Here is a 70,411-nt window from a genome sequence, read left to right on the forward strand (position 1 = left end):
GTGCAAAACTCTATGGCATAAGAGCCAGGGCAGAGACACCAATGGGGAGATGAGAAAGGAAAGGGCATGGGGCCCAGATCAGGGGGTCTTGAGGGGCGAGGGGAGCTGGCAAGGGTTTGAACTCTAGAACCACATGACTGGATCCATGTCTTCAAAGGATCACCCTGGCTACTCCATTGGGGATAAACTGTAGGGGGACAAGAGGGTGGCAGCAGTGGAGGTGACAGGAAGGGGTCAGGTTTTGAATCTGTTGGCTTTTGCAGCTTCATGTGATATCTGTCACCTCCATTAGTTTTTATGTCACTTCTGCCTTGTTCGCCTGTCTCCCAGCACCTAGGTGACCGCTAAAGGTTAGTGTCCCTGGGAGGCTGCCGGCATTCATTCATTCATTCATTCATTTCACGTTACAAATATTTATTGAGCTCCTACTATGTGCCAGGCACTGTGCCGGGTACTTTGTACACATTATTCAATTTAATCTTCACAGTGCTGATGAGATGGGAGCTATTGGCCCCTCCACTCACCTGGTTTTATAAAGGAGGGGACGAATACCCAGGGATTACAGTGGCTCGCTCACTTCTTAGAAATCCTCTTTCCTGCCCGCCCCCTCACTCTCCCCTTGGCTGCTCTAAGGTCTAGTGGCCCCTTCCATCCCTTCTCCCAGCGCATTCACTCCCCTTTCTCTTGTCTCTCACTTCACCACCCAGATTCCGCATCCCAGAAGTCAAGGACCTGGGAAAAGACAGGTGGTCTGGCCGATCAGGAAGGAGGTGAGGCGGGTAAACGCCTAGTGAAATATTGACCCTGACACACTAAGATCAGCCCCTGTCACCACCTCAGCCCCGCTCACACCACACCGTTCCTGAGGCCGAGCCTGGCTTCTCACACTGTCTTGGGCTTCCACTGTCTGGTGGCTTCCTCCCTGTTAGGTCTCTCGTAGGAGTTTCCTGTGGCCTGACGCCCACTGGAAGTCCAGCTTGGGATGGTTGGAGGGAGGGTGCTCAGCATTCCTTGCTCTGGTCCCCATCATCTGTTGCAGGGACGCCCCTGGGCTCCTCCAGGAGAAAGTCCCACACACGCACCCTGGGTACCAGTATGTCCTTGGGGCGGCCCAAACTCATGCACGAAACCAAATGTGTCTGAGGCCTCGATGTCATCACCTGCAAAACAATACATTTTATAAGGTTGTGAGAATTAAATGAGATAATATGTGTGCCTGGCACAGTTTCAGTTTTCAACAAATTCCACCTGCTGTTACCATTATCTTCCCCCGCTCCCCAACTCCTCTGCCTCTGGATTGTAAGTTCCTTAAGGACGGAGTTGTATCTTATCTTTGTGTGCCTGGTGGCTAATTCAGGGCCTGGAACACAGTAGGTGCTTATCAGTGCTGCATGAATCAATGGAGACTGCATGAAGTAGGCCCTGCGGAATTTCAAGTTTACTCTTCCCAAGAGGGCTGACATTGTTAAAGTCAGTGGAGTGAGTCTGCCTGTGTTATCAACATCGCTCACCCAAGCCCTACCCTCTGGGTGAGAGTCACCCCAGGAAGCTGGGGTGGGCACAGGGCCAGTGTAGGGTGAGTGGGCTGGCTGAGACGCCCTGGGCAAAACTCTCCCTCGAGTTGAACTGAAGCTTAAGTTCAAGTCCACCACACGTCTGGCTGCTGGTTCCCAGTCAGCATTCTGGACAGGAGGGAACCAGGAGAAGGAGGGTGGGAGTGTGGATGGCAGGGAGTGAGGCTCTGTCAGGAAATGACCTCCGCTGTCTTGTTCTGGGCTTGGCCAGGCCCCTGAGACCGAGAACTCCTGAAAGAAGGCAGCTGGGGATACAGCCGCTCCCTCCCAGCCCCTTACCTTCCTCCTACTGTCAGTCAGCCCACTGCAGATACGCCAGGGCTGAGAGCTGTCTGGGCCGGAGCCGCAGAGAGAACATAATTAAAAAGACGCTGCTGGCCTACCTGAGGATCCTTGCTTGGGGACACAAGGAGGACATAGAAGCAAAGAGTTCCCTTCTCAGGGCAAAGGCAGAGTAAACAGCACTCACTGAACAGACTTTTGCAAATAAATGGCAACAGGCTTCCAGCCCGCTGCAGGTTTGCCTGGCACGTACATCACCGAGAGAAAGATCCAGAAAGAATCTCAAATTCGTATTTCACACCCTCTGTTTGACTTTGCTTCCCACTCCCACCCTACCTCATGAAGGCAAGTGATTGCCTGGGAGGGTCTCAGGAACCTCATAGAGAATCGATACCCTGCCCTGAGAAGCGCTCCGAAGTCTTTGGTGTTGGAATAATGACAGTCATACATTCTTTTATGTATTCAATCAGCACTGAGGATGCCATGGGCAGCAAAAATAGACCTGGCCTCCAGGGGCGTGCACTCCAAACGGGATGACGGACGTGAATCAAATAATCTCACGGGAACAAGATGCATCCTTACAAACTAATGGAAGTGCTCAGAGGGAGAGAAGCTCGGCTCTGTAACAGGCAGAGAAAGGATGCTGGGCATGCGTGGACTGGCTTCCCGGCAAAGGGGGGCCCTGAGTTGACACTGAAGGACAATAGGAAGTTACTAGTTTACAGTGGGTCATGGGGTGAGCCTTCCAGGTAGAGTGCGGCAAGTGCAAAGGTGGAGAGAGCACAGGACACATCTGAGGGAAGGCATGGAAGCTGGGAGACACACAGTGTGGTTGGGAACATGATGACAGATGAGCTAGAGAGGCAGGCAGGGCCAGATCACACAGGGCTCTAGGCCAAAACTTTAAAAGAGTTTGGTCTCTATTCTAGGAGAAATAGGAAACCATTGGTGGGTGAGAGAGGGAGGCGGGGGTGATGGAAATCTGTCCAACTTGTGTGTTGGTCTGTTCATTCTGGCCACTGGGTAGAGAATGGATTCCGGGGTTCGGGGGGGAGGAGTATATTCAAGAGGCCAGGTAGGAGCTGCGGCCCAGGTGGAGATGGTGATGGCTGGGGCAGGGATGCTGGTGGCAGAGGAGCAAAGGCGTGGATGGATGCCAGGGTCTTCCCAGAGATAAATCATGATCTTTGGCAATAGCTTAGGTGTGGGGGTGGGAAAAAGAGGTGCCGAGAGCGGCCCCCAGGCTTTTGGTCTGCACACCTGGAGGGACGGTGGCTTTTTTCACTTTAGTGTCTTTGGAGGGGTGGGGGTGGGTGTTTCTCACTTCCCTTACACCCCAAGTGTTGACTGTAGTGGGTAGCTTCACTGAAGTCAGCGAACGAGGGGCTTGGTGAGCTATTCCAATTGTCTCATTCTGCAGAGGAAGCATCTGAGGCTCAGAGATCTGAGGACTGACAAAAGGACGGGATCAGAGCCCCTGGACTCCCATCCGGAGCTAGGAGAGCACTGCCATGGAGGAGCTCAGGTTGGACACGAGGCTGCCTGGGCTCTAACCCTGCCTGCGCTCCCACCCACTGAGTGAATCCGGGCAGGTCACGTGTCTTTAGGCCTCAGTCTCTCTACTGTGAAATGGAATGACCACGCCTTCTCTTCTGAGGGGTGGTCAAGAGTCACTGTGGGTTCCTGAGTAGGAAGTAGTTGGGGGAAGTGACGAGAACAATGCTTTGACTTCCTGTGGGGGCTGAAGTGGGAGAACTGAGTTGGGGAGGGATGGGGGGTTCTCTCCCCACTTCCTGCCTCCCTGTCTCTTGCAGGCCCTGAAGACTGAGTAGCCATCAAGATGCCTGGTCTGCTGAACCAGATCACAGGGGCAGCCCTGCCCCTCACCGCATCCGACGTCACCTCCTTTGTCAGTGGTTACGCCCTGGGTCTCACCGCCTCCCTCACCTATGGCAACCTGGAAGCCCAGCCCTTCCAGGGTAAGGATCCCTGTTGGCGCTTCCCCAGGACCACCTGGTCCTCCAAGCAGAATCCCCATCCTGACATGTATTAGCTGATTGACACCGGACAAGTCATGTCACCTCTCTGAGTCTCAAGTTTCCGCATCTGTGAAACAGGAATACCACTTCTGCCCTGCAGGTCTTAAAGCTGGTAGCAAGTCAGCTCAGGATTCGAACGCAGGTTGGGGCTTGGCCCCAGCCCACTGTCCCAGCCCTATTTATGTTCACGAGACATGCCCACCTGTGTCAGATAGTCAGTCCTCCACTTTCCCCAGTGAGCCTCACAGTAGGAGAGGCGTCCAGACTCAGTGGAAGCCAGGAGCTCCCGGTCATAGGTGTGGCTCTCGTCCCCGTGACCTTGGGGAAGCCACTGTCCTTCTCGACATCAGGGTGCTCCTGCACCTGTTTGGACGCCAGGGTTTGCAGGAGGAACAGATGAGGTAATACATGAGGAAGGACAGCGTGGAATGGAAAACAGTCTGCAAATGAGTCATCAGTGCAAGGCAGTCAGGAGTGTGGACCGGCGTTCCCCTGCAAGAGATGTTTGTAAATTACACTCCTCTCCTTGCACTTAAGGAAGGGAGTTATGGGAAGGCTGGCCAGGAGGGTTCTGCGTAAAGGCTTGTTATGGTTAGCATTCCTTCTCATCCAGAGTGATGGGGGCCTCCTAACCCCCAAACTTCATATCTTGTGGCACCACCCTCCAGCCTGACCTGAGCTTCTGAAAGTCTTTCAATTCCCAAAAGAAACCTGCAAGGGAAAGTCTCCTCCCTGCGGAAATCTCCTGGCAGAGCAAACGACACTTTTCCTCTGTTTAAGGAAACCTATAGAGGTAGCTTAAAGTAAGACCCGCGAGGAACCCAGGGACTAAATTACCGAACAGCTCTGGGACAGTCCTTTGGCTTTCCATGTGCAGAAAGGACAGTCCCCCCATTTTATAGATGTGGAAACTGAGGGATAGGAAGCTGGGATTTGTGGAGAGTTCACCATGGGCCCAGCACTGTGCTGCCGTCATGTTAGTGGGCAGATAAAATGAGATACGACCTTGATCCTCTGAGTGTGGTACCCCAGCCATCGGCATCACCCAGAGATGGTTAGAAATGCAGAATCTCAGGCCCTGTCCCAGGACCACTAAGTCAGAATCTGCATTTTAACCAGACCCCCAGGTGATTCACGTGCTCTTGAAGTTCGAGAAGCACCGAGATATAAAGAGGTAGGGCGCGCACTATGGGGGATATGGTTTAATAAGTGGTGGCTGGCTTTTCCATTTTCCTAACGACCCTGAGTTTGGCTCTATTATCCCCATTTTACAGATGGGGCTGTGAGGCGTAGAGATGCTAAATGTTTTTATCCAAGGTCACCAGACTGGGGAAGGGGGCAGGGCCCAGATTAGAACCCTAGCCCTATTCCTCCAAAGCCCCAGCTCCTAGGTGCCACGCACGGGACCACCACACAGAGGTGTCTTATTAGTCCCACACATCAGGTCACATAAAAATCCAGATCTCCACTCTCTCTTGAAAAATCAGAAGCCCTGGTCACACTGGCCTCACAGGCCAGCAGAGTACGAGTTGGCTGGGACAGGGGAGCAGCCGTCCCTTTCCAGCTGCCCTGCAGCTGACACAGAGCCTGCTGCTGTGCCTCTCCTGCCCAGCCCCCAGAACCAGGAGGCCCCAGCCCGAGTTCTCTCTGGAGTCCTCCAAGTGGCAGTGAGTACCATCCACTCGGAAGGCAGGCCAAAGGCTCCAGTTCCTTCTCCGGGGTGGGGCATGCAGAGCGGGTCTGGGGCACCCCGCGATGCTGGGCCCTGCTCTGGCAGGTCTCTTTGTATACCCACTGGATGAGTACACCACGGTGATCGGCTTTGAGGCAGTCATTGCCGACCGAGTCGTGACAGTACAGATCAAGGACAAAGCCAAGATGGAGGGTGGCCGCTTAGATGCCACTGGCCTCCGAGCTGCAACTGTCACAGGTAAGAAGGCCAGAAAGGCTGTGGCAGGGCCTGGGCATGGCTGGAGTCTCAGACAGACTGAAAGGGCAGCAATGGGATAGGGTAAAGAGAGCACTACACTAAGAGTCAGGAATCCTGTGTGACCTCAGGCCAATAATGAACCTCTCTGAACCTCACCTTACTATTTGGAAAATAGAGGTAATTGTTTCTGTTCTCACCTGGAAAGAGTGGTAAGGCTCAAAGGAGGCAACAGAAGGATTGTTGAGATATCTCTAAAAAACAGAAGAGCATGTCATTTAAGCTCAGAGGTTGTAGAATGAGTCACACCAGGATTTGACTGCCTCTCCTGTTGCTTGCAAGTTCAGATAAGAAATTAAGCCTCATTTGTAAACTGTAACTAATAATCCCATGCATCCAAATCTCAACAAAGAGCATGCAGAACACTCATCACAGTCCCTGGTGCAGAGGAGGCACTCACAGCATGGCTACTGATGCCTGCTATTGAGGATACTGCGTCTCAGAGAGGGTGAGTGACTGGCCCAAGGTCACACAGCATGTTAGTGGCAGAGCCAAGGCTTGAGTCCAGACCAAGGATCATATGATATGAGATTCTTAGCACTGGATTTATGATGGAGGTGAAGTTTGTTCACCTGATCATTGAGATGTTCAAGAATCTTTTAATGAACACTCACGATGTGAGATGCAAAGTTTCCCCCAAGATTTTAGGACTTCTCCCAGCCTGGAAGAATAGCTAGGACATGCCTGGTAGGGACCACGATAGGAAGTTGACAGTGGCTATGCCAAAAGCGGTCCAGATAATGTCAGAGGAGGGAAGGAGCGGTCCAGGTGGGACCAGGGAGGTTTTCGTGGAGGGGTTGGATGGATGGGTAGGATGGGCTAAGGAGGAATGAGGGCTGGGTCTTTCAGATGAAAGGAGAGAGCATGGGTCCTGGGGGAGGGGGCAATGCTCCAACGTGATTCTCGGGGGGACATAGAGTCTGCGGATAGAGATGTGACCCTCTGTTGGGGATTTGTGGGTCCCAGTCTCCCAATCCCTGCAGGATACAGTGGAAAGTACACAGGCCTGGCATCAGACCCATGTAGGTTCCGATCCTGGTTCAATAAATTAGTTACTTGTTGAGTAATTTGAGCAAGTTGCGCCCACAGGCTGAGCCTCAGTTTCCCCACCAGCAGAACAGGCTGCTCTAACCTAACACACAGCAAGCTTAGAGGGGATGGGAGAGAATGTGTGCACGGTACCTGACGCCAGGCCCGGCGCTGAGGAAACGTTCTGCATCACCCCTCCTCCTGCACACCAGGAAAGGTGGCTCTGGACGAGGATTTGGAGCGGATCCTCTTTGTGGTCAACCTGGGGACAATCGCCCCTATGGAGAACGTCACCATCTTTGTCAGCACCTCCTCGGAGCTCCCGACGCTGCCCAGCGGGGCTGTGAGAGTCCTGCTACCTGCTGTCTGCGCCCCAACCGTGCCTCAGTTCCGCACCGAGAGCACTGGCCCCTCCAACCAACAGACCCACGGGTGAGGAGCCCCTGCCCAAACAGGGCCAGAGTCCCGGGTGCAGCAGGGAGATGGGCCGGCGGGAAGGATAGGAGGTGAGGCTGAGCTCTGTAGCTGCCCCCGTCTCACATTTCGAGCACTTAAGAATCTCCCTGAAATGCTCTGTGTTGGTGCGGGTCAGAAGTGTTAGGATTTGGACAGCTTGGTATCAGAATTTCCAGGCTTTTTTCTTTAATGCACTCAAGAGGTATTTTCAGAGCACCTAGGTGCTAGACACTGGGGAGGGGGTGTTAGGGACCCAGAGGACATGAAACCCACATGGTCCCTTGCCTTTTTGGAACTTGGTGGGAGAGATCATTATCCAACAGATAACACAACAAATGTGAACTGTTTATGAACTTGCATGCATAATTAATTATGTGAAAAGTGCAGTAAAGGAGAGGTGCATTGGCTAAGAGTATAAAAGAGGGACCCAACCGGGGGGTGGGGGGTCTGGGGGCCTGGTCAGGCTTCTCTGAGGAGTGGTATTTCAGCTGAGGGCTGAGCCAGGAGGGGGGTGTATATAGGCACAGAGAGAAGCGTTCCTATATGTGAGAACAGCAGGGGCAAAGACCCTGAGGCAGCAAGGACAGGGCCACAGAGCGGGACTGAAGGACGGGTGACATGAGATGAGGCTGCAGAGATACAGGACACCCGGTGGCCCTGGCAGACTTTGGATTTGTCCCCGAAGCAACAAGAAGTCATTTTTTTCTTTTTTTTTTGGTAATATACTGTAGCTTCTTGATTTTTTTTTTACATCTTTATTGAAGTATAATTGCTTTACAATGGTGTGCTAGTTTCTGCTTTGCAGGGCCGGGAGGGTACACTCCAGGACAGTTTCTCTGTACTCCCCCGGTGGGGGAGGAGAGAAAAGGGGGTGGGTCACAGCCTGAGGCACCTGCAGCTGAGATCGGGGCTCCTCCCATTTTCCCACCTATAAGTCCAGGGGGACTAGTGGTTCCTCTGCAGGGAGAGAGGATGCCAGTTTGAAAGTAGCCTGATGCATACAGGAGATGTCTTTTGAAGTCCTGTATCTTATCATTCAATTCGCGTCATTAAAAAAAAAATCTGTTCCACAATATATTAGCACCACTGTGGTAGAAAAACAACACTTGAATTAATTACCAGTTAAACTGCTTAACTCCCCCTCCCCAGCTTTGAGCCTGAATCTTTGAGCCAAGTTGAAATCTGGGAAGATGTACCGTATGTATCTAGGAGTTTCATACATACCCTGGTTGGGCTATGGGGACAGCTGGGAGCACGTGCCCACTGGGACACAGAGGACAGTGACAGCAAACCCCTGGACACCACCAGTTAAAGTGCTGACCTCAAGGTGACCTGACGGGGAGGGGTTATTTTAGCCTCCCACGTGGGGCCAGCCCAGAGGGCACTCCTCAACCACACCACAAATAGTAATTAAACACCTACCATGGGGCAGGTACTGTTTTGGGTGCTGGGAATACAGCAGTAAACTAGACAGACAAGGTCCCTGCCCTCGTGGGGCTAGCATTCTAAGGGGGGAGACAGACAATAAAGTAATAAGCCCACAAACATGTCATTTGTTGGGTGATGAGCTCTATGGAGATAGATGCTACAGAGGCTAGAGGGGGACAGGATGGGGTGGGCGCTAGTTTTGCTAGAATAGACAGGGCTTAGGCAACACTTGAGGCCTGATCTGAATGAAGGGGCTGGCCGTGGAAGTATAGTGGAAGAAGAACATTCGGGACAGGGGGCAGAGCGGGCAGTAAGTGCAAAGGCCCTGAGGCAGCAACAGACTGGGTATGTTGGAAGAGCAGCTGCAAGGCTAGTAAGACTCTAGCAAAGTGGGAGAGTCAGCCTGTGTAGGGCCTCGAAATCTAGAGTGAGGACACTTGTTGGTACAACAGAGAAGCTGGTGGCACCAGCCAGTCTCAGGCCAGGGAACACCAGCTCGTGTGTCATCTATATAAATGCTGCCAGAGGCGCCAAGCCAGGTGCTTGGGAGAGGCAGGACCTAGCAGACCTGGGGACATTCAAGACCTCAGTGGATCAGGGAACAAGAGGCCAAGCAGTCCCGGTGCCCCTGAGGTGGCCCTGATAAGCTAATTCCTGCCTGTTCCAGCAGGCAGAGTTAACAGAGATGCTCTTGGGAGACGCCTGCATCCAATTCTGATGAACCTCAAAGTTGCTTAGATAGAGGGACATGGGAAAAAATAAGAAAAATAGATAATACCAAGTGTTGGTGAGGATGAGAGAAGGAAAGTCTCGTTCATTGCTTGTGGAAGTGGAAACTGGCCCAGCCACTCTGGAAAGCAATCTGGGGCAATACTCGGTGTGTGCCCTTTGACCCAGGGATCCCAGAGAAATCCTTTTATACATCCAAACATAACACACGGATGAAGATGTTCATGGTGCTGGCGTCTGTGAACACAGGGAGGTGAAGGCAGGAAGGAATATGTACAATATAGCAGATGGCCCCAAGCCACAGCACATCAGCAGGAAAGACTTTGCTTTGCAGACGGCCACCTGGACAGAGCTTACAGACACAGTGTTGGGTGAAAGAAAGGGGAGCAATTGGATGAGATTCCTAATACAATGCTTTCTTTTCAACCAAAAGTCACGGTGTGTTTTACAAAAATATGTGCACATTCAGAACATGTATCAAAGACCTCAGAAGGCAGGACCGTAGAGGGGAGGGAAATAGAGCAGAATCAGAGACAGGGTGAGGGATGACAAAGATAGAGACGTGAGCGTTCAGCAGTGACACTTTGCTAAGCGCTTGCTCAAGACAGCTGTGTCATTATTATCCCCATTCAATGATGAGAAAACCAAGACTCAGAGAAGTGGCTTTATGCAAGGGTTCCCAGCTTGCAGAGACAGAGCAGGTAGTCCAGAAGTGATGTGACGTATGTAAAATGTTTCACGGCCGAGCCACAGAGACCCGGGTGAGGATGCACACTCTGCCGCGTGCCAGTGGTGGCAACTTAGGCTAGTGACCTCATGTAGCTGAGCCTCGGTTTCCCCACGTGGGGGTGGGGGGGGATGAGGGCTCTGAGGCCTTCCTCTGGGGGCGTGGTGAGAACAGTGTTAGCTCCCATGCCTGGTGCCTGGCCCATCCATCGTAGGTAGTAGTACCTTAGGTCTGAATCCAGGCTCTCCCTGCAGGCAGGCTGAGTGAGACTGTCAGCATCTGGGGTGGAAGGAAGCCCCTCAGTCCCTTTTTGGGTGGGGCTGCAGGGGTGCCAGGGCTGCCTGGGACTTGCCGTTTTCTCCATGTCTTCTCTTGCTGGCCCCCTGCCTCAGCCCTGACTGGCCGCCTCCTCCGCCTCTTGGCCCCCTTCCCAGCAAAGACAAGCATTGCTTCGGCCCCCAGGCCCTGGACTCCTGGAACAAATTGAGCCTGGCGACTCTCCTGGACACCGATGTGTCCAACCCCATGGAATACGAGTTCAACTTCCAGCTGGAGATCCGTGGGCCCTGCCTGCTCGCAGGTGAGAGGGAGCTGCCTAGACCCGGATGGGGCTGGAAAGAAGATTCGAGGCCACGGCGGGGTGGGGAAAGGAAGGGGAGGGAGGGAAAGCTGGCCAGCCCAGATGGAAGACAGCCTGAAGCTTATGCCCCTCACCCCCGTTTCCTGCTCCCCAGCATGCGGCCCAAGATGAGTCTTTCCCAAGGACAGGTTTCAAGGCTGTCCCCACCCTCACCTCAATGGCTTCCCTGGGGAAATGTCCACGAGGGCATGGCCGTCCGAAGTCCGCGGTCCTCGGTCTTCTTCTGGAGCCATAGCCACAAAGCTGCTTCCTGCTCTTCCCCTTGCATGGCCGAATCAGCTGGGGAACTTTCCAAATCCCACCCCCTAGACCCCACCCCAGAGCTTCTGATGACATTGGTCTGGGGTGAGTCCTGGGCATTGGAACATTTAAAAGTTCCCAGGCAGGGCTTCCCTGGTGGCGCAGTGGTTGAGAGTTCGCCTGCCGATGTAGGGGACATGGGTTCGTGCCCCGGTCCGGGAAGATCCCACATGCCGCGGAGCGGCTGGGCCCGTGAGCCATGGCCGCTGAGCCTGCGCGTCCAGAGCCTGTGCTCCGCAACGGGAGAGGCCACAGCAGTGAGAGGCCCGCATACCGCAAAAAAAAAAAAAAAAAAAAAAAAACAGTTCCCAGGCGATTCCCCCCCCGCAGAGCTTCTGATGACATTGGTCTGGGGTGAGTCCTGGACATTGGAACATTTAAAAGTTCCCAGGTGATTCTAACAAGCAGCCAGGGGCGGGTACCATTGTTCTGATGGGTCCCCTCCCCCACCCAGTCAAGATTTTAAAGAGACACTAGGATGTGGTTTCTTGTCAACAAGGGTTCTCCCAGAGCAACAGGACATCCCAACACAAGAGGCATTTATGCAGTGCCCACCGATGGAGCATGGAGCTCTTTCTGTCTTTCTGTGCCCTGTGAGGAAGCCATTCCTTTGACCCCCACTGGATCCTGAGGTCAGGGCAGGAAAGGCCATTAGACCCCATCTAGCTAAGCCCCCCTTTTGCAGACGGGGAAATTGAGGAGGCCTGTCCACGGTTTTACACAGCAGGTCAGGAGCCCCTGAGGGGGCTGGAGTGCCAGTCATCTCTGGCCTGAGTCTCAGGGTCCCCCACCAAGCTCCTCTCTCTCCGGGGACTCCTGAGCCTATCCCACTTTTCTGTGCCACTCAGGGGTGGAGAGTCCCACCCACGAGATCCGAGCTGACGCCTCCCCATCCGCACGCTCCGCCGAGAGTATCATTATCACCCTGGCCAACAGGCACACCTTCGACCGACCCGTGGAGATCCTCATCCACCCCAGCGGTACTGTGCACCAGGCGGGGCCCCCAGGATGCCTGTGGGAGGGAGGAGGTGCTGATCCCATGGGGCACAGACACATGGCCCTGCACCCAGTACCAGTGAGAGGGTAGGGGCGCGTGACAGAGGAGGAGACCAGCTACTTGCCTCCTGGGAAACTTAGTGCTAACTGGCAGAATTGAGTGTCTCCTGCCCCATTCTAGCTCCTGAGACCCCAGGGTCTCATCCACCCAGTGGTGCACTTTGCCCCCAGGCCAGCTGAGCAGAGATCTTTGAAGCCCTAAGCTCCATGAGACCCTGGCAGCTCAGAACTCTCAGGGAGCAACTCTTTTGTCTCTTTAAGAATTCATCGAATGTTTAGATGCAAAAAGATCAGAGCCCAGAATCACTCCCATTTTACAGATGGGTAAACTGAGGCCCAGGGAGGGGCAGTGAATCACCCACAGCCACTAGGCTCTCCTGCCTCCCAGCTAAGGAGTCTTCTCAGGGTCCCACACTGCCTCAAGCAGCCAGGAATCCCATCCCCCTCTTCCAAATGGGAATCCTCCGCACTGTGAAGATCTGCCACTCCACCAAGGCCCCCAGCATCACCCTCACCCTCGGGCAAGTGCCAAGAGTTGATCTCATCTCTGCAGAGCCCTACATGCCACATGTCCTGATGGAGAAAGGGGACATGACCCTGGGAGAGTTTGACCAGCACTTGAAGGGAAAAACAGATTTCATTAAAGGGATGAAGAAGGACAGCAGTGCAGAGCGAAAGGTGAGGGTGACTGAAGCAACATCAGTGGTGGCAGAACTGGGGTGGCACTGGGGACTTGGTCTTTGCTGGACCAATGAGGAGCCTGAACCTGAGGTTGGGGGTGGGTGTGAATTGCCCGAGGTCACACAGCAAGCTGGTGGCAGAGGGAAAGTGGACGTCCAGATGCAGCAGTCACCCTGGCACTGCCCTCCTGCTTCCTGCCAGGTCACCTGCTCCTAGTGCCACCAAGGTGCCTAAGCCAGGCAAAATTCTAGGCTGGTGGCAGAAACAACCTTGGTCTCCTCCAGGCTAATCCACCCCCAAGAGGCACCAAGGACCCTACAGCTGGGTGCCCTCCCGGCTCCACCTCTACTCCTGGGCCTCCCTTTTCCCACCTGCTGAATGGGTCTCTTGCTCCTCCTGCCTCTGGTATCCCTGCTTGCTATTAGGTAAAGAATAAAGGCAGAGCAGGGAAAGCCTGAGAAAGATCCTTTCCCTCTGCCCGCCCCTCCCCCACAAAGTGAAAGGACAAGGGCTCCATCAGCAAGGGGTTGGGGGTGGGGAAGGGGGGGAGGAGGATGCTGAACCACAGCCACAAGCCACCACCGCAGTCTCCCTCCTGCTCGTGACCCTGCACATCGAGCCGGGTCCTGAGTGCCAAGGTAGGCTTAAGAATCGCGGGATACTTCTTTCTATTGTCTCCCCTTTTGAGATGAGAAAACTGAGGTTTAGCACCCAAAATAACTGGTGAGCTGGGAAAAGGGAGTTGGCTTTGGTGACAAAGAGGCTAAGGACTTTGCCTTGCTCATGTGGGGCAATTGTGCTGGATGTAAGGGCCCCCCGTTCCTGCTGGCCTGATTGGCAGAGGAACAGACAAGAACGCGGAGATAACTTACAGCTGATGACACCATTCCCTTTGGTAGAGATCCCACTGGAAGCCCCTGCTTGGTGGGGGGTAGGGGAGTTGGCGAAGGGAAGGTGTAGGTGGCTCAATGCCCATCCCCACGTTAGAGACCCCACTGGAAACACCTGTCCTCCCAGAGGTGCCCCCTCACCCAGATGAGTCAGTTGGGAGAAGAGGCTGGAGACAGGCTCCCATAGTGGTGGTGGGAATGCCGGAGGTGCCCGCTCAGCTCTGAGAACTGCAGCACGTGGGCAAGGGGTGTTGGCAGTGAGCCTCCCAGGCGTGCCTGCCAAGCCTTAAATCAATTAGCTCTGGGACCGCTGAGGCAAATGAGAATTAATTTGCCACCTTGGGTTGGCAAATACCCTGTATCCTCATGAGCTCCAGGGATGACAGCCCTCAACCCACAGCTGCTAAGAAGCGATGAGTTTATTGTAACTGGATAATGGGAGCTCAAGACATCAGAGGATCCTGAGCCCGGACCCCCACCCCATGCCTCGGAGAGGCAAAAATCGGGCTCCTGTCACTACCAGATGTGGCTGTTGCTGCCTTGGGCTCTGTCGTCAAAAGGGCCAGGCTGGGCAGTAGCTTTTGGCAAAGGAGCTCCCGGTAGGAGGGAGGAGGGCATCCAGAGGCATCAATCGGGAAGAGTGAGTGGGACGAGCTGTCAAAAACTGCGACTTAGCAAAGAGGGGGCAAATGACACAGGGAGAGACATTATGTATGAGAGATGGAGATGCAGAGAGAAGCAGAGACAAATAGAGACAGAAAGACAAAAAAACGGATGCACATAGGTCAGTAGCAGACAAAAAGACCCACACAGATTCATCCTCTCATTTATTCATTCAACAAACACTAAGTGCCCAATAGGTTCTAGGCACTAGGACGAAAGCACTGAAAGTGACACATCCTTTCCTCATGGCGCTTATATTCTAGCACAGGGAAACAGACAAGAAGCAAACGCATGAGGAAGATCTGTTTAGGTGAGGGCCGGGGACTGTGAAACACAAAGCAGGACAATATGATGATGAGTGATGAGTACCGGGTGCTGTTCAGCCAGGTGTGTAGAGAAAGCCTGTTTGAATATGAGACCCGGTGGATCGTGAAGCATTGGAAAAACACGCAAAGAACTGGAAGCCGAATAATGCCAATGCGTTTGGAAAACAGAAAGATGCCCAGAATGGCTGAAATGTAGGGCAAACATGAGGCGGACAGGTAGGCAGGGGTCAGTCCTTAGGGGGGGCTTCATGACCCCTGGTACAAGGTGTGAGGGGAAACTATTGCTTAAGCAGGAGAGTAACAAGAAAGATCACACTGCCTTCTCTCTATAGAAGGGACCACGGGGAAATAAAAGTAGAGGAATCAGGCCAGGAGGAAGCTATTGCAAAGATCCAGGCAAGAGATGGTACTGTCCTGCGCTTGGGTGATTGCAGCGGAGACAGAGAGAAGAGGACAAGTTCAGAATGTATCTTAGCTGCAGAACAGGCAGCCCTCTGCTGAAGGAGTGGATGCGTGGGGTGAGGAAAAGAGACAAATCGAGGGCAACTCTTAGGTCTTTGGTTTGAACACCTGAGCAGGTGATGATGTCATCTACTGAATTGAGAAAGGGACCCAAACAGCCAGAAATTGAGAAATAGACAAAGAGAGATATGTACACGCAGAGACAGTCAGATACAGAGACAGAGAAAGTAGAGGTGGAGAGAGAGGGCGGCAGAGTGAGGAGAGAGGAAGTGAGATTCGGTGCAAAGTGACCGGAGAGTCGAGGACAGTTCAGTAGTGGTGTGACAAGGCCAACTAAGAGGACACATGAAAAGATACAGAACTCTGGTGCTGTCCTTCCTTTCATGTTTACTGAGCCCAGCTCTGCACCAAGCTCTATGTTAAGTCCTGGCGATGCAAGAGACTCGAGCACGATCTGCCTTCAAGTAGCCCCCGAGCTAGAGGGGAGACAGAGAGAGGAGCAAAAACTCACAGTGTGAGACATGCCTGGGTCCCCATGACAAATACCAACGGCGGCAGCAAGAGCGTAGATGGTTGCTGTGCAGACAATCTCTCTGCTGGGAAGCCGTCTCACAGGCATTGCGTTTAGTCCATACAACTCAGTGAGGTATGTGCTCTCGTCCTCATTTCATGGGTGAGGAAACTAAGTCCACCAGGAAGATGGGGGCAGGTTTTCCAAAGAGGTAAAATTTGAAGCGTGAGTAGGAAGTTATCAGTGGGAGAGAATCAATAAACCAGAGAATCAAGTTCACAGCCAAAACGAGCCAGAGAGTGGCTTCTCCCCTGGGTGTGAGAGGGCAAGAAACCACTATTCACCTGAGGACCTGCATGTGTGCCAGGACCTTCCCATTTGCGTGCCAGCTCAGCTCATCCTCAGAACCACCCTAAGAAATGGACATTGTTTGCCCCGTTTTACAAAGAAGAGTCAGACCCAGAGGAGGGTCTTGCCCAATATCACACAGCTGGATGGTGACAGAGCTGGGATTCAAACCTAGGCCTTTCTGTTGTTGCAACCTGTGAATGTCTAGCAGAAGAGCCAGGTAGGGTCAACCGGGAAGTCTTTCACACAGAGGGTGAGTGGGATCCTGACAAGACTTGGAGAGTAATGGGGGACCAGCACGACCCCCAGGAGTAGCTCTGGACCCCGTGAACGCCCAAGTGAGAGAGTTTCCCTTTCTCCTCCAGACAGAAATCATCCGGAAACGCCTCCACAAGGACATTCCCCACCATTCCGTCATCATGCTCAACTTCTGTCCTGACCTCCAGTCAGTCCAGCCGAACCTAAGAAAGACCCGTGGCGAGTTTATCTTCCTCATCGACAGGAGTGGCAGCATGAATGGGACCAACATGCACCGAGCCAAGGTACCTCTAAGAGGATCTAGGGTCCCAGGGTGCCCAGCTTCTCAGCACTTTCTGCCCCAAGCATCCCTCCTTCCACACCTGAACCCGTTCCTTAAATGACTATCCATGGCTAAGAGAAATGACAAACAACTTTTTGGTATGTCAGTTTAAACAGAAACCCCACCCAAACTCAACTCGCTCCCAAAATAAACCCCTGAAGTGATCTGAGCAGAGGTTAACTGCTGTCCATTTACAAGGGATGAAGTGATCAGTAGCTTCCCTCGGCATTCTACACGCCTTTGGTGTGTCCCTGTTCTGGCTAAAACACCTCACTAGGTACTAGGTGGAGAGGGATACCCACGTGACATTGGAGATTCATTGGACATGGCCCCTGCCATCAAGGGATGTGTAGAATCCAGTAGAAATGACGTGGTTCATCCTTTTTTTTGTTTTTTTTTTCAAATGCCTCATATGTGCAAAGCCCTGTGCTTGGCCACCTGGAAAGACGGTAGTTTGGAAACATAGTTCCTGCCCCAAGGAGCTCACAGTCAAGTGGGGGGCATAGCCCTGTTAGCCAAGCCTGCCTGCGAGCATGGTCTTGATGCTTTGGAGGGTTCTGAAGGAGTTCAGGGGAAAGAGTGATAAAACCCTCCCCCCACATCCAGAAGCATTCCATCTCCATGAGGAGATTATTCACCACAATTATGGCATTACCCAACACTTCCTTGTATTTTTAGTTGTGCAGATGTCTGTCTCCTCCTCTGGAACTATGCACTCATTAAGGAAAAGGACCAGCTCTTTCTCATCTGTCTCTCCCCATGGGGTCTAGCTCTGTGTTTATGTGTAAAAAAGCCCTTGGTTGCTGTTTATTGAACTCAGTAAAGGATCGTAGTTCAAGAGAGCAAGGGATGAGAGAACAAGGAGAGGGCTCTGCTGTCACCTGAAATTTTGTCCTTCTCCCGACCTTGTCTCTCTTATTTCCAGAGCAACAGAATGAGCCAGGAGGAATGGGCTTAAGTGGGATCAGTGGCGACAGCTATCTCCTAAGCCTTGCTATGACTGGGTCTGGTCTTGAAGTATGACAGAGCAGTCATAGATGAGATCCAAGTTCTTGTTTGAGCCTCTTGACATTGGGATGCAGGACTGCTTGGTACCTTTCCCCCACCCCCGCCCACCATCAAAGGCAGGCATTGAAGTAAGGAGCTGTCCACAGTGCTGGAGTGCTGAAGCATGCTCCAGGACTGTGTGGCCATGTGTATTCCATTCCACAGCTGTACCAATTTGCACGACATCTCTTCAGTTACTCCAACGTATCATAGGATCACAGACCTAAAACATCTCTCAGAGAGCATTTAATCCATTTTCCCTGCCATTTTCCAGGTAAGGAAACTCAGTCCCCAGGACGCTAAATGTTCTTCCCAACATCACAGAGCTGGTGCGGGAACCTGAACCTTCTGTATTCAGTGCTCATTTTCCTTCCATTGCCAATAGGGAATTATACAGACTTTTCCACTGAGACAACCTCTCTTCTCTGATTGTCATTCCTGCTACATGGCTCTGAGAAAAACAATGCCTGGGTTCCAGAGTCAGTTCTACCACTGACTTGCTATGTGGCTTTGGACAAGTTGATTCTCAACTCTGGCTTCATTTATTCTTTCTGTAAAATAAGAAAGAAGGATTCATTCAAGGAGGGCAAACATACGTCACACATCCCTCTGTTCCCCTCCTCCAAGCCCAGACAGACATCAGTAATTGACCATGACACTTTTTTTTCAGTGCTGAGCCTGGATTCAGTCTCTACCTCCTTCCCATCTTGGTGTTCCAGGCAGTTACCACCAGTGAAATGAAGCTGGTTTATGAGTAGAAATCCAGTTCCTGAACTAGAGACCTATTGTCAGGATTCTCTGACAATAACTTGGTTCACGTCTCGGTCCCTTTCCCCTTGGAGTCGCTCTTGCTTTCTCTTCCAGTTCAGCTCAGTGAGCTCGAGGTCATCCTTTCACAAATGGCTTTGCATTGGCACGATCCATTCTGCTAAACGCGTCCCTTTTAGAAAAAGTCGCAGAAATTACTCAGGCCACACATCCCTTTCCCCACTGACAATGAGGCCATTGAGGGGTTGCTTGAGTCATCACGTGGCTCATTGGGTTGAAGGTGGAGGAAAAACTAGGCTTAGGGAGGTAGGAGAGAATAGAAATCCAAACAGCCATGCCAAAGGGGAAAGTTCGGCCAAGTTAATTTCCTGCAGCTGGTCTCACTCTTCAGCTGCCAGAAACATGGCTTTAAAATTCTAATAGGTGCGAGCAGAGACAATCTGTATGGACCAGCAGGGTCTCCTCCTAGCAGCAACACACGTCAGGAGCTAATGAAAAATAAACAGGTATTGACTTCTTTTGCAGAAAAACAAAACATATTGACACAAGCAACAAAAGGAGATGGACAGAACATTAATGTCAATATTCACAGAGGGGAATGGAAGAGGGGCTGCAGGGCTGCAGAGCCTGGAAGGCCACACGGTGTAAAAGTTGCCAGGATCCACTTGCTGCTGTTTCCTTCAAGATTTTGGAGTGTAACAGTTTGTTTCTCTGAAGCTATGCTGAGATCCCTGGGGTGCTATCGATAAACTCTATAGGGATGAGGGAAAGCCACTCATCCCTGAGTTCTGTGCCAAGGCAGGGCCAACATAAATAAAGATCTCGGAGCTATGCTTCGAAAGCCTCAGTCCTATTCTCAGGTTTTACGATCCAGTGCAATTCCTTAACCCTCTGAGCCTCAGTTTCCTTATCTGTAAAACAGAGGCATTGATACTAATATGTATCTCATGGGGTTGGCAATAATAACCATTCAGTTGGTACTGAATGTTTACTGTGCGCCACACTGAGGTTCAAAGGAATGATATAACTAGCCCAAGGTCAAGTTAGTAAAAGCAAAGGTGAGATTGAAGCCCAGATATGTTTAACTTCAAAGTGTATGGTGAGATTGAAGCCCAGATACGTTTAACTTCAAAATGTATCTCCTTAACCACTATGCTATCATACATGTTACAGAGGTTAAATGAGACAATGAATACAAAGTGCTTAGCATGTAGTAATTGCTTGACATTTATCATTGCATTGTATCGTCATTATCATCGATATCATCATTCTCCCTCTTGTCATCTCCTCCACCTTCTCTCTTTGTCATTATTTTTTAGAATATACCTTGATCAAAGTCTCCTGGTGTTGCATAGTTTGATAGGTTAAGACTCTTTAATGCTCACAGACCTTGAAACAGAGGGCTGCTTCATCACCAGTGGGACCTGGACCAGGCCACGTGCCTCCCTTAGACATCAATTTTGTTTTGGTGGAAGGGGGTGGGCGCTCCCTGCTCTCCTTACCGCTCAGGGTCAGTAGGAGGTGAAACGAAACTGGAAAACTGTAAGAGAATGGCTTTGAGAAATCAGCCTTGCTACACAGATGAGGACTTTTATGATGATGGCTTTGGCTCAGCCTCTGGTCAACATCAGCGAATTTCTTTATCTGGGGGAGAAAGTGATGTTGGGTGCAGACAGAGGGTGAAAGGTGCCCTTGGAGGCTGCTTCCGTGCTGCTATGAGAACAACGCTGTGTGGTGGCCAAGGTAAGAACTCCTTCCTGAATCCTAAAAATTCCTTTCTCACCTGTCAGGATGCCATGCTGGTGGCTCTTAAGAGCCTCATGCCGGCCTGCCTCTTCAATGTCATTGGGTTTGGATCCACGTTCAAGACCCTCTTCCCTTCCAGTCAGACCTACAATGAGGTAAGGAGGGGGCATGGCTGGGACCAGAAGGGGTCAGGTGGTGAGAAACAGAGGCAAGGAAGGAAGAGGAAAGAGGAGGTACCCCCGAGGCCTGCCCTCATAGAACCTGTTCACACATATAGAACCTAGATGATGTCAGGAGCAGAGAACCAAAGGGAGGCTATCTCCATGTAGGCAGTCTTCTGGTCTCCCCCCTCCTTAAAGTAAAGATCATGTGGGGCAAAGTATGGATGTACGCTGGGAGGGGGTAGAGGGAAGGGATAGGGAGAGGATATATCTCAGGCCTCCCACTCACTGAAGCCTGTGTCTCATTAGAATGATAGATTCATGCAAGGTTGAGCTAAAGGAGTGAATAACAAGGGATAGAGGAGTGAATAGGTGAGCGAGTGGACTAAGAATGGCGCTCGCATGGCTCAAGGTAACAGTTTGTAACTAGAGGACCCTTGGCCCCAATAGGATGTTCAAAATGGGAGCATCCTAGGGAGTTCCCTGGTGGCCTAGTGGTTAGGATTCCGGGCTTTCACTGTTGTGGCCCAGGTTCAATCCCTGGTTGGGGAACTGAGATCCTACAAGCCGTGAAGCACAGCGAAAATAAAGGTGGGAGGGTGGCGGACATCTTACCCAGGTCTAGGAACAGGAAGGAAGGAAGGAAGGGAGGGAAGGATGGAAGGGAGGGAGAGAGAGACGGCGGGTGGGAAGGGAGGAAAGAAGGGAGGGAAGGATGGAAGGGAGGAAAGAAGGGCATAGGAGCCACTTTTCAATTAAAAATAACTTACTTGTCAGTTTTTTAAATACAGAAATAATATATATTGATTGTCCCACAATTTTTAAATCGAGATAATCAAAATGAAAAATTTGAAAATCTCCCATGATCAGTCAGAAGAAAAGAAAAACCACTGTTAAGAGCTTAGGATAAATCCCTTCTTGCTCTAAGCATTTACATACATTTTCAATAAAGGTAGGATCAGACCTCCCATACTTTCTGTAACCTATTTTTCTAACAAGACAGCCTACCATGAGCATGTGTCCATGCTAGTAAGTATTCAACTGCAACATAATTTTCAGTAGCTGCCACTATTTCACTACACAGATAGGCTGCGACTTATTTAACTAAACCGCTACAGGTGGGCATTTAAGTTGTCTCCATTTTTATCTATTGAGCTATCTTTGCAGCAAATACTTTGCATACATCCTTAATGATTGGCTTGGAATAAATGCCTAGTCTTGCTGGTTCCAAAGGTACATACACAGTTTTTTAAGACTTTTGTTATATTCCATTACTCCAAGTGTGGATGTTGGAGGAGCATCTTCCTGAGTCAGGAGCAGGAAAACATCTGATATCCAGTGAGAATCTGTCCTTGCTACAGGGACGTCCATCCAGGGGCAGGAATCCTTGGCCAGTTGGGTCTCACAGTGTCGGTCCAGGAGGGAGGAAATCTGAAACCCAGATTGGGGAAATGGTTTCCTCAGAGTATCATAGGGATTTAGTGCCACAGTCAGGCCAGGACTCAAGTCTTAAGATTTCTAGTCATGTGGTCTTTCCACCATACCTCCTGCCTCACTCACCAGAAAAGGAAACCTCATTTGTGCTGGGCAGTTAGGGCTTGACGTGCTACCTTTTCCAGTGGTGTTTATATTTTGAAAGAGGAACAAAGAAAGGACAACAGTAGGTTAATACATCATGAATAGTGGCATTTGGGGCATTGGTAGGTGGTGTTATTGGGCAGACTCACACCGAAAAGTGGCCACCTGTTCTTCCTGCGCGTGGGGCAGAGATGAAACTGGGAACATGAGTCAGCTCCAGTGAGGCTGAACTAAGATCCTGGGAAACAAAGGATTCATCCTCCAAGGGGCTTAGAGTCTCCACACCGTATAATGACCCTGGGGACGATCTCCCTGCCCATGACCCTTCTCTGCAGGAGAGTTTGGCCAAGGCCTGTGACAACATCCAGAGAATGCAAGCTGACATGGGTGGCACCAACATTCTCTCCCCGCTCAAGTGGGTCATCCGGCAGCCAGTGCCCCGAGGCCACCCGAGGCTGCTCTTCGTCATCACAGATGGTGCCGTCAGCAACACCGGGAAGGTGCTGGAGCTGCTGCGAAACCATGCCTTCTCCACCAGGTGGGCACAGGGCTGAAGGTTTAGGGCTCGGTTACTCTGGGCTGCCCTGGGCTGGGGAATGTCAGAACTGGGGCAATGTGGAAAGTGCCAGGAGGAGAAGAGGGGACCCACAATTCCTACAGAGCTTTGCTTCCAGGATGGTGTGGCCAACTTCAAAGTTTGCGTTTTCCCCACAGTGGTTCAGGAGGGATAAGATGCCCACACCTCTGCATCCAGGTCTCAAAGAGCAGTCTAGGCAGAGGAAGTCCTACCTGCTTCGACTCTGCGCTGGGGCGGGAGGGGATGGGCTGTCCATGTGTGAATGTGAGTGCCCACTGATGGCCCTCTTTCTTCTCCCTCACCCTCTACCTGAAGCTGGGGCCAGCTCTGAGATAGCTCTGCTGGATCACGATCTGTCCCTTTCCCCATCAGGGGACAAAAATGGCAGAGAGGATGGGAAGTAGCAGCCTCTCTTGTCCCCCTCCTCCAGGTGCTATAGCTTTGGAATTGGACCCAACGTCTGCCACAGACTGGTGAAAGGGCTGGCAACTGTGTCCAAGGGCAGTGCTGAGTTCCTGGTGGAGGGGGAGCGGCTGCAGCCCAAGGTAGGCAGAAGGGCCTCCATCTCTTCTGGTGCTGGGACCTCAGAGGCCCACACTGGTCACACAGCAACTCAGTGGTGGAGCTGGGATTTCACCCCAAGTCTGAGCACTCCACTGCACCCCAGTGAAAATCAGAGTTGGAGGCCACAGAGTGGACATTTCCTGGAGCTAGTACAGAACACTAGATGCCCTGGTCTCCAGCCACTGGCTCATATACTCCATCCACTGGCTGGGCAGGATTGGGGCTCCCAAAGGAGTCACTGCCTCTATGGATAGGAGTTGCGCTTGGGTCATTTCTGGCCATGTTCCTGATGATGCCAAATGATGGCTCAGAAGAATCTAAAGGCCCCAGAAATCAAGGCAATTATAGTCTTCTCTCCATGTCTTGCATAATTGGCACAAATAATCCAGCACTTAGAAAATCCCTGTGTCCGTCCAGATCTTCCAAGAACAAGAAACAGAGCTGAAGTTAAGAGTGCAAGAGGTTTCTTGAGGGATAAAATCTGTAGAAGGGAAAAGAGGAGGAAACAGGAGGGAAAACTTTTTAGTCCACGTGCAGATGCAACACTTGTGAAAGGGAAGGAGGGAAGCAGGACTGGTCAGGGAGAGCCTCAGACTGCAGTGCAGGTCTGACAGGGTCTCATCCAACCCACCGGGGGTCTCTGGAGCAAGAATTGCCCATTAGGTTGTCTCTGTTGGGTGGAAAGACCAGGCACTAATATCCCTGCCATGCTCATTTGTTGCCTGGGGGCTTCCAGGGAGAGGTGTGAACTTGGTTTGAAAGCTGAGGCATTGCACATGGAGACTGTCATCTAACTGCATTCCTTGCAGCAAAAGAACACAGTCTTGTCACATCTTACCCTTCGCCCTCCCCATATCCTCAAGTCCATTCTCTAGTAGGTCCGTGTCTCCTGGAGGGGTGAGATAGGTAGGGTGGGAGGGAGGGAGACGCAAGAGGGAAGAGATATGGAAACATATGTATAACTGATTCACTTTGTTATAAAGCAGAAACTAACACACCATTGTAAAGCCATTATACTCCGATAAAGATGTTAAAAAAAAAAAAAGAATAAAGCAGAGGGAGGTTTGACTTCAGATAAAGAGAAGACAGTGTGACATCAGAAGCCAAGATTGGAGTGATGCAGCTGCAAGCTAGGGAATGCCACTGGCCACCAGAAGCTGGAAGAGGCAAGGAAGGGATTCTCTCCTAGAGCCTCCAAGGGAAAGCAGCACTGCCAAATGCTTGGGTTTAGCCCCAGAAGACTCATTTCAGACTACTGGCCTCGAGAGCTTGTAAAAAAATACATTGCTGTTGTTTTAAGCCAAAAAAAAAAAAAAAAAGAACACAGTCTTTCTCAAAGGGAAATTTGAGAGTGCTCCTCTATGACTGCCACAATCCTCAAATCATTTTTCCCCAGCTTTGCAGTCCATTGAGGAAATCATCCTAGGGGACGTTAAACCACTGTCCAAGCGCTAAACCAGCTGACATTCATTGAATGCCTATCACGTGGCAGATACTTCAAATGCAGTATCTTCCCAACTACACTGAAAGTTAAGAATTACTAACTCCCTTTAACAGAAGGGGACACGGTGGCCCAGGGAGGTAAATTGAGTTGCTCAAGGTCACTATTCAGTCCATGTTTTGAGACAAACTTTCTGTGTGTCCCAGGTTCATCACAGCACTACTCTGAGTCTTGGGTTTTTCTCATTTATAAAATGCTAAGCTTAGAGAAGGTGAAAGCAAAGATCTGCTCCAACTCTGATGTTCTAGGAGTCTAAGAAACGCAGAGGCATGTTTGCTGCTGGGCAAGCCGCCCAAAGTCTACTGTCACTTCTTCCCTGCTACGTCTTCCCATGCTCACAACCACATAGTCTTCAGGCTCCTCATTTGTGCACACCCCCGTTCACACATCCCCCCAACCTGTGTTCTGACCCTGTCCAACAGATGGTCAAATCCCTGAAGAAGGCCATGGCCCCAGTCCTGAGTGATGTGACTGTGGAGTGGGTCTTCCCTGAGACTACCGAGGTCCTGATCTCACCTGTCAGCACCAGCTCCCTCTTCCCTGGAGAACGGCTGGTGGGGTATGGCATTGTATGTGATGCCTCCTTATACATCTCCAATCCCAGAACAGTAAGTACTTTAGAAATTCCAGGGGTCAGTGGGGGTCCAGAACCCTTCCCACAAAGCCATCCTTGGCTGGAAAGACGATTTATTTGTGGCAGCTAGGAGCCAATTGGATCTGGGTTTACTCTTGTGGGGTATAGTTGTCAGGCCGTGGACATTCAGTCATGGTGACACTGCTTGGGTAAATGCTACCATCTCAATATGTGGTCCTCAAGATCCCCTGCAAGAGGAGAACTTGGGGAACATGTTTAAAATGCAGAACCCTAGCTCCAACCCAGGTCCCCTGAATAAAAATCTCTGAAGATAAGGCCCAGGAACCTGCATTTTGCATAGTCTACTCCAAGTGATTTTGGTGAGTAGTTCAATTCAGAACAATGGCACTCAGATTTCTTTCCCTGAACACTCTAGACAGATCATATCTCCTTAGATGAATTTGTGTTTTATTCATTTACATGGATAATTCTCTTGTATGTGGTGGCAGAAGTGGAATAACAGTGAGGAACTTCTCAAAGGGAGGTGGAATCCATGCTAAAATGTAGAAGATTGCCTGAGATGCTATTTTCTCATCTAGCTTCCCTCGTTAGTAAGTCTCTCCACTCCCCTTTAAAGGATTTGTCATCTTGTTTAGTTTTTAAGCAGGAGTCACACAAACCCAATGCCTAGGGGGATTGGGCAGGTATAAAATGAATGAAATGGGCTTGTTGTAAAAATCAAAGGGACAAATGTCATGAGAGATAGCAGACATTCCCCATAAGAGGAAATAAGGGGTGGTGAGGAATACAGCAAACTGGAGAGCACACACTCTGTCTAAATGCTCAGCCCCTACTCGGCCCTGACAAACAGTTACCATGCAAGAATGTGGACCCTATGTTAAATGTGTTTCCAATCTTTCAAGAGGAGTTAGAAGTTTATTTGAAATTTCCAGATTTTAAAATGTTATGGAATCTCTTAAGAACCATGGTCAGTAATGGTAAAAGTGTTTTGGAGAGTAGAGTGTTCAACTGCAGGGAGAACGTGCTAAACAAAATGCTGGTCAAGACTCTGCACAATCCAGGCCTTTCTTGGAGGTCTGAGAGGTAGCAGATCAGCCACAGACCTTACTACTAGCAGGGACTGTCAAATCTATTCTCCTTTCCTTACCCGTGAGACTGGCAATGCTTTCTCCTACTACTAGAAGAGTTGTTGGGTAAGGGTATAATTGTGACTTACCCTCCCGGAAGGTGATCTAGAAATAACTAATAAAATTAGAAATATATACCTTTTCAACCCAGAAAAACCTCCTAAGAATCAAACACATAGAAATAAAAGTGATGTAATAGATTCATGGTCAAGGATTTATTGTAGCATTTTTTACGGTGGCAAAAAATAAATGGCCACAAAGCAAATGCTTAATAAAAAGGGGTGGTAGAATATCGTACAGCCAAATGTTTAAAAGAATAGTTGACGTGAAAGATTTCCAAAATGTTTTAAGTGCAAAGTTCAAGCTACTGATAAATGTAAGTAATATGGTCCAGCTTTTGTAACACAAGATGACCCCAATAAGCCCTTATATTTTTATATATGTTTATATCATGGAGAATGAAACAAAAGGAACAGATGGTTCATGCTGTTATTTTTGGTTATCTATTTGGAGACAGCAGTAGCATTTAGAATTACGCTTTTTTTAAACATTTAATAAAGAATATAATGAAAAATATAAACAGCATAAGTGATATGAAAAACCACCTCCATTCACCATCCCTTAAATTTAGGCAGGAGTCTGCCTAAATTCCCCAAGCAAGCAAAAAATTTTCTTATTATTTCAGTTCTTCAAAGGTAGAACCTCCACCATCTCCTCTCACACCCCTTGCTGCCCTTTGGATGTCCTTCCTGACATCCAGCCTCACTCTAAGCCCTCTTTTCTCTCCCTCCCTCCAGGACAAGAGAAGACGATACAGCATGCTACACTCTCAGGAGTCCGGCAGCTCTGTCTTCTACCACTCACAGGATGAGGGACCTAGCCCAGACACTGGAGACTGTGCCAAGAGCTTGGGGACACCCTTCAACCTGAGGCAGGCCAAAGATGCCCAGCCATCCAGCGGAGACTCCGCCACCAGTCCCGGTCAGTCAGTTGTTCTTTGAGCTTTACTCCCTTCTCCAGGGAGGCCATGATTGCTACATTTTTACTGAACACTTATTACGTGTTAAGCACTTTTTACAATCTCATTGAACGGTTAGCAGCTGTGGAGGTGGGTACTATAATACCAACTTTACAGATGAGGGAACTGAAACTTGGAGAATTTTAGCAATGTGACTAAGCTCATGGAACTTGAAAGAGGTAGAGTACAGATAAAGAGTTTAGACCTGTCTTCCTCCAAAACCTCTTTATGGTTTTAGTTTCCATTCAGAGGGTAATTACTGATGACCTACTAAGGCTAGGTGCTGAGCGCAGTGTGGGAAGCAAAGATGACTCAAACGTGGCACTTGTCCCTCAGAAGTTCTCCATCTAGTGAGAGAGATACAACTGGCCTTAACTCTCTTAGAAAGCAGAATGACATGGACCACAAGAAAGTTTAACAGACTGTAAGGATCCCAGGGAAAGGAACATCTGGTAGAGGATATTAACAAAGACATAACGAGGGCACTGGTTCTTAAAAGTGGGAAGGGAGAGGAGATTCCAGGCAGCAGAAACTGCCTGAGCAAAGATGTGGAGGTGTCACACCTAGAAAACGTATACACAACTGGTATATTTGGAGCACATAATACCTTGAAAAATGAGCAGAAAGGAGAGTAGCTGGGTGGCTAGATTAGAGCTAGATTAGGCAAGGCTTTGAATGCCAGGTGAGGTGAGGCATCTGCACATATTTCAGTAGGTAAGTGGTGGAAAACTCAAGAAGTTTCCAAGCAAGAAATGGGTATGCAAGCTCCTCTCTCTTTCCCCACTGTCCTCCACCCTGATGGCTTCCCTGTCACCACTCCTGCCCAGGTCTAGACTTCTCCCAGCGACGGCGGGCATACAGCACCAACCAGATCACCACCCACAAGCCCTCTCCAAGGGCCCTTACGGCCAGCGACCCCACAACAGCTGCCAGGAGATACCCACTGAGGAAAGCCAAGCTGCAGGACCTCACCAAGCAGACCAGCCTGGATGCTCCGCGGTGGCAGATTGATTTGCAGGTACCCAAGCAGGGCATATTGGAGTTGGGGGTGGCCATAGATGGGGAAGAGCTCTGTCTCCTGCTTCAGCCATAAGGATGGAGCTTGACCACAATTTACAGTGAAGTGAGTCACTTCTTCCTCCTTTTTCTGGATCTTCACTTGCCTGACCTCCAATGACAACTTCCTAATAATGATACCCATTGGTCAATGACATCACCCATTCTCTGCTCATAGAACTTCCCAGTTGGCAAGGAGCACCCCCATCTACACTCTCATTTGATTTTACAGCACCCCTTGGAAAGGAGGGAATGTGGGGGCCGGCCACCCCCACTCCGTACAGATGTGGAAATTGAGGGTCAGAGAGGTAAAGTGACTTACCCAGGGTCACACAGCCAGTCAGGGGATTGCAGCGAAGGACCTTCTTCGTGAAAAGCCCTTCTTTTCCCCTCACTGTCACCTTCTGCACCTTCTGAAAATCCCAAGGCTGTACATTCACCCAGGGCAGAGATCATCTCAGAGTTAGAAGCACAGCAGGACCAGTCATCCAGTGTCCGGCCAGACCAGGGTTTCTCAGCTCCCACACTATCGACTCGGGAATTCTTTTCTGTGGAGGCTGTCCTGTGCACTGTGGAATGTTGGGCAGCCTCCCTGGCCTCTACCCACTGGATTCCAGGTACAATACCATCCCCGGTCAGGACCGCCAAAAATGTCTGCAGACCCTGCCAAACGTCCCCGGGGAGGGGGGCAACATCACCAGATTGAGAATCACTGTCTAAACCAAATTGGTATTTGCTATTATCTGTACGCCTTATCCCATTTTCTTAAGAATGGGCTTTAGGTAGCTTTGTCATTGTGAGTCTGTGGTTCCGTAAAAGTAGCCTTTCACTCTCCCATTCCCACCCATAACCCCCATCTCTCCCCACCTCCAAATACACATAAGCCCCCTATGCTCCCCAACAGCGGGGATGCTGCCACCTTGCCCTGAAGGCTCTCCTCTGTGCTTAGCCAGGAGCCACTCGATGCAGTTGGAAGATACTGATCTTGGAGTCAGGCAGACTCTGCCCCTCAAGCATGTTGCTTAGCCTCTCTGAGCCCCCAATTTCTTCATCTATGACATGACGAGAATAGCTTGTCAGATGATTGAGCTAACAGTCATCAACAGATGTTTACTGGGAGCCAACTGCAGGTGGAGGACTCTTGCAGCACTGGCTGATAAAATATGAAGTGTCTAGTGCAGCACCTGGTGCACAGTAGGTGTCCTTTAAATGCAACTCTACTTGGTGAGAGCTCTGGGCAGCTGGGCAGCTCTCCTCCTCACTTCTGGCCCATCTTTGTTCATCTCTCCCCATTCCCTGCTTGGCTTCTTCCACAATCTATCTCCAATACACTTGTGTGAATGTATATGCATGCACACACACACACACACACACACACACACACACACACACATATACACTCCCTGCAGCCTATGGCTGGGTGAAGGGGGCTGAATCTTAGACTAACTTGTTGCTATGGAAACTGTAGCAGCTTCTGTTTCTCAGTGTGCTGGTGATGGTGGGGCAGGGGTAGGGGGAATCCCAGTCTCTGCTGTGGTAAAGAAGTTAGGGATGCCCTGGGACCCAGCAGCCTTGGCTGGGTACCAGTTCCCACTGAGGCCGTCCTAAGATGGAGCAGTCCCTTTCATCTCCCACACCCTTGTACCATCCCCAGGACCTCAGGCCCAGAGGAAACAGGAAGGATGAATCTAGCCCCTGCCCCAAGGAGACCCCATCTAATGGGGACGCACAGGCCTCATTCCAGTAAATATTTGATAGAGATGAAAAAGACCCCATGGTTAACTGTTAGCCTAAAAACTAAGAGGCATTTTTTCTCTCTGTTACACCTAAAAGTGCCTTTGTCCCCCCATCCCCTCCTCCTTCCAGGCAGATATATGTGTTCCCAGAGGCGCAAAATTCATTTTTAACTAATTTAATATTCTTTAATTACAAAAGTAATACGTACTCAGAGTTTTCAATAAAAAAAACTCTCGAACAGTTCAGTTGAATATAAAGTAAAAATAAAAGTCCCCCTCCCCTGTGCCCTGACTCACTTGGTTTTGGGTGTTCCCTTCCAGAAATACTACACACACTAAAAAACACACATATGCGACACACATATATGTTTTGAACAATCACATATACAAACTGCTCTCCAATTTACTTTTTAAATGTCTTTTTAATTCACTTTTTATAGGCAGTAACATTATTCTTTTCAGTGAACAGCTCTATGAGTTCTGACAAATGCATGTAGTCATGTAACTCTCCCCACAATCAAACTATAGAACAGTTGCAATTTACTTTTTTGAAATGAACTCTATCTTGAACATCTTGCCATATTGGTTTGGAAAAAATCTGCCTCTTTCATTTCACCGTTGTACGGTGTTCCACTGTGTGGATGTACCGTAACGTATTTACCACCCCCTAGCGATGGACATTTAGACAGTTTCCAGATTTTCACTTTTACAAACAGTACCGTAATAAATATGCAATACGGGCACACGGATATTTGCATCCTTGTGTATTACCACAGAATTAAATTCCTAAAAGTGGAATCGCTGGGTCAAAGGAGATTGTGCATCTTGTTGAGAGATAGCACACAGCTAAATCATTCTTTTACAAGTGTGCTTCGGTGCAGAGTCCCACCAACAGTCCATGAGAAACTGTCTCCTTGTGGACAACTATGGTTGTCATCAAACATTTAAATATTTGCTAATCCAGAAGATTAAAAAAATCATAACTTATTTCAATTTAGAGCAATGCTCATGAGACTGAGCATTTTTTCATGGGCTTATAGAATCCTCTTCCTATGAACTGCCTGCAGATGCCCTTAACCCATTACTCTATTGAGTTTATCTCCCTTCTCCTCCACCCCAGTGATTTAAAGAGCATTTTCTTGAAAACGATCTTTGTCATGCGTGTTGCAAATATATTTCCCAGTTTACTCCTTGCCTTTTGAAGTGTTTTGGACTAGCATTAAACAGATTAAATCCACAAAACAGAACAGAAAGTCCAGAAATAAAACCAAATATACATGACAGCTTTGTCAGGATAGAGGTAGAGAACTGATAAGCCGTAGGGACTCAGTGAATGAACTGTATTCAGTAAATGGTGATGACGTTTGTACTCTTCATAAAATCAAAGAAAAGGCTGTTTTCTATTTCCTTACATCAAAATAAATTTTTTTTGTGAATCAAAGATTTAAACAAACAAAAATAGAATCACAAAAATTCTAGAATTTTTTTTAGTAGGAAAGACTTTTTAAGCATGACAAATGAGAAGACATAAGGGAAAAGGCTGGTAATTATAACTACAAACACACACAGAGTTTTAAACTTTATGGCCAAACCCAAAAAAGGTGGGTTTAGAATATTATCCATGGTATGTGATTTTCCATGGTTTTCCTGGTTTGGACTTTATCCATGGTTTGGGATTATTTGTGTTGATGTTTCTTATGGGTAATGGAGAGCAGGTCATGTGTCCTTGGGTACTACAGGGGCAGTCCCCCAGGAGGAGCTGGGGCAGCCAGGGAAAGAGCTGTGGCTGGGAGTGGAGGGAAGGGGGCCAGCCACCAGGAGCTCAGTCTCCTCCCCTTCCTCTTGCATTCTTAGCCCTTGCTGAACAGTGGCCCGGACCTGAGCCAGGGCCCCAGACTCTGGGGTCCAGTGGCCCGCAGGCCCTCTCTGCTGCCCCAAGGCTGCCGGCCCTTCCTGCCCTCTGGCCAGGAGACCCAGGCTTGGAGCGCCATGAACGAGCTGGATCTTGGGTCTGGTCTGAAGCCTGCCTCAGACAGCTGCAGCCCTGGGGACCTGGGTAAGTGCCCACAGGGTCCAAGACCTGACTGGGGACAGGGAGGAATCCTAGGCTGTAGCCCAGCCTGGGAGGGGGGCATCTGCTGTGGCCCATCCCTCCCAGACGACCTCACCAATCCCTCTCTCCCAATCAACCTGGCCCTTGGGCTGCCTGTGAGGCTCCCAGGTGTCCTACCTGTGGAGTGACCCGCCACCCTATCTGGCCCCCTCAGGTACTGGCTTCCTGAGAGGTGGGTCTGCCCTACTCTTGGGGACAAGCCAGTGCCACCCCTGCTCTCCTAAGGAAAGAGTTGTGTGTTCCCTGGGGGCGGGAGGGGGGAGGGGACTGTCCTTGCTTAGCGGTGTCTGCATCCTGGGGAGGGATGATGTCGCCTGGGAATGGAACCCCTGTCCTGCAGCTCAGATCACAGCCCGCTTGTCCCTCCGCCCCCAGAGCTGTCCCATCACCCCTCCGCCTTCGAGACCGAGACGTCCTCGGACTGGGAGACCCTAGCCGAGTCCGAGGAGCAGGCCAGTCCCCGCAGGCCCGCCAGCCCAGGACCCGTGCTGGGCAAGGCCGTGGTCAAGGGCCTGCGCGACAGCCAGCCTTTGCAGTGGGAGGTGAGCTTTGAGCTGGGGCCTCCCGGCCCCAAGAGGGGCGACGCGCGCGAGCCCGACCTGTGGGGCGAGACCTTCCACCACCTGGCGGCCCGCGCCATCATCCGCGACTTCGAACAGCTGGCGGAGCGCGAGCGAGAGATCGAGCAAGGTGAGGGCCGCGGGCCCGCCCCCTCCTCGCAGCCCCGCCCCATGCCCCGCCCCTGCCTCTCCCCCAGGGACTGCCCTCCTCCCCCCCTGGCTCCACCCCCTTCCTTCTCCCCACTGCCCTGCCACCGCCCAATGCTCCGCCTCCCCACCCCATCTCTGCCCCCAGGTGCCTCCCTTGACCCCCACAGTCCCCCTCCACACACACACACACACACACACACACACACACACACACACACACACAGCGGCCCAGGGCTCCACCCCCTGCTTGATCTGCCCCCTCCCAGCCCCATGCTCCTCCACACCTCCCACACCCACCCGGTAACCAGTCCTCTCCTCCCTCCTTTTCCTCTGCTACACGCCCCTCACTCCTCCTCACTTCCCAGGGCATCTCCCTGCAGCGCCCCTGTAGGGCTCCCGAGACAGAACCGTGGGGATCGCCCTATTCCACCTGCCTTGCTCCTCTGGGACCACACCCTATCTTCCCACAGAACCCCTAGATCTAATCGGTCCACCCAGTAACCAATCAAGGCCGTTTATTGAGTATGGATCAGCTGGGGGCCAGGCTCAGGGCTGAGCAGTGCAGTGACCACCACCATCCCCGTCCTTACTTATGAGTGCTTGACACAGATTAGCAGGGAAGCCAGCCGACATTAATCAAATAAACACAATTAATTGAGTGCATTTGTCCTAATGCCATTAAGAAGAAACACAGGGATCCAAGAAATTGTATAACAGGGATGGTGGGGAGACTAATTTAGTCCAGGAATTGGGGCAAACTTTCAAGACAGTGATTTGTGGGATCTTGAGGGAACACACCTGGAGAACAGATAAATAGAGACATAAATAGAGAATATTTCTATTATTTGTTATAGTTTATGCTTTATTTATATAACAATACTACATGGTTTATATTTTATATTATTTGTATTTTTATAAATTTTTTTTTTCTTCCAATGAGCACTTTACCTTACAGTTTACAGGACATTTGTCCATCCTTCACGTCAAGGAGACTGCTCACCTGCTCAGTAGGAAGAGTCTGGGCTTTGGGGACCATCCTGAGTCCTGATCTCAGGTCCATTCCTAACTTGCTGTGTGACCCTATGCTCACCACTCTCCCTCTCTGGCCTGTCTCTGCAAGGTTGTCCCAATGGTCCCCACCCAGCCAGGGGACCTGTGAAATCCTGCAGCAAGATTCTCATCAGAGAGCTGCAAAATGAAAATAGAAGATACTGACAACACAGAGATTTGGGTTTTTTTTTAATAACACTAAAGTTATTTAAGGAAAGTAACTGTCATTTTTTATTAGATGTCTTACTTCTTTTGCATTAAAATATCCTTATTTTATGAAGTGATGGTGGAGGTTTTAATAATCTTGAGGGTTTCTTTTAAATGACCTTAATGGCAAGTTGGTAACTCCTTAATTTTAAGGGCTTATTTAATTCCAAAGATGGGACCATGGATCTAGCCCTCCTTTTAGCTTCCAGAGCTTCCATGTCAGGGAGGACTTTCCCACTCCACACAGTGACACCCCCCTTCTCCCTCTGCAGGGTCCAGCCGCCGCTACCAAGTGAACGCCGTGCACACCAGCAAGGCCTGCAACGTCATCAGCAAGTACACAGCCTTCGTGCCTGTGGACAGAAGCAAGAGCCGTTACCTGCCCACCGTCGTGGGATACCCCAACTCTGGTAAGGCAGGTGCGCGGCCAGGGCTCTTCTGAGGGCCAAGCAATTCCCAAGTGGGCCAGAGGAGGGGGACTGGGATACAAAGCAGCCTAGACTGGTGGGGAGGGGTTCAGGGAAGGGCCTTGAAGCTAAAAGGCGCCCCAGCAGATGGTTTGGCCGCCAGGGAGTAGGGGGCACATGAATCCCCATCCGACTGCTCTGCACAGAGCTGTGAAACCATCCCACTCCCCTTTTCCCACTAAATGAATATGACTTGATTGTATTTTTCCAGTTGGTATGTGCTCACTGTAGAAAATTCTAAAATATAGAAAGATGTGGATGGACCTCGAGATTATCATATGAAGTGAAATAAGCCAGAGAAAGACAAATATCATAGGATATCACTTACATGTAGAATCTAAAAAAAAAAAAGATACAAATGAACTTATTTACAAAACAGAAATAGACCCACAGACATAGAAAACAAACTTATGGTTACCAAAGGGGAAAGGGGGAGAGAGATAAATTAGGAGTTTGGGATCAACATATACACACATATATAAAACAGGTAACCAAGAAGGACCTACTGTATAGCACAGGGAACTCTACTCAATATCTTATAATAACCTATAAGGGAAAAGAATCTGAAAAAGAATATATATGTGGGTGTGTGTGTGTATATATATATATATAAATCTGAATCACTTTGCTGTATACCTGAAACTAACACACTATTGTAACTCAACTATACTTCAATTAAAAAATAAATTAAAATTTTAAATTAAATATAGAAAGACATAAAATAAAAGTGACTGGGACTGCCAATCATCCAGAAATGAGTACTACTTAATCCCTTGGTGTGATCATCCTGCCAGACTTCTTTCTACAGGTGTCTACATGTAGAGAAATCAAAAGACAGATCATTTTGCATAAATTAGATCATACCAATATGTGCTATATCTTACAAACTCTGGGTGTGGGAAATATCTTTCCGTCTTTTCATTTTAATAGCAGCAGGTACCCCACTGCAGGGAGCGATCATCATCATAGCAGCCAATTAGACAGTGTTCCATAGCCCTTTATATACATTAAATCATTTAATCCTCAAAACAGCTCTGCAAAGAAGATACTGTTTCCCCCATTTTACAGGTGGGGAAGCAGAGGCAGAGGGGGTAAGTAACTTGCCCACGGTCACACAGCAGTGAAGGGCAGAGTCAGGCTTTGACTCCCAGTAGCCTGGTTTCAGAGTCTATGCTCCCTCCTACTCCTCTCCACTGCCTCTTTTTTTTTTAATGTTTAATTAATTTATTGATTGATTATTTTTGGCTGCATCAGGTCTCAGTTGCAGCACATGGGCTCTTTGTTGTGGCGTGCAGGCTTCTCTCTAGTTGTGGTGCACAGGCTCCAGAGCGCCTGGGCTCTGTAGTTTGCGGCAGGCAGGCTCTCTAGCCGAGGCATGTGGGCTCAGTAGTTGTGCCCCGCGGCATGTGGGATCTTAGTTCCCCAACCAGGGATCGAACCCACATCCCCTGCATTGGAAGGAGGATTCTTTACCACTGGACCACCAGGGAAGTCCCTCCACCGCCTCTTAAGGTTTATCAGAATGTAGCCCCCTATTATTAGACCTTTTGTTTATTCCCTTTTTTTTTTTTTTTTTTTTCTCGGTACGCGAGCCTCTCACTGTTGTGGCCTCTCCCGTTGCGGAGCACAGGCTCAGGACGCACAGGCTCAGCAGCCATGGCTCACGGGCCCAGCCGCTCCGCAGCATGTGGGATCTTCCGGGACCGGGGCACGAACCCGTGTCCCCTGCATCGGCAGGCGGACTCTCAACCACTGCGCCACCAGGGAAGCCCTGTTTATTCCCCTTTTGATTATTGTAAATTGTGCTGCAAAGAACATCCCTGTGCACCTGTCTGGTAATCTCCTCAGGGCTGACATTCAGAACTAAGATTGCATATCAAAGAGTTGGCCCATTTTAAATTATTGTGATGTATGTTACCAAACTGACCCTGCCCCCAAAGGTTATCATGAGGAAGGTTTTCTATCCTCACCACCACTGAAAATTGTTTATCTTTCTAAACCTACTAAACTGAGAGGGGAGAAAAGTACCTTCGGGGAATTTCTTTAGCTTCTTTGTTGAAAACTTTTCGTATGTTTATGGACTATATGCACTTTTTCTTTCCTGAATTATCAATACATTTTCTGTTCTTTACAGCAGCTTTTTCTTTTTTCTTTTTAAAGCAGACCTCCTGAAAGAATTGTGTTTGGAAACAATATATGCCTTTTCTGATTCCTCTGCCCTCCCCCCACCCTGCTTTTTAAAAATTTGGTACCAAAATATTCAACGACCCACTCCCTCCCTCCCTCTCTGCCTCAGTTCCTCTGATTTCAGGTTCTGGCCAGCAGCCCAGGCTGTCACTCCACTGGGTCTTCTCACCCACTGGGCACTGTCACCGTGAATGACGTCACCCCCCTCCCACTCATCTCTGACCATTTTTTTTTAGCTTCTGTAGCCACAGTCTGGGAGTTTTAAGGACCAGACACATATCTTAACCTAAGTCCACAGCCCCCTAAGATTTGGATCAGCACTTCCCAAAGTGTGTTCCAGGAAACTAGAACCCTGGTTCCGTGTCTTGTTAACGGCCATTCAGCACAAAAATAGGAAATACCAGATTAGGAAAAAACATTTCTGAATGACTGGATTAAATAAACCTTAAAAGCTTTCTTTACTGCAGGACTTCTCAGAGCCTTTAGGGTGTTAGTATACATCAAGAGGCTCAGAGAATGGACTACAGTATGAAGCTGCTTCAAGACTTATTTTCCAATGGAACTCTTCATTTTTTAAGGAACAACTTCAAAACTAGTGTTCTCTGAGAATGGAGTTTCCCAAAACACACTGTTGGGTGCTGTAGCTTCATCTTCATACCCTGATGGTGATGCTCTGGGACTCAGGGCCCTGCCCTGTGGGAGAGGAAACTGGGACCTCAGTTTCTGAGACAGCAAACTGAGAGAGAAGGGAAATGGGGTGTTTCTGAGATAACGAGCCTTTTAACTAACTAGAAAACATTGGTGCTTTCTGAACATTATCTCAGCAATAGAATTTACCTGGCAAGGTAAGTATTATTCTCCCCATTTTCCAGGTAAAGAAACTGAGGCTCAGAGTGGTCAGTACCCCATCCAGCTAGTCAGAGATGGGGCTGGGGTTTAAACCCAGGTCATTCTGTCTCGGAGCTCATGGTCTTACCTTCTGCAATGCCTCCCTGCCTTTAGATAATTGACAGAGTGAAGCCAGAACATTGACCTTGCTCTCCCAGCCCATCTTCCTTGGGGAAGAGGCAAAAGACTGGCACAGTTGTACCCATCTGACCCCTTCTCCTTGTCCTCATGAAGGTGCTGTGTTGCGGATGGTCAGCTCTCGGGTGCTGACCCGACAGTCGAGGGGCACTTCTGCTGGTTTCCGGCAGTCCCAGACGATGCCTGGGGAAGACTCGGCTGCCAGAGATGGCAAATTTCAGAACCTAAGTAAGAGCCGCCTCCGGTGTACTCTGAAGCCTGGGCCCCTGAGCCACCGCACCCTCATGTCCGAGGCCCCGAAGGACTCTCTCTGAGTCTTCACTCTGGGCCTTATGGGGCGAGAGCAAGGCCAGCTTTCCTGGATCCTCTGAGGCCTGAGATGGGCAGCGGGGCTCAGCATGGCCCAGGCATGCGTCGTTTACACAGCTTTGCTGAGAGAGCCACCGGGAGCCAGAGAGCAGTCTGGCCTCCCTGCCCACGTGCCCACACCATTCCCCACCTCTCCCTTTTCAAGGTCCACCAACCCCAGTGGCTGTTTCCCGCCTCCAACCTCTGAGTCCTCCCAGGCACTGAATGCCAGGAAACCTAATAAAGGAAAAAGCAAAAAGGCGGTTCCATCCCACCTTCTGCTTCTTCCAGGATTCCCAGAAGCATCCTTTCCACCTTCACCTGATTTCATTATGCCTGCAGCTTGGGTCCTTGAAGATCCATGATTTGACCATTTGGTGACCTTGCACTAACTCACAGGATTGCCTTAATCCTCTGTGTCTTGGATGTCTGCGTGTCTTTTTGTCCCACTAAAGACAGCCTAACTGCTGCACTAGTCCTAACCCCTTCCTACGTGCCCTCACATGTACAATGAGCATCTCCTGCCTTCTTCTGTGCATGGGAAGGACATCAGAGGTCCCACCTGGCCACTAGCCCCGACCCCCAGATCATAACGATGTTTTACGTGAGGGATTAGAAAGTGCTCACAGACTTTGATGGGTTAAAAAAGGAACAGTTTGTAAGGAGGTGAAAATCCCGAGGAGGATCTCTTCAGAATTAAGGAGTTCTGCCAGCTCCTTGGTCCCTCAGAGCCTCCAAAACCAAGGGGAACCTGCTCTACCCCTGAGCCACGCTGGGTTACCAGTCTAGAGGAAGCTTCTGGTCTACCCTTTCCTTTCTCTGTAGCTCAGCTACTGGTGGCCCATGGCTTCCATCAAAATCACAAATCCCTTCCTTTGAATTGTCCTCTGATTCACGCACAGTGTGTAGGACGTCTAAACTCTTAGTCTATCCCAAGCCCTTTCCCTCCCCAAGGATGACAATGGCTAACACTCACTGAGGGTTTTCTATGTGCTGGGCACTGCTTTAATTATCCATGACTCCTCACACCCATCTGAGAGTGTTTCTTTTATTTTCCGCATTAAGAGATGAGGAAACCGAGGCTCAGAGAGATTAATTGACTTACACAAGGTCACACCGCAGATGCACGAGAGAACCGAGATTTGAACAAGCCGTGTCTGGCTCCAGAGTCCGTGAGGTTAATTACCCACCATGCTCTCTGCCTGCTGGTTGCCTCATTCATTCAGTCACTGGTTCACTCTTGTGCTGCCCCCCGAGCACCCAGTGATAATCAGAGCTTCTTGCCCTCACAAAGCTACTAACGGTCTCATAAGGGAGACAGAGGCTTTGCAGAACAAATCTGTGCATTTTTCCATAATTTGGATCATTCCTGTATAGTATATATGCCCGTCACTCTCCAGCCATTGAAATATTATAATAGTCATAAGAATAATCATCCTGATTATATATTTTGAACAAACGATGTGCAAGTATTATCCCCATTTTACAGATGGGGAAACTGAGGCTCAGAGCCCTCTGACATGTCAATGCCATGTTCTGATGCCTCCTGGAGAGCTGGCATGAACCCACCTTTCCGCCCATCTCCAAACACCATGCTCAGGCCTCTGACCTGCTCCTGCTTCCCTGCTGGGTCTGTAGCTCCCGGCTTTATTGAGCACTTATCATGGACCAGGCACTAAGCACTATCTGTGTATTATCTCATTTACAACAACACAGATCAATACTATTATCCCCGATTTGCAATTGAAACTTATAAAGCAAGTAACTTTCCCTGGGGTTACACAGCTAATCATTGGGAGAGTTGGGGTTTGAACCCAGGCATGTCCGACCCTTACAGTGGAGCACAGGTGGTGTCTTTGGGAGATGAAGGCCCATCCAGACAGGGATGGGAACCTTGACCTTGCTCTCCCAGCCCATCCCCAGGTACTGTGAATTCAGACCAGCACTCTCCTTGAGAGGATGGGAGGTAAGGGGGAGGGCTGGGAGCTCAGGCCTCACTGGCTTCCTCTATTGTAGATGTGGAGGAAAGCCCCACTGCGTCCTTCAGTGAGAACACATCCCCGGGCCGCGAGAAGTACGCTACTCCTGAAGGTGAGTGGGCAGTCTGCCAGCTCTCCCTTTAATTAAAATAGTGATAGATCTTTGGGCCAAGAGAGTGTCTTAACCCAACAAAGTCCTTGTTGGTTCTTTTATTCCTCAAAACAGTTCCATGTACGATAAATAGGAGTATCCACACTTTAAAGGAAGAAAACTGAGACCCAGAGAGGTGAAGTGACTTGCCCAAGGTCACACAGCAAGTTGGTGACAGAGCTAGGCCAGGAATCAGGCATCCCAATTCCCAGCGGAGGGACCATTATACCACCTCACTCTGCTGAGAATCTTCAAGCAATGTGCCCATTGAGGAAGCTCAATGTCCCTACTCGGGGCTGAAGGGGGTTGATGTGAAGTTGTCACTGTCCCCACAGGTAACCTTCCAGAAGATGCCAGGGGCCACCAGCCAAGGGAACTTGGAGGCCTGCTTCTTTACACACGGACCCACATATTTCTCCCCTCCCCATACCAACTGCATCAGAAACAGCCCTGCAGCCCGATCATTAGCTCAGATCCCTAGGGGTGTAGGCAAGTCCCTGGCCGTCTCTGGGCCTCTGTTTCCCCATCTGGGTAGTGAACAGCTGGACAGGGTCATCTGTCAAGCCCTAACTGTCATTCTGTGGCTCTCCAGGTCCCCTGCGCAGTCTGGCCACCAACACCCTTTCTTCCTTGAAGGCCTCAGAGGCTCTCTTTGGATCCAGGTACATGGGAGTTCCACTGGGGGTTCACTCTACCGCCACCTGTTTTCCCAGGACTGTCCCTAGCTTGGAAGGCCAAAGGCAGGCCCAGGCTGACATTTACACAGAAATGAACAATCTTAAGGATGCCAAGAAGGACCCCTGCCCAGAGATAGCACTGTCTTCAGGTATCACCCTGCTGAAACCACCTCCGCCCCAAGTTCACTTCCAACGGGTTCACGGTGTCTTCGCAAATGCAAGTCCCCCTGAGAGGGCTAGCATGAGACTCTCTGACCACTGGGCTGAACAAGAACATGCTATCAAAAGAGGGTCCTAAAAAGAACACTACCTTGCCCCTCGCAGCCCTGACTTTCAGAAGCTGTCGAGTGGGCTCTCGGGGGGGTGGGATGACCAGGGACACCACTGGGGCGGCGGTGGTCACTCTTCCCCGGCTCCACCCACACAGGCTGAATCTCAACAAGTCCAGGCTGCTGACGCGAGCGGCCAAGGGCTTCCTGGGCAAGCCGCTGACCAAGGCTCCAGAGTCACCCCCAGGGAGACAGAGCTTGGACTACGTCCCGCTGGTGAGTGCCCCAGACCCCAGACCCCAGGCCCACACTCAGCAGAGGGGCTGCCCTGCTCCCCTTCCACCAAGGGAAGAAGACCTAGACCTTCCCACCCACGTAGCAGCCGGGCAGAGGGAGTTTGCCTGAGTCTTCCATCTGGGGTTTAGGAGTGTGGCTAAAAGCCAGCGCCAGCACCGTGAAAATTCTTTGCAATCTGCCACCTTCGCTTTAAAAATTCACGGGAATCTTGCACTCTACTCCACCACCTCTGTGTGTCTGTTTTTCAATACATAAAAATAAGCCTTGAAATGATTCACATGCAAGTAAAATGAACACCCCAGGGACATGCAACGTGTTTAGCAAGTGGCTCTGCAGATGCCCCAGCATGCGGGGCAGGGAGAGGAACCCAGGTCGGGGGTGGGTGTCTCTGAATCGAGGAGAAAGGGAGCCTGGTCCTGCCACGTCTGGGGCTCAGTAAGTTTGGGGAGCGAGAGGTGCTGAAAGGAGGGAAACGGTTAGAGCTTCACTGCCCCGCTGCAGCCCCTGCACACCCAAGTGCCTAGTGTCACTTGGAGTTTCCAAATATCCCGGGCAATAGAGCAGGAGGCATGTATTCACCCAGCAAGGATTTGTTGAGCCAGGCACAGCGCTAGCCCCAGGGAGACAACCTTGAACTAGGTGAACATGGTCCCTGCGCTCACGGCACTGCCACGGAAACCGGGCAATTCTGATGGTTAGGTGCTGTGAGGGAGCAGTTGGGTTTGGTGGGGGAGATGGGGAGGGAGGGAGAAACCTACTCCAGGCTTGAGGTCAGGGAGGAATGACGCATGGCTTCTGGAAGGATGTAATGCTTAAGCCCATAGTTTACATGCTGGAGTTACATGGTTAAGCCGGCAGTTTACACATGAGAGAGCGAGCTTGGGGGCTGGAGAATGGGTGGAGGGGAAGGAGTCAGGGACGAACCAGCGCTTTGGAAATCATAGCTTGGATTTATTCTAGGAGAACATTGAAACTACTGAGCTGGTGGCCTCCAAAAGGTGACAAGGCCTCTGCCTTACAAAGACCCCTCAGGATGCAGGAAAGATGGAGTGAAGGTGGGGGGACAGGGGAGGGAAGTAGAGGCAGGGACAACATGAAGTGGCAGATGGTGGGCTGCAGAGCTGTTCAGAAAGTGGGACCCGTTGGGACTTGGTAACCGATTGACATGGAGGGAGGAAGAGGGTGGTTAGCTGCCCAGAGTCTGTTGGATGGCGGTGGATGGTCCCAGTGGCCGAGCTGGGTCCACCTGCCCAGGACAAGAAGCAGGTCTGGAGTCAGGATGTTGAGCTGGGCTTGGAAAGTCATCAGCGTGAAGTACCAGTGGGATAAAGCATGGCGGTGCTCGGCTGGGCTGGGTATCCCTCAAATCCCCCGGGTAGGTGGGGCGAGCTGGCGGGGGGAGGTGTGAACCAGCGGGCTGTGTTCACACAGACTTGGGCATGGCCTGGGGCTCCATGGGCTAAAAAGTTTGAGGCCCACTGAGGGGCTCCCACACACACAGGTGTCTCTGCAGCTAGCCTCCGGAGCCTTCCTTCTCAACCAAGCCTTCTGCGAGGCCACCCACATCCCCATGGAGAAGCTCAAGTGGACCTCACCCTTCACCTGCCACCGAGTGTCCCTCACCGCCCGCCAGCCCCCGAGTCCCCAGACGTGCACCAGCCCCTCACCTCGGCACCCCTCCTGTGACAGCTTCTCCCCGGATCCTCTGGCCGAGGGCAAGCCGGGCTGGGAGCCCAGGGCTGCGGTAGAGCACACAGGGCAGCTGTGGGCCACAGTGGTGGCGCTGGCGTGGCTGGAGCACAGCTCCGCCTCCTACTTCGTTGAGTGGGAGCTGGTGGCCGCCAAGGCCAGCTCGTGGCTGGAGCAGCAGGAGGTGCCCGAGGGCCGCACGCGGGGCGCGCTCAAGGCTGCCGCCCGCCAGCTGTTCGTGCTCCTGCGGCACTGGGATGAGAGCCTAGGATTCAATATGCTCTGCTATAACCCGAATTATGTGTAGAGGGGGAGAAGGGGGCTGGGGCAGTGGCGGGGAGGGAGGAGACCACGTGGGCCTGGTAGGGGGACTCTTGAAACTGTAGCCAATATACTGGTTGCTAGAAAGAGCCCTGGATTGGCAATCAGGAGGCCTGAGTTCAGTGCCAACTTTGCTACCACCTAATTGTGCAACTTTAGGCCAGCTCCTCCCTCCCTCCCTTCTGGGCCTCGCTTTCGCCACCTGTAAAATAAGTGGGTGAGGTGAGGGAGCTGGACTAGAACCCCAGAACATTCAAAGGTTCCTTTCTGCCCGGACATCCGGAGAGCCGTGGAATTTACTGCCACTGGGGGGTAGGGGGAGAGAGAATACAGTTTAAGCCTGAGATCTCTCTGGAGGAGGGTCACATGGGCAATGACCCCCTCAAATAAAGGGTGGGTGAGCGGCCCCAAAGCCTGAAAGTAACCAGACCCGCAAGCCTGCATCCAGGCAGAGGGAGACCCCCCTCTGCCAGCTGCGTTGTGGGATAAGCATTTGTCTCCATGGTGACAGACCCTAAATCCCACTTACAAACTGCCCGGAGAACCGTCCTTCCCAGCACTTTAAAAGAGTCACCCGGGGAACTTTTATTTTGGCTTGGAAGCCCTTCATGTATTTTAGTGTTGGTTTGCAGACTATTTGTGACTTCCTATCTAAAAAGAGGAGGGCAGGACAAGGGGAGGCACCCTGCAAGCCAAGGTGTTAGCATTAAGCCGCAGCCTGTGCAAAACCAGTCCCCGAAGAATTCTGAGCCATGGTCACAGAAGCCAGTGGAGAAACCAGACGACACCTGAAGTCATTTTACACACGTTCAGGGATTGCGTAATGCAAGCCCCATCCCCTTGTGTTGAGGGGCTAGAGAGCCGCCCTGTGTCGGCTGCGTTTTGGGATAGTGGCCACAGCGCACTGTGAGACGGAGGCGCTTTGTCCGCAACAGAGAACCTTGCTTGGCTGCAGTGCATCTGCAGTGCAGCTTCCACTGGGAGCCGTGATTTATTCGATGAAATGAAAGACTCTTGAAGCTTCAAAGCAGAGACCCCCTGGGGACGTCCCTCTCTCAGGCCCACCATGTGTACCATGTGGGGACAGGTGTGTCCCAGCCTCAGATTCCCTCGTGGCAGGGGCCCCATCACCTCTGTCCTGCAGACTCCCTTGGAAGTGGGTCTGGACCTCACCAAGGAAGTCCATCAGCTTGCGACTCCACACTGAATCCATGCCCTTGCCCAGCCCCCTCTCCAGGGCCTTAACCTTTCCTAACCAAGGAAAGGATTCCCTTCTGGCTCAGGGCCCTGGCGAGAAGCACCCTCCTCCCAGAGGTCCCCCTTCAGGGATATGTGGAGGACCCCATGGATCAAACACCTTCATGAAGACTCATGAAGACTCAAGAAATGCCCAGTCTTGGGCTTCCCTGGTGGCGCAGTGGTTGAGAGTCCACTTGCCGATGCAGGGGACACGGGTTCGTGCCCCGGTCCGGGAGGATCCCACATGCCGCGGAGCGGCTGGACCCGTGAGCCATGGCCGCTGAGCCTGCGCGTCCTGAGCCTGCGCTCCGCGGTGGGAGAGGCCACAACAGTGAGAGGCCCGCGTACTGCAAAAAAAAAAGAAAGAAAGAAAGAAAAAAGAAATGCCCAGTCTTCAGCAGCGGGTGAGAGAGAGGGGTGTTTCAGCAGAACACCCATCACGTATGGAGAAAAGGCAGCCCCACCAGGATGCGGTGCCCTGCCCCGCACGCCACCCACCCCCAGTGCACAGCCCTGCCCAGCCCTTCTGCTGTGCTGCAAAGTCTCCCACGAGGGGATCTCGCCTCCCGGCCCGTCTGAGGCTCTCCTCAAAAGGCCAGTGACCCATCCCGCGCGGAGGGGAAGGGGCTGGAGATTTCAGATCCAGTCCCATCTGCTGCTTGACTGACTGTTCTGCTTCAAACCCCCCACACCCCCGCCCGGGGAGGAAGCCAGCCGGGCGGCCGCCCCCACAGAGGGATGAGGGCTCGAGGCTCTGGCTCCAGACCTTGTCATCTCCCTGCATGCGTCCTCCCCCACAAAATAACACTTGTGCAGCTATGCAGCCAGCAGCCCCAGCTTCAGGGGAAGGAAGAAGGGGCATGGCATCCCCTTCTTGGCCCCCCAGGAATGGAAATATTGTCAGGCTGAGAGCTGAAATGGCTGGCACTGGTTTGGGCCAGTGGCTATCCCTCTCTGGGTGCCCTGGAGCCGGGTTGGCTGGGGGGTTCCCCCTGCTTTGATATTCCCAGATTCTCTGCCTCTGAGGTGTTTCCCTCTTAGTGACCATGGACTTGCTTGACTGTCTGTGTGACCTTGAACAAGTCCCATGTGCTTTCTGGGCCTCTTTCCCCCTTAAGGTAACCAGGTGGGACTGAGCTGGCCAGCCTCCTGCTTAACCTGCTTCTGGGTCTCCAAGCTCAGTGTGGACACTGACCGGAGCTCAGGTGGTCCAGTACCTGCCCAGTACCTTCCCAGTGTAAAACCAGTGCTGCAAGACCCCTGGAAGGAGGAACTGAGAAGCCCAGCAGAGCGATGGGCACACCACCCCCTTCTCCAGGGACCTGTCTCAGACCCTGCCCCAGTAGCAGTTGCTGGAGCCCTGGATGACTCTGATACACAAGCAAGTTGCTGACTTGTGCACTCCCTGATTCCCCTGCTCCGCACCCAAAGGTGCAGAGGAACAAATGCTCCTTGATTTCAGATAACCCAAGGGCTTTGGGGGACATCTGGGTAAGAGACATTGTTTAAAAACTCCAGTGGTATTGAGAGGACATGGGTCTCAGGAATCTGCCCCAGGATTGCCAAGCAGAGGACCAAAGGGACTTGCTTTAAGGAAGAGAGAAGAACCTTAGGTAATTAGCACATATATTGAAGCTAAAGTGGTTCCAAGGGTTCCTGAGTAGGTGAACCGATGCCCCAGACATCGGGATGGATTTGGATTAATCTGGTGTCTTTGTTAACCTGGCCCTTGCTTTCTAGGTCATGCAGAAGGACCTTGATGCCCTGCCTGGCTGAAGAATCAGGAGGGTACAAATGCTTAATGGCGTTGTCCAAAAGAGCCCAGCCTTTAGTGGAAAGAACGTGGAGCTAAAAGCTGGGGAATTTACATGTTGGTCTAAACTCCGCCACTACTTTGCTGTGTGACTTCTGGCAAGTTGCTTGCTTTCTCTGGGCCCCATTTCATATTTTGTAGAAGGATGAGGTGACACTAGATCAGCATTTTCAGCACTATTTCTTGGTTGATATATGAATTAGCAATTCATGAGAAACTGTCTGGCGGGCAAATATGTTGGGAAAACACTAGGAAAACAGATTTCTTGAAGTCAGGACAACTCAGTCCCATGAATATGTAAATATGCATTGTCAGTCTCCAACGGGTGATTCAGGTCTCTCTCCTCCAGTTATTCAGTAGGGAAAATGCTGGTCTAGATCTCCCTTTGGGTTCTTCAGGCACTGATATTCAAAAATCCTTTATTGAGAGCCTACTGTATGCCAGGCACACTGGGGTGGCATAGTGAACATATTAGGTGGTGTTCCTGTGCTTTTTGGAGCTTGGTGAGAAGCATTTGAAGGATGTCTGCTCCATGAACTGTTTCCTCACTTCCTGGCCACCCAGGTGGGTGTGTCTTCACTGGCCACACCCCCACCCTGTGGTCCTGCCCTCTGTGGGTGTGGCCTCAGGCACCATTGGCACTGAAGACCGCCCTAAGCTTTCTGACACTCATTGGTGTGTGAATAAAACTGACCACTTCAGCCAGGGCGGAGGTAGCTGTGGGCCTCCGTGTCCAGGGAAGCAGGGCGGGGGCGGGGGGAGTCCCTGCCTCAAGGGTCCAACCTGCGGCTACACCCAGAGGCAAAGCCCTCGCTCTCAGACCCCTCAGCTGAGAAGACCAACTCCAGATCCCAGGAAAACTGGACCCCACACGTAGGCAGACTTACACTGGACGTGGAAATAAGCAGCATAAGTTTCCAGCCGGCACTGTTGTTTTCTCAACCTGTCCCTTGCCTGTGGACCAAACCAATGCCATCCACTATCCTCCACTGCTAGGGCTGATGAATGGAGTAGCTGGTCCCAAGACTAGCTGCTGGTGGGTTTTCACCTGCTCCTCAGACATTTGAGAAAGCAAGGGTTCCTCTTCTTCCCTTCCAGCTGTTCACGTGGAACAGCTGTCAGAAAAGACCTCTCCAGTTTCCTATTTGGAGAAGTCTCCCGAGATCTGTGTGCAGCCTACCCCAAGGGACTTGTCACCTCCTTCACCTGCCTGGCTGGAACCTGTGTGACACTGCAGCACCTGCCGTAGCAGCGTCCAAAGGCTGCCTCTCATTACTTTCATATTGGAATATAGGTGGTGCCCAGACACAAATGCATTCTGCATCCTTAGTGCCCTGGGAAGGGAAAGAGAAGGGCTCTGCTACCCCCAGGAAATAGGTTGTGTGTTCACTGCCATGGCATTTGGAAGATCTTTATCCCCCACCAATCTAGCAAGGACTAGAGAAAGCAACGAAAATGGGCACACTCCTCAGCTGTAGCGCGCTCTGCAGCGCCAGTGTAAAAATAAACAGGGCAGGGGCGCGGGCGGCCTTTTGCAGCTGGATAATCTGATCCGCAGAGATCCGTCCCAAGGTCAGGAGCTTGGCGGCCTCTCCTGGCCAGGCCCCCAGTCCCCACTGTGGAGCTCCCTGACCCACGTGTTCACCCGGCCCCCAGCCTTTCGACAGCACTGCCTCCCAGGTAGCCTGACAAAGTGGGATTTCTCCTGTTCATGCTGCAAATCTCCTTGGCTCAGAGCCAGCGACCTTGAGCTTACAGCCGCTTTCCAAGGCAAAGCGCCTCATCTCACTGTGGCCGAATGTGGGCACACCCGCGGCATAGTTTCACTATTTGCCCAGACGGCTTTGGCTCAAGTGGCATGGCCGGTGCTCGTCCCCCTCAGAGCCTCAAGTGCCTACAACGGGCTACCCCATCCCCTTGCCTGCTCACCTGTAACGTCCCCATGGTGCCTGTGACACTTCTTGTTCTTGGAATACACATCGCCTTTCTGCCTGGTAGCCAGTTATGTAGACATTGTGGAATCCTGGACACCAGCGTCTAATGTTCACCAATAATTAGCAAAGCATACCCTGGGGCTGTATGCGTGTGCCTGTTCTCAAAGGAATGGCTTCTTTGTAAATGGTGGCTACTGTTCTCTTAAAGGCTTTTAGCTCATAAAAACTGTTGAACCTGATGATATGATGAAATTATACTTGTGTCTGCTCTTTTGCTCTCGAAGCCAGTGCTTGGCTCTCAAAATAGTGGTTCAGTGATCCTCTTGCCTCACTTAGTATGATTACATCTGCCTTACGTCTGTCTCTCTCAGATGACCAACTGTCCCCCAGTTTGCCTGGAACTTGGTGGGGGAGGGAGTCCCAGGACATGGGACTTTGAGTTTTAAAACTGGGACAATCCCAAGAAAATTGGGACAAGCTGGTCACAGTAGTTCCCCCAGAAGCAGAGCCTGAGATAAGGATTCAGTGCAAATAATGTATTTGCGTGATTCTAGGAAACACCCTAGGCGAGTGAGGAATTGAATAGCTGCAGGAAGGACACGCAGAAAGGGGATGTTACGAACCTGGTTACTACAATGGGTGTGGACCCTCATCCCCCTGGGGAACTCTAGGAACAAGAGTAGATGCATCTCGAAGCTCACAGGGAAGGAATGGAGTGTATGTGCATCAGCTCCATTCAGCCACTGGTTGAGGGTCCCTCCCTCCCAAGGGCATTACTTGAGGCTGGCCACAGGTGCACCAGCCACGCTGACTTCCGCAGCTAGAGAAAGCCACTGGCAAAGGACAGGTGCCAGCAGGTGTTCAGCCCCTGTGTGCTGAGCTGAATGGAGCTGAGGGGATACAGCCAGACACTGAGAGCACCTGCTGCAATATCTCTGCAGAGCTGTTTGCCCCGTTTCAGATTTTTCTCAGAAGCCATTAGTGGTCCCACGAAATATATTTCTTTGAAAATCGTCACCAGCCACCATTTCGTCTTGGAATCTACACAGACTGACCCCAAAACCAAACACAAGGTTCATCTGGAAATCCTCTAGCAGCCTGCCTTGTTTCCTCAAAATCATTCATCCCTTTGCAGCAGTCAGGGAAAACAGGGACTAAAACAGAAATTCCCAACAGGCCAAAAGCATCACCACAACATGCTAACAGCCTCTAATAGAAAAAATTCCAGGAGCCAACAAGCTGAGATTAAAGGGTCAACAGAAATACTGTTCGCGGGCAGCCTCCATTGGTGATTTTCAGCCAGGTAATGGCCTTCACTAAGACAGACAAGCCCTTTCTCTGATCCCCACCACAGCTCCAAGCTACTGGGGGACCCAAGGTCCCTTTAGCACCTCACTGACTTCCATGAGCTGGGCACTACCTCCACCTTTCTAAGAAACTTCCAACTTGCTGCTTTGTCCTCTTCTCGCATTGTGCATCCTGCAAAAGCTGGGGGTGGGGCGGGTGTGCGCGTGCGCATCCTGCTGGGATGGCAGTAAGGGTCTCCTAGTCTCTCACACCATGAAAAACGTGCACAGGAAAGCAGGGACTCAGGTTCTCCCCCGGAGCTCTGTAGAAGGAGAGAAGGAAGTGAGCCCAGCGGGTCTCTGGTCCTCCTGGGTCCTCTGTCCTATGGCTGCCTGTCCACTCCAAGGCACTGCTGGCCCCCTGAGCTCCCTTAGACTCAATTCATCTTTATCCTGGTCTGAAAAAGGGAGAAAATATTAAGTCGAGTCGCAGCCTAGCTCTGCCAAGCTCTCTTCTTCTGCCATCCAGCACAGTGGCCCTCGTTGCCTTCTGAGTATCACCTCGAGTCTCTCAACCATCAACCCCTCTTGGAAGCATCCGGACCACCCACCCCGATTCCAGCCACCCCAGATGCCAGGTTGGAGGAAGAAAGGGACACACATCCTCTAGGATATAATGAGACATCGGTAATCTGCTAGGAGGGGGTCCTCCCATGCGCTGGGGTGGAGGAGGGGTCCTGGTTACCCAGGGTGGTGGCCACCCCCAGCTCCTGAGCCCTTGATAAGATCTGGGGGGCAAGTTAACTCTCATGGCTCCCTCAGTCACCACAAGCAGAACTAACCTTCCCCTACACTACTCTTAAGCTCCAAATCCTCCAGGTTGCAGATATGGACCCTCCCAGACACGGACTCACGGCCTGTCTCTCCTTCATTCCTGATTTCCGAATCTCTTTTCCCTGGCAGGAAACCCGGGGGCTGCCTGCACAAATGCCTTGGCACTCAGCCGGTTCTGATGCCGTCCAGCAGGGGGCGCTGTGGGCATGCACTGCCTTCCAGATCCAGGGCCTGGGGAGACAACATTTGGGAAAACAGGAGCAGCAGGGATGAAGGGAGGTTTTAGAAGCTATTCCCGTCCCCTGTCAACAGTCTTTTTTCTCTCCTAAAAATGGGTGATTCGTGATGGCTAGGAAGCCCACTGAAAGGCTGTGCCAGTCACGTATTCACCCGTGTGTCCAGATACCAGGCTAGCTCACCTGGGACTGGAAAGGAGAGATAACTACCTAGTCCCTCCCTGCTCTGCCCACGCCTCCTCCCCCCACCATATAGAACCCCCTCCCTTCCTTCCCCCAACTCCGTGCAAACCCACTTCTTTCAGGAAGTCTTTCCAGGGCTTCCAGGAGCAGCTTCTTATGGGATATTTTATTAGTGTATGTACGTGTGTATCTCCCCCATCAGACTGGAAGCTCCCAATCACGACTGGCAGTCTCTCCCCGCAGGGCAGGGGCTGTGTACCCACACCAGACTGGAGGCTCTCCAAGGGCACATATCTTACCTCCTCCAGCAGACCAGGGGTTTTCTCAAATAGGGCTCTGTCTCCTCCAACAGACTGTACACTCTCGGCGGCAAGTCTTGTGTGGCTCCTGTACACGTGTTTTAGGACTCTGTACACAGACGGTGATCAGATGAGGACAGCTCTCTTCCCCACTCCCCCAAGGGGGTATCTGAGTTGCCCCCAAGTCCCATGAGCTTTGCACACTGGGTAAGAGAAAGATGGGATTTGATCAGGCAAAAGATCACCACTTTGGGAAAGAAGAACAGAAAGTGGGTAGATGAGACTTGTAAGGGACTGAAGCCACCAGCCCCCCTTGTCTGCACCACACCTCTGCTCTGCTCCTGCAGCTCTGCTCTTCAACTTGCAGGGTCACCCAGGATCTGGTCCTCCTCGCTGCACATCACAACCAAGGTTCGTTCCTTCAAGAAACATGAATTGTGTTGCCTGCTAAACGCTGGCCCTATTCTAGACTGGGGATACAGCGATGAACAGAACAAAGTCTCGGCCTGTATCAGTTTGCTCGGGCTGCCATAACAGAGTACCACAGACCAGGAGCTTAAAGAACAGAAATGTATTGTCTCACAGTTCTGGAGGCTAGAAGTCCGGTGTCAAGATGTCAGCAGCATTGACTCCTTCTGAGGGCTAAGCGAAGGATCTGTTCAGTCCTCTCTCCCAGCTTCTGGTGGTTCCTGGGCTCAGAGCAGCATAATCCCCATCCTCACATGGCATGCTCCCTGTGTATGTGCCTGTCTCCAAATTTCCCCTTTTAATAAGGACACCAATCATATTGGATCAGGGCCCACCACAATGACCTCATTTTAACTTGATTACCTCTGTAAAGAGCCTGTCTCCAAATACGGTCACATCATGAGGTACTAGGGGTTAGGAATTCAACATACAAAGACGTTTTTGGCAGGGGGAGATTCAATTAAATCCATAATACTGCACTCATGGGGCTGATGCCCTAGTGGAAAGAGAAACAAGAAACACAAATGCAAATAAATATATATTGGGGTAAAAGGTAAAGCTGAAAAATGAAGCAGTTATAGGGGAAGGGGATAAAAGAGTAGGGAGGGGCTGCCCTGGTGGCGCAGTGGTTGAGAGTCCGCCTGCCAATGCAGGGGACACGGGTTCGTGCCCCGGTCCGGGAAGATCCCACATGCCGCGGAGCGGCTGGGCCCGTGAGCCATGGCCGCTGAGCCTGTGCGTCTGGAGCCTGTGCTCCGCAATGGGAGAGGCCACAACAGTGAGAGGCCCGCGTACCGCAAAAAAAAAAAAAAAAAAAGAGTAGGGAAGATGCTATGTATCCGAGAGCAGTTAGAGAAGACTTCCTGAGAAAGTGACATAGGAGCCGAGACTGGATTCTGAGTGCTCCCCAAGCAAGCCGTTCATGTCTGCCATGTTTTCTCCATGTATGATAGGTGTTTACCAGGAACAAAGTCCTTCAGAGTTCAGTGTGGAGCTCACCTCCTCCAGGAAGCCTTCCCTGACCTGCACCCCCACCCCAGGGCAGACTGGACCTCTCCCACAGCCCTTTATACTCCAGGTAACAGCTATTATGAGAACTTCTCAGGGGTATTTCAAGGCTGTGTGGTCAGGTGTCTCCCCTCTCAGACTATAAGCAATCTGAGAGCAGAGACTGGGCTTCAATCACCTCTAGGCCCCCTGTGGCGCCTGGACCATTGTAGAGGCTCAGTAAACGCATGCTGAAGTGCAAGGTTAGAGGGTGACCCAGTCACTCTCTCTTCAGTGAAAATAATCAGAAGTTCTAATCTGGGGAGTCCTAAATGTCAGACACGATTCTAAGGCCTTCCCATTGATTCATCTCGTTTGCTCCTCACAACTCGAGGAAGTATCTTTTCGATGTTATAGATGAGGAAACCGAAGTTCAGAGACATGAAGAAATCTGCTTGAGGTCAGCCAGCCAGAAATTGGTGGGGCAGGATCCAAACCCAGGTCGGCCCAACTCTAGGGCCAGGCCTCTTTAATTCAAGACATTCATTCATTCATTCACTCCACCTGTGAATTCACCCCATGTCTACTGTGTGCCGGTTACTGCAAGGCTAGGCTAACCAGGCTAAGTAGGGGAGGGGAGTGTTTGTTATGGAGCGTTACATTTCTCCCGCATTAGACAAAGAACTGCCCTGCCATGCTCAGGTCCTGGGACTGCAGGCTCACTGCCCCTGTGCCCACCAAGTCCGGTCCGCCCCACACCATCCCCAGAAGGCAAATATAGCCCCCCTCTTCCTGTCCCTCCCCAGAAAGGCAGTCAGGGGCCAGGGGGTTTAAGACACAGGAGGAGAATGGGTGACAAATCCTCCTGCCTTTCTCTCTTCTTCAGACGCTGCTTACTGGGGCCCAGAGACCTTTGCCTTTTCTCCACTCTTTTTGCCCCATTAGCCTCTCCGACTCCTGCCCCAAGGAGGGGAAGCAGCAGATGGGCCCTGGCCTGGGACCCAGGTCCCAGCTGCTCCTTCTGTGGGCAGTCCTGACATGTCAGAGCTGGAAAGGATGCTAGGAACCTCCAAATGTCCGCAGCACCCCCACTTTACAGACGGAGACACTGAGGCCCAGGAGGGACAGGGCCTGCACCAAGGTCACTCAGGTCCCCTAAAACCTGCCCTTGTTGGGTCTAAAGATCCCACACTACAGCTACTCTAAGGCGATGTCATTAGAAGGCCCCTGGGAAAATACATGTGTGTAGGTAAGGACTAGAGATAGGTGACTTCGGAGGGGTAATACCTACAAGCTAGACACTTAGGCCGGGGAAGTCGGGTCCTAGGGCAGCAGAGAGCACTGGGTGAGGGGGAGCGAGGGCTGGAAAGAGGGCTGGCACACACAGAAAACAAATCTTGCCGCTCTCCCAATTCTGTAGTAAAATCCACACCCCCGATGCTGCAATGAGATGGGGGCGGGGCCACCCACACCGCCCAGCAATCGCTCAGTGAGGGCAGAGGTCATTTCAGGTGCACAGACTGTGTGCCCCTAGGTAAGTCCCTTCCTCTCTCTGGGCCTCAGTTTCCCCATTTGTTAAATGAATGTGGTGGACTGGATAAGTCTCAAGGTTCCCGCCACCTCTGAGGCTGGTGAGTTTAACATCCTGATTCCAGACTCCAGAACATTCCAGGATGAAAGGGTGGTGCCCCTATCCCACTCTCAGCCCCCATGAGGTTGTGTCAGCTCTCCTGGAGACGAGGACTCTTCCCCATGGGGCATAAGACTCCCAGCGTTCAGGCGGCAGCATCTAGCATGGCCACATCTGGTCCAGGGATGGAGAAATGAGCTCTGGGCATCTGGGGAACGTGCAGAGCACAGAGCAAGCCCGGAGCCTCAAGCAACCACCAACCAGGCAGATCGACCGGGTTCAGTTCCAGAAAGCTCTGTGGCCACCTCAACATCCCTTGGGGCCAGAAGCTTGATGAAATTATAGCCATCAGCAATCAGAGGTTTGGCCCTGGGTAGAGCTTCTGGGCTGGCCGCTCCTTCTAGCTTCTGCTTGTCACTAGCTATGGGAGTCACTTCACCTCTCAGAGACCCTGTTTGCCCTTCTGGAAAATCACCATACCTACCTCAGCAGTGTTCACAGGGAGAAATGCACTTGGCCCAGTGCAACTCAGAAGAGGGACCCAAAAGGCCCCTGCACAGCTGCTTTAAACCAGTCTTTATGGGGGGGAGGGGCACAGTACCCTGGGTTTTATTAAACTGCAACTCCAGTCCAGAGGACAATTTTTAGGGTGACACCAACAAGGCTTGGGAGTTGGCAGACACTGTACACACAGTACCAATAATAAAATTCAAGGAATAAATGTCCCCAAGTTAGCCCCCTGTGCCCCCCAGTGAAGACTGCTGCCTGGGATGGGGCTGCGCTAATACAGGGAGGGGGTGGTCCCGGGCAAGAAGGGGGAGGGCCTCCACCTAGCAGAGGGCAGAAGCCAGGCTCGAAGCGCCCCTCTTCCAGCCGTCTCTCCAGAGTCCATCTTGCCTGTTTCTGCCCAGCTGTATTTTCTGTCCCTCTTCATCTGCTTCTCTCTCCCAATCTTGGGCCACCCCTATCTTGTCTCCTCTCTTCAGGGGCACCTAGCCGGAGTCTCTCTCAGTCTGCTTTGCCCGCTCCGACCAGCACCCTCCTCCGCCCCCGCACGCCCAGCCTCCAAACCCAGCGAAGCCACATCTGTCCTTAACCCAAAATCCTGCCAATTAAACCGCTGCCTCCAGCTTCGGCTGCTGCTGCTGCTGCTGACGTCGGGAGAACCAGCCGAGGCGAGGCCACCGCCTACGTGGGTAGGGTGCGGGAAGGCTACGGCCCCCTCCTGGCCGCCCCCCTCCCCCCGCACCCTCCCAGCCCCGTCATCGGTCTGTCTGCCCACAGCCAGGCGAGCTGCGCAAGGTCCGAGTGCAGCCCGTCCGAACCTCAGTCCCATCCAGCCTCGCACGCAGAGTCCCCCACCTACTCCCAGACCCCCCAGCGGGGTCCCCTGCACCTCCATCCCACTCCAAGACTCCAAACTGCGCAGCGGGCACGCCTCACATGCCCTGGCGCCGGGGTCCCCCTGCTGCGCTCTCCGCGTCCCCAGCTCTCCAACTGCGCGCTCCCTGAGCACCCTCTGCGCCTCACCCGCGCACTTCCCGTGCCCCCGCGCCCCCACCCCGCGCGGGCACCCGCACTCCCAGCACCCTCCGCGCTCTGGTCCTCTGTTTCCCCGCTCCTGCGGCGCTGACTCTACTGGCACAGAGGCGTCGCCGTGGGAACCGGGAGGGGGCACATTAAGAGCAATTAGTCTGCTCACGGGGCAGCGATACCTTAATAAATAATAGTCTGAAAGGCATGTAAATAAATATTAAAGCGCATTACGCGGGCAGGAGGCGCGGCACGGGCCGCGAGCTGGTTCTGAGACCCCGGGAGATTGGCGCGTGCCGGCGGTTGCTGGGGGTTCCTGCGCCGCAGAGGCCTCCAGCCTCGGCCAGGGACTGAGCAGGGAGGAGGGGAGGGAGAGGCCCAGCGAAGGAGCCCAGGACAGAGACAGACACTGAGAAAGACATCCAAAGCGACAGGGAAAGCGAAAAAGAGGGGGGAGGGGAGGAGGGAAAGGGAATAAATTGACGGAAAGGGGAGTGAGGACAGAAGTAGCGGAGCTCAAGAGGCAGAATCTAGTGCCCTAAGGATATAGAAGAAAGAGCTCCCTCTCTCCTACTCGAATCGCTTTTTTCCCTTGGATTCTTCTCCTACCTCTAATCGCTCCTTCTCAGCCCTTTGCTGGCTTCAACCCCTTAACCCTGGGGGGCCCGAGCCCTCAGACCCAAGGCCTCTTACCTGTCTTCATTTACTCACGTGTTAACTGTCATTCGTGTGTGGCCTCCCACGTTCACACTCCAGCCAGACCTGTCTCCTCTGAATCACTGACTAACCTACATCTCTTGGGTGTCCAGACCTTAACGTGCCTGGAACCTAACATCAGCCCTCCTTTCCGAAACCTGCTTTGCCCCCCAGTCTTCCCCAGTTGGATAAGTGGTAGCTCCCTCCTTCCGGTTGTTGAGACCAAAAACCTTGGAGCCCTTCCGGCTGCCTCTCTCTCACACCTCATATCCAGCCCGTCAGAGAATCCTGTCCTCTCTCCCTTGAAAATGTGTCTGGAAACTTTCCATGCCTCCCAGCTCCCTGGCCGCCATATTGGCCCAAACTCCCATTATTTCTCACCCGATTGTTGTAACAGCTTCTCCTCATTGGGGTCCCCCATGCCCACAGTCTCTCTATGGACAGAATAGAGATTTACAAAACAAAACAAAACAAAAAACAAGTCGGATTAAGCCACTCCTCTGCTCAGATGTTTCATTCGGAGGAAAAGTCAACATCCTTAAAATGACCCATGAGGCCCTGCGCCATCTACCCTTCACCTCCTCCCCAACTTCTCTGCCCTCACTCTCTCTGCTCCAGCCATCCTGGCCTCTTCCCTGTGCCTTGAACACCCCAAGCCTGTTCCTACCTCAGGACCTTTGCACTAGCTGTTCCCTCTTCCTGGAACATTCTTTCCCCGCATGTCATCATAGTTTAGCCATCACCTTCAAGTCTTCAAGTCTTTGCTCAAGTGTCCCATTCTCCATGAGGCCAACCATGGCCATTCTACCGAAATTGTGACTTTCTCTCCCCTCAACAAAGAAAACCTCATCCTCATCACTGTGCTTGATTCCTCCATAGCGCTCAACCCCTTCTAATATGCTATATAACCACCTACCTGTTCTTTGCCTCTCTCTCTTTCCCCAGTAGAAAGTAAGCTCCGTGAAAGCATGGATTTTGTCCTTAGCCCCCTCCCTCACTTGGTATCTCCAGTACCTTGAACAGTGCCAGGTACCTAAAAGAGACTCAAAAATACTTGAAAGAAGGGGACTTCCCTGGTGACGCAGTGGTTAAGAATCCACCTGCCAATGCAGGGGACACGGGTTTGAGCCTTGGTCCAGGAAGATCCCACATGCCGTGGAGCAACTAAGCCCGTGCACCACAACTACTGAAGCCCGCGTGCCTAGAGCCCGTGCTCCACAACAAGAGAAGCCACCGCAATAAGAAGCCGCGCACCGCAATGAAGAGTAGCCCCCATTCGCCGCAACTAGAAAGAGCTTTGGCACAGCAGCAAAGACCCAATGCAGCCAAAAATAAATAAATTTATTTTAAAAAATATTTGAAAGAAGGGAAGAAGGGAGGGTAGTTGGTTGGAGGGGAGGGAAGGAAGGGGAATAAAAGAGGAGAGAAAGAGAGTCCCAGGAGGAGGGAGCAGCATGGGCAAAGGGACGTGGTCTGGGCAGGCACACAGGGTGGGGAGTACTTGGAAGGAAGGCCCTGGGGCTGGGGTGTTTGAGCAACTTCCTCACCAGCCTGGTACCCAGGCTGAAGGAGCACTGGTGGGGGATACGGCAGCCCCATCTCTGCAGAGCCCCCCAACGCCAGGCGGAGAGAACCAGCTCCACCTCAGGCCCCAGCTGGGTGTTGGAACCCCAGGACTGCGGGTGGTACTGTATGGGTAGGCCCCAGTAACAGCCACAGAAATTACTGGTTGTGTGCGATTAGGGATAATTATGCTTAATAAGTCCAAAAGCAATTACCATGCAGGCAGCTTGCCGCTTTGGAAAACAGAGACCCCCCCCCCCCCACTCAGTGAGCAGGGTCCAGGGACTTGAGAAGGGGGAGAGTGGGCTTCATGGAATGGCAGAGGCGCTGGTCCATTTCTCCAGCAGATGCCTGAATCCTCCCGGGGACACCCACACCAGGGGCTTGCTCCCCTCCCGTCGTGAGGAGCTCGCTATCACACAGGCAGCTCCTCCTGTCACTGGAGGTCTGCACATACCAGTTTGCATACAATTCTGTCTGTTCCCGGCTGTGCTGTGACCGCTTCACTTCCTCACTCAACATCTTAGCACGTGCAGAGACACAGAACTGGAGTATCGTTGTAAAACCACTGATACACGTCGCTCCTGCCTGTCTTACTGACTCACTACATCACTGAGGCAGCATCTCTCATTAGTCCCACTGCGCGAGTGAAGAAACCCAGCCTCTTGGAGGCCAAGCCCCTAGCAGTGGTGAATAACAGAGTCAGAACTCATATTTCAGCCTGTTTGATGTCAAAAGGTCTGTTCCGAACACCTAAGCTTTACGGCTCCCCCCCCACCCCGGAGCCACACAGAACCAACCCAATCCATCTTCCCAGAAACTAACCCACAGCACTTCAAGTCTTTTCTTTTTTGCTCTGGACAGAAGCAGTGGCTGGACTCCTTGCACTGTGACCAGGAGGCCATGTGGCACAATGAAAGGAAACTTGGTTCCTTCCATTGGTTCTGCTGCCAGCTAACTCTGTGGCCTGGAGGAAATCACCTGACCTGTAGGGGCCTCTGTTTTGTTTTTTTGTTTTTGTTTTTTTTTTACATTTTTATTGGAGTATAATCGCTTTACAATGGTGTGTTAGTTTCTGCTTTCTAACAAAGTGAATCAGTTATATGTATACATATATCCCCATATCCCCTCCCTCTTGCGTCTCCCTCCCACCCTCCCTATCCCACCCCTCCAGGTGGTCCGAGCTGATCTCCCTGTACTCTGTGGCTGCTTCCCACTAGCTATCTACCTTACGTTTGGTAGTGTATACATGTCCATGCCTCTCTCTCGCTTTGTCACAGCTTACCCGAATGGACTTGAGGATATGGGGAGCGGGGCCTCTGTTTTGCCATCCGCACAAAGTGGGGAGGGGCCCCCAATTCATGACCTTTGGTTCTGCTCGCTAAGGCCAACCCTAAGGCCTGAGCAGCTCCAGGCCCACGCTAGCACAACGCTTCCACAGCTGGGGCCTGGGAAGACTTAGCAACCTTCTCCACCCCCTGGGACAGTTTCCTTTCTTCCTCTGTCTGGAACTTCCCTTTAGAGGCACCTCAAGAAGACACCTTAGAAGGCACAATGACCAACACTCTGCTCTGGACACACAACCCTGCCCTTCCGTGACCCCAAACATCTACCTTCAACTTCCTTTTTAGACCTTGATCTCCAGAGGAAGGGGAGAGAAGTGGAAGTTTGCCGGACACCAAGAATATCATAATAAAATGCAAATAAATGCCCTCCTTAAGTTTGCAGCCATCATATGGGTAGAGATGCCTTTGTACGATAATAATAACTTATGGTGGCTTATAGGATGACACTCTGATGTCCACTTTCTCATGTGATCTCTACATCAACCCTATCAAAGCATGAATGGAGCTGCCCACATTTCAAACATTGGGAAACTGAGGCCCAGGAAGTAGGAGCAACTTGTCCAAGATGGCACAGCTGGCAAAAGGCAGAACCAGCCTTTGAATCCAGATGTGACACCAAAGCCTGTGCTTGCGATCACTATTCTGTACCTCCTCACAGCCTCAAAGCCAGCTGCTCTGGAATCTGGAAATCAAACAGGAGAGTGATGCAGTCTGCAAGGGCCCAATCCACCCACTCCCACAGCATTAGAGCCCAAGGGGCTTGTCAGAAGCTAGTGAAGCTCTCTGGCCCAATCCTGCTGGCATCTGTCTTGGTAGAATGTCCAGTGAGACTATTTCTCTACTGAGGATTTTCCTCAGGGTCTCAGAGGGAAAGAGAAGTATCTGAAAGAGTAAATACCACCATAAAGGCATCTCACTATGGCTGGAGCAGTTCAGTGTGGGGATGGAGAGCACGTGAACATAACTGAAACCACTCCAGCACCCTAAATCTCCAGGCCTGAAGGCAGAGGGAAAGAATGGAGTGGACTTCAGAGGACCTCAAATATTGGATCAGGAGGGAATATGCACCCTCAAGCTCCCAGAGTAGGAAAAAAATTGCTACTACTATAAAAAAAATCGAATTGCCAACCACCCGTAAAATCCGTTCCATTAATATGAAGCACATAAAACGATCTGTTTTTCTGCCACAGTATGAAAATTACAAATTTATTAAGAAAAATCAGAAAATAGTATCACTGAAAAGCAATGATCCATGGGAGAGGTGGGCTAGCCTTGGGATACGCAAATATTCCCCAAAGAAGTGGGGTCGCAAACCACACCTTGAAAGATTTTCAAACGTACGGAAACTGGGCAGCGACCCCAGGAGATTCCGATTCAACCAATGAGAGGCAAGGCCTAGGAGTCACCGTGATGATGGACTCTCCCCACGAGATTTTGCAGCAGCCTTTCCAGCCTGGTCAGGAGTTGGGGACCGCTGCCCAGGTACTAGCCGTACTTCAGCACCAGGGACAGGGACGCACACATTGGCTCTCTCAAAAGTGCCTGGTCACTCTGCCTATAGGGGCGGGGGTGGGGGTGGGGGTGGAGTTTAGTTCTTTTAGCTTTTTTGGTAGGGGGAGAAAAGTGGGAACTTCTCACCTCATCACTCTCCCTGGTGGAGAGGGAAGCACACCTTCTTTACGGCCACTGTGGCTCAAGCCTTGCAGGGCATGAAAAGCTAATGGAAGTGGGGTGGAGAGGATCACGTCAGTCTCGAAGATGAGGGACACGTAGGACTTCTGGGGCTTCTAACGTGCTATTGTGTGTTGATTATTTCCAAGATGATGGGGGAGAAGTGCTCAGTGTTTCTCAGACTTTCTCTCATGGAGCATCTGTAGGAATAGCTAAGTCATTCAGCACTTATTACACGCCAGGCACTGCTCTAAGATCTTCCCTTTTTTGTTTTTTTTTTCTTTTTAACATCTTTATTGGGGTATAATTGCTTTACAATGGTGTGTTAGTTTCTGCTTTATAACAAAGTGAATCAGTTACACATATACATATGTTCCCATATCTCTTCCCTCTTGCATCTCCCTCCCTCCCCCCCTCCCTATCCCACCCCTCCAGGTGGTCACAAAGCACCGAGCTGATCTCCCTGTGCTATGCGGCTGCTTCCCGCCAGCTAAGAGATCTTTCCATTTTAAGGCATTTTTTTTCTTCACAACGACCTATGAAGCAGGTGTTATTATTGTTACCATTTTGCAGAAAGGGAAACTGAGGCGCAGAGGGATCAAATACTTATCCAAGGTCACGTGGCTAGTACGCTGCTGAGCAGGGCTTTGTTAATCTAGTCAGACAGGCTCCAAAGTCCGTGCTTTAACCGCGTCCCACCTTGAGGACCTGGAGTTCATAGGCCACAGTGCGGAAAATGCCTGTCTATTCAGCTTTGGAAATTTTAGCAATAGATTTTCCTTTTCAGTTTTGCTGGCTTCGGGCTGTGTTTCAATTCACTGAGCAAATAGTGGCAGCAGAAAGGAGAGGAGAGTGGCTGGAGGAAGGAGGGAAGGAGAAGAGAGGAGGTGAAAGAGAAAGAAAGAGGGCAACAGAGGAGAAAGAACGAGTGCGAGAAAGAAGGAAGAAAGGAAAGGACATAGACGGATAAGGAGTGGAGAAAAGCGGGGAACAGAAAAGGACCTCCTCCCCTAGGCTCCTGTTCCTGGGGTCCTCCCCCCACTTCCTCCAAAGCCCCCACTTTCCCCCATCCTCCTCCGTGAAAGCACCACCCTTCTCCACAGCCCAGACGAACACCCTTCTCTGGGCAGTGCTCTGGAAGACACCTGGGGGGGGGGGCAGGATCTGGAGCTGGTCCTGCCTGCAAGCCCCCTCCATCTCCAGAGCCCCATTCTGGGCCTCGCCCCTCTCCAGCCACTTTTCTGTACAGTTTCCCCAGAGCAAACCAGCCTGCCTGCCACCCAGCACCGCCACCACCGCTGCTCCCTTGCTGTCTCCCTAGATCTTCCAAAAGGGCCTGACATGGTTTCTCTCTGGTTTCACCTCCTCCCTGCTTAGGTGGCTCAGTCGGCTCTAGGACTCAGCTGAGCCTCTCATCTTCCGGTCTTAAAAAAAAACCTGAAACACAGATCCTGCTTCTCTTCCCACACGGAGCATCAGCACCAAATTGGAGCATCACCGGTGACAGTCCCTGCTCAGGGCCGAGCCCTGGGGCTTCCTTGAGGGCATCAGAGTGATGTCATCTCGATGGCCCGAGACACCAGTGGACTCCAGCCCCATCCAGGTCAGCCCCCACCCCAGCCTCAGGCCTCTCACTGCCCAAGGCACCTCTGGGAGGAAATTCAGGACCAATGTTGCCACGGTAACCATGGTACCAGCGCTTGGTATTCGCTATGCTCAGCTTATAGAATTATATGACCTGGAATTTTAAAATGAGAAGTAGCTACCATCATGGAAAGAGCAATGGACTGGGATTCAGGGGGCCCACTTCTGGCCGCAGCAAAGTCACTATCAAGCAAAGAGACTCTGACAAGTTACCTGTCCCTGCTGGGACTCAGCTGCCCAGCCTGTCAAATGTACATCTATGTGAATGTGGGGAGGGTCGGGTGGGATGATACCCAAGGTCTATAAAATTGGTGGATGCCTCCTGTAGCTGGGTGACTGCATGAAGTTCCCCTCAACATTCACCTACCACCTCCTGGGAGAGGGTGAAAAAACAGTCCGAAGAGTATTATCAAAAGCTCTGTTTCAGTTCTCATTTCCACAGCCAGAAATCAGAAACGCATTAGTCCAAGGAAGCCAACTTCCCTCATGAGTTGGTTTCTCTTAGAAAAAAACTATATCCCTGAGGCTGCCAGGAATCTTTGGTCTTCTTCCCATCTACCCATCCCTAAAAACAGCCCTTCCTTTGACTCAGTAATTCCCCTTCCAGAAATCTATGCTCAGAAACTCACCTAAAGCATAGAAAAAAAGCTTGAACACAAAGAAATGCATGACTATGAGGCTTACATCAGGGAAAACTTAGAGTCCATCCAAGTGTCCAAATGTAAGGGAACGGCTGAGGAAGTTAGGGTACAAATTCCCAACCAGGATATTGTGACAGTCGTTAACAATTACCCCTACTGAGAGTTTTTACTCACACAGGAAATCGCTTATGCTTTAATGTTAAGTAGACGAAATAAGATGCCAACTGGTGTGTGCTGTATGATTTTTTTTAAGGGCATAGAAAAAACAAAAAAACTTGGTTTAGGGTAAATTTTATTTTATTTCTTGAATTCTACTTTCCAAGTCTCTACAGCTAACGTGTATTATTATATTCTAGAAAGATTAATAAATCATTTTTAGTGTGTGCCTTGACAGGGAGGCAATGGGGTTTGACAGTTCTTGGTGCAAATCCTGACTCTGACGTCCTCTAGCCACAGGACTGATGATTTCTTTGACCTCTCTGCCGTGGTTTCCTCGCATGGGGATGACACCTAGTGTGAAGATGGGATTAGACAAGACCCCTAGAGCACCTAGCACGGGACCTGGCGCAGAGTAGGCGCACGGTAAACAGAAGCAATTAGCCGGATTCTGTGTGGCTGTCGTCTCAGACCCAGGCTGGCTGAGGTCTCAGCGGCCTCCTTGAATCTTGGCCTCTGCCTCTCAGCCTGCAGTCTTCACTCTCTCATATTCTCTCCCAGCTCTGTCTCTGGCCCCATTTGGAGAGTCTGTGCCCTGTGTGCCCTGCCCCTGGCACAAGCCCATTCCAAGATACCAGCCACCCCAGGTCCTGCTCAAGGAGCTGCCCTTAGGGTTCTCCCAGGATCTCCAGCTGGGTTCACACTCTCCCCCAACCCCTCCCCACTGCAGGCTGGACCACTCCCCAGCCCCCTACAGCCCCATGGGCTGGGGTCTGCCCCCTGGCCAAGGAGTCTTGGCCCCCAGTTGCTCTAAAAGAATTTCTCCAGCCCTGGGGACTGTCCCTTTTCACAGCCTTTGCCGCTTTCTCTGGGTCCTCTGGGGAAAACTCAGTCGGGCCTGAATCCGCCTCTGCACCCTTAGACAAGGGACAGGAGCATCTTTCAGTGAATCAGCCGGTAACAGCACCCCACCCACCAGGCTTGGTGACAGACCTATTTTACCTCTGATAATTCCACCAGTTTTTGGCACCTAAGAGGCAGGGAGAGATGCAGCAGCAAGAGAACAATGAATATTTTGTGGGAGCCAGAGGCAACTGAAGATCTCTGCTGATGACAGGCAGACAGGAAGAGGCAGGGGAGAGGTGTCAGCGCTGCAGGGTAGGGAAGAAGGCGGCGCCCGAGGGACACGAGCCTGAAACCCATCCTCCCTCCATGCCTTCTCTCCCTCTCATTTCTTCTTTATTCCTTCTGTTTTCTTCCCTCCTTTTCCTTGTCCTTCCTTCTCCTTTTCCTTCATTTTTTCTTTTTTCCCTCTTTGCTCTTTTCCTCCTCCTTTCCTTCCTTCATTCCTTCCTTTGCTCATTAAATCATTCCTATTTTTAATTCCTCTTCCATCTATTTGTTAAAGGGATATTCCTTTTGCTCCTGCTCTGTGCTGAGTCCTGTGTTGGGCACTGGGGACACAGATGAACAAAACACAGCCCAGGTCCTCAAGGACACTGACCCTTATAACCCCATCAGCCCAGAGCACCGTGGGGGCCAGAGAAGCCCGGACTGATTTGTCTGGGGGAAGCTTCCCTGAGGAGGTGCCTGCCCTGCAGGAGGATGAGACCTTTGCCCAGCGGGCGAGGCGGGGCGAGGCATCGAGGCAGAGAACAGTGTGTGCAAAGGCACCGGGGAGGAACTGGCTGGGAGTGGCCCGAGGTGAGAGTGTGGCCAGATGGTGAGATGATGCCTCTCGCATGACTTACTGTGGGCCGGGCACTTCAATAAGCACTGTCTCTTGTACAATGGGGAAACTGAGGCTCAGAGAGTTATGTGACTTGCTTAACATCACACAGCCAGTAAATGGTAGAGCTGGGACTTGAATCCAGACTACGCAGCCGCCGTTTCCCCACAGCCCTGACCTGGACCTCCCAGAATCACAGAGCTGGGAACTAGGAACAGGCAGGAAAATCATCACCACAAAAGGCCTGTAGGTGGCAGTGCTGAGTACCACCAACTAGGAGCCTGCAACTTAACCCTGAGCCACCACCTCCCCATCTCTAAACGCAAATAATAACTTTCTCACTGCTGATGTCTCCTCCTGGCTCAGCAAAGGAGCAGCCTGGGGTAAGGGAAAGACTGAGGGCTTTGGGGGCAGAATCCTGGGTCCGGGTTCCAGCTGCATGACCTCACCTCTCAGAACCTCAGTGTCCTCAGGTGTAGACTGCTGACAATAACATTCCCCTCAATATCTAATGGAAGTAAGGATTCCTGATATCTACATGAAATTACACAAATTAAGTACCAACTACTCCACCTGCATTCATTCATTCATTCATTTTATTTAGAAAATAGACACACAGTGTCTATGTGTGCCTGGCACTGAGCTAGACGTAGGGGTGGGGGTTGAATACCCCCGAGTCTAAAAAGGCCAAGGTCCCTGCTTTAATGGTCTGTGCATGCTGGGGGTGGAGAGAGCAGAGTGACAAAAAATAAAACTGGGCGATGTGATGGCAAGTGACTGAGACAGGGTGATCACGTAAGCCTTCTTTGAAGAGAAAAATGGCAAGAAGAGTCAGCCATGCAAAGACCTGGAGAGACATTCTGCAGAGGGGACAGCATGTGCAAAGGCCCTGAGGAGGCAAAGGGCTCCGTGTCTAGGAGGCTGGTAAGGCTGAAGAGAGGGAGTGATGGGGAAAGTGGCAGGGCTGAGGTTGGAATGGTGAGTGTGGCCAGGTCAGGATGGGGTCCTAGAATGTCTGCAGAAGGAGTTTGACACATAGCAGGAGCTCAATATTAATAGCTAAAGGTATGATCTCTGGTCCCATGCCCTCATTTAGTAGCTGGGGAGACTGAGACTGACCCATCAGCCTCACCCTTTGCCTATAAGGGGCCAGCTCTGGCTTGGATGACTGCTAATGGCCTAGTGGCCTGTCCCGATACAGAAGGCCTCAGGGGCCACTACACATCAGGTCTTGAGTTCTGAATAAAATAAAGTGGAGCCCAGGGGTGACCACCTTTTCTGACCCCCTCCAGCCTCACCTGTTTCACGTGCTTTAACACTGTACAGTGATGGAAACCAGGAATAGGTGGCCTTTGAGTCCAGGTGAGCCCTCGGGAGTGGCCAGGCCATCCCAATCAGGCAGGGAGTTAATCCTGAATTGACTGAGGTTCGGGAAGCTGCAGGGAAGGGATCCTTTCCCAGCAGCTGAAGCCCTGAACCCCAGGTGGCAGTGAGGAGAGGTGGGGGGGGTAGGTTTCCCACTACCACCCTCAACACCTGTGAGACGTGCTCAGATTTTCTGGTGACCCCCTCAGAGCCCCTCCAAGAACGGCTGGGGAATCGCTGCCCGGTTGTCAGATGCCCAGAACTGCCGTTCCTCAGGACCACCTTCCCAGAACTACTGCATCCCTGTTTGGTGTGTTCTCTTTCCCTCGCAGTCTCTGTCTCTCTGATCTCTCCCTCCTTCTCCTCCATCCTCAAACTCTCTCCACCGCCTCTCTTATTTCACTTTGCTCCCTTGTCTCTACCCCCCTCTCTTGTTCCTCTTTTCTGAGTTGACCAATTGCTGGTTGGTTGACTGATTGATTGGTTTCTCTCTCCCTCCTGGTTCCCAGCAGACATCCAGGGAGTCTGTAAGGATGCATGAAACTCAAGTTCAACAATGATCCAGTCCACATTCTCGGGTAGTCAGCTGGTCAGGCTCCGTCTGGGAACTGACATCTGCATCACCAAAGGGAGAGGGGCCTGCTGGTCATTGGAAGACCTTCTCCCAAGAGTGTTTCTCTCCACGGTGCTATAGATGAAGACTGCAATGGGAGGCTGTGAGTTTGAGGTGTGTCCGCCAGCAAGTGTCTGCAGGGCAGCAGCCCCCTTTGTGCCCCCCAATACAAGCCGAGCTATTGGCTTCCAGGGGTACCCAAGGGACAGCCAGGCTGAATCACCTGGGGAGCTTGTTGAAAACACAGATCCTAAGGCCCAACGAAGAATTACTAAACTGGAGTTTTCGGGGCTGTAGCCCCAGCATTTGTATTTTTAACAAGATCCCTGGAGATTTAGATAGACAGTGGGAACTGAGGAAGCCGAGCAGGGTGGGGGCTGGAGTGAGGGGAGTTCGCACCCTCTTTATTCAATCATCCACCATCTCCCCCTTCGTGCCAGGCAGTGTGCTCAGAGCTGGGTATTCATGGGTGAAGAAAACAGACACAGCACCTGCCCTGTGGACCTCATTCTACCAGGATCCTGACCCAAATCCTAATGTTCCTACTGTACCCCACGCGGTCTGGTCCTGCGCTTCTCTCCCCCGCCCTCCTGAAGCTCACCCCCTCGTGCCAGCTGCACTGGACCTCATCTGGCTCCTGGAATGATCTGCACCCTTCAGACCACCAGGCACTTTCCATGTGGCTCTGTTCCATCTGCTCTCCCCATCTTTGCCTTGTTAAACCCACTCATCCGCCAGAAACATTGGCAGTAAAATGGCTAAGATGCTGGATTCCAAAGCCAGAGGGCCTGGGTTCAAATCCCTACCCTGCTACTTACTAACTGTATATATTGGACAACTTCCTCCTTCCTTCTGTGCCTCAGTTTCCCAATCTGTAAAATAATGATAATCATCATTTCCTCAAGGAAATCCCCAAACCACTCCTAACTCCCTGTTTCATGTTTTCTTAGTGGTCTCTGCTTTGGGGGGTAGAGCTTAAAACTGTTTGCCATTTTTTTCCATTCATAACTATTGGAGTCGTGTCTGTCTTCCCCACGAGGGCGAAGACTATTTCTACTTAGTCCTCGCCGCTGGACCCCATTCCCAGCACAAAGCCTGATGCTTCCTGGGAGGTCAAAAAATATTTGTTGTCTGAGCAAATGAAGGGACTAGATGTGACCCTCTTCAAGCCGGGCAATCTTGCCTCCTCCAAGTCCACCTCAGCACGAGTCACTGTCAAAGAAACACGCATCTTAGACCCAGAAGTCATCCCAAGGCCACTTGAAGGATGGGCTGTAGTCTCTTGAGAGAATGACAAAGAGCGGGGGTGGGGGGGCTGGGGCTGGCTGGGGGTGGGCAGAGGGTGAACATGTTAATCACTCGGACCTAACACCTTTAAATCCCTTCAACACCCCCTCTGGCCGGCTGCAGCCTCTCGGGAGAAGGCGCCAGGCTGCTACTCCAGGAAGGAAGCCCGGACTGAAGTGCTGTTTGCCTGTTTTTCGGGCGAGGCATCTGGAAACCACACCATGAGCTCTGGAACCTTCCTCCTCCAAGGGAAGGATTCCGTGGCCAGCCACGGGGAATATGAACCCCTGAAGGACTGGTGGACGAAGAGCCCTCAGCTCTCTTCTCCCAGGCCCGACCAGCATGTCCTGAGGTCCCCTTGGAAGGGACTGAGGGAGGAGCCCCTCCCTCACCCCTGACTGCATAAACCAGCAGATGAGGAAAGACAGTCTAATGTGGGTACTTCCCCTTTCATTCTTGATGAACTTAGCGTCCATACAGTCCTCACGGAATGTTGGAGCTGTCAGGGAACTTAACAGAAAAAGACATTTACTCTGAGCCTTCAGTAAGTCCTTTCCCTTCTCAGAGTTTGTTTTCTCCACCTACACGAGGGCTGCTAGACTCCCTTCCAGCTGGAAACCAAGATGGTCCTGGGAAACCTAGAGCAGCAAGAGGAATTGGCCCAGGGCTTCGGCACGTGGAGTTAGAGGGACAGCGAAGACTTCCCTCAAGTTGGCCATCCTCCTAGGGCAGAGTCATAAAGACCACAGGCTCTTAAGTGACCAAAAGGCCTAGGACGGTTTCTATCAAAACACATGTAGCAGAGTGGTGCCTCTAGGTACGGGTCTTAACCACAGAGGATCTTTCTTTCCCGTGGCCGTCAGGGTAATTTGCCTGTGTTCTCTAAGACACGCCTTTAGGCTGCTTTGTATTACTTGTGTCCCGTCTCCCTCAGAGAGCTGTAAAGACCCCCCATGTTCAGGAAGCACACTTACTTTTGTGTCCCTGGTAATAAGAGACACTGTATCCTGTGTGCCGACGGACACTCACTAAATGTCTGCTGGCTTGAGTTTTTTTTAAAAATCAATTTTGCAACTGCTGGCTGTGTGATGTCAGGCAAGTTTCTTAACCTCTCTGAGTTCAGTTTTCTTATTTGTAATATGAGAATTAAAAATGTATCTGCCTGCAGGGTCCTTTTGAGATTAAATAAAATTATGCACATAAGGTGCTTAGCTCTACGTCTATCACAGATAAAGCCCTCAATAAATGTTGATAATTAATAGTATTAGTAATTGTGGTGGTGATGGTGACAATGATGGTGGCAATAGTGATAATGGTGGTGGTGATAATAGCTGTGTGGATGGCAGTGGTGATCATGGTGGCAAAACTGGTGGTAATGATGGTGTGGTGGTAATGGTGATGGTGGTGATGGTGGCCCTGTTGTTGGTGGTGGTGGAGGTGGTGATGATGGTAGTGATGGTGGTGGTGGTGGTGGTGGTGGTGGTAGTGGTGGTGGTGGTGGTGGTGATGGTGGTGGTGGTGGTGGTGGTGGTGATGGTGGTGGTGGTGATGGTGATGGTGGTGGTGGTGGTGGTGATGGTGGTGG

At 51.3% G+C, this 70,411-nt stretch overlaps 1 protein-coding gene and 1 long non-coding RNA gene across 3 annotated transcripts; one reads left to right on the forward strand and one right to left on the reverse strand.

Moving 5' to 3' along the window:
• Positions 1–3,680: 3,680 nt before the first annotated feature.
• Positions 3,681–46,460, forward strand: VWA5B1 (von Willebrand factor A domain containing 5B1). Its single transcript, XM_067722656.1, has 21 exons — positions 3,681–3,835; positions 5,673–5,825; positions 7,088–7,343; positions 10,686–10,831; positions 12,040–12,171; positions 12,801–12,925; positions 16,494–16,670; positions 20,314–20,424; positions 22,344–22,546; positions 23,016–23,130; positions 25,073–25,258; positions 27,170–27,353; positions 28,218–28,408; positions 32,037–32,238; positions 32,671–32,985; positions 34,535–34,672; positions 38,039–38,170; positions 40,307–40,381; positions 41,013–41,082; positions 41,525–41,642; positions 43,165–46,460. Exons 1-21 carry the CDS (start codon positions 3,697–3,699, stop codon positions 43,657–43,659), a joined length of 3,663 nt encoding a protein of 1,220 aa, XP_067578757.1. The 5' UTR covers positions 3,681–3,696; the 3' UTR covers positions 43,660–46,460.
• On the reverse strand, positions 45,603–52,695 carry LOC137216561 (uncharacterized). 2 transcript variants are annotated; one of them, XR_010939829.1, is made up of 4 exons: positions 51,826–52,695; positions 51,498–51,700; positions 50,788–51,010; positions 45,603–50,268 (listed from the first exon to the last, which is right to left on the reverse strand). It is a non-coding gene; the product is annotated as an uncharacterized lncRNA (long non-coding RNA). The 2 variants fall into 2 exon arrangements; XR_010939828.1 differs by having other exon boundaries at positions 46,806–50,268; positions 50,860–51,010; positions 51,826–52,693.
• Positions 52,696–70,411: the final 17,716 nt, after the last annotated feature.

This window comes from Pseudorca crassidens, chromosome 2 (genome assembly GCF_039906515.1).
Source record: "Pseudorca crassidens isolate mPseCra1 chromosome 2, mPseCra1.hap1, whole genome shotgun sequence".
NCBI lineage: Eukaryota > Metazoa > Chordata > Mammalia > Artiodactyla > Delphinidae > Pseudorca > Pseudorca crassidens.

Excerpts from the sequence above, each read along its gene's own strand:
- VWA5B1 (XM_067722656.1), top strand. The coding sequence starts at position 3,697 with ATGCCTGGTCTGCTGAACCAGATCACAGGGGCAGCCCTGCCCCTCACC. Across the intron at positions 16,671-20,313 it reads CCAACATGCACCGAGCCAAG|GATGCCATGCTGGTGGCTCT; the intron begins GTACCTCTAAGA and ends CTCACCTGTCAG. Across the intron at positions 34,673-38,038 it reads CGTGGGATACCCCAACTCTG|GTGCTGTGTTGCGGATGGTC; the intron begins GTAAGGCAGGTG and ends GTCCTCATGAAG.